The sequence below is a fragment of the Fusarium falciforme genome, chromosome 14, assembly GCF_026873545.1.
Source record: "Fusarium falciforme chromosome 14, complete sequence".
Classification (NCBI taxonomy): Eukaryota; Fungi; Ascomycota; class Sordariomycetes; order Hypocreales; family Nectriaceae; genus Fusarium; species Fusarium falciforme.
This window is the reverse complement of record NC_070557.1, coordinates 545,762-612,066: the sequence shown is the minus strand read 5'-3', so window position 1 is coordinate 612,066 and position 66,305 is coordinate 545,762. Positions and strand designations below refer to the sequence as shown.

General features: G+C 42.6%; 13 protein-coding genes and 1 pseudogene across 14 annotated transcripts, besides 1 other annotated feature; 8 read left to right on the top strand and 6 right to left on the bottom strand.

Moving 5' to 3' along the window:
• Window positions 1-1,198: 1,198 nt before the first annotated feature.
• On the top strand, window positions 1,199-3,086 carry NCS54_01503900 (Dihydroxyacetone kinase; the record flags this gene model as incomplete). Its single annotated transcript, XM_053160151.1, has 4 exons — window positions 1,199-1,304; window positions 1,353-2,111; window positions 2,157-2,399; window positions 2,458-3,086. 4 exons carry the CDS (start codon window positions 1,199-1,201, stop codon window positions 3,084-3,086), a joined length of 1,737 nt encoding a protein of 578 aa, XP_053016126.1.
• An 18,142-nt stretch (window positions 3,087-21,228) lies between these two features.
• Window positions 21,229-21,807, bottom strand: NCS54_01503800 (ULP-PROTEASE domain-containing protein; the record flags this gene model as incomplete). The annotated part of the gene is made up of 1 exon (XM_053160150.1): window positions 21,229-21,807. One exon carries the CDS (start codon window positions 21,805-21,807, stop codon window positions 21,229-21,231), a length of 579 nt encoding a protein of 192 aa, XP_053016125.1.
• A 4,184-nt stretch (window positions 21,808-25,991) lies between these two features.
• Window positions 25,992-26,888, bottom strand: NCS54_01503700 (HNHc domain-containing protein; the record flags this gene model as incomplete). Its single annotated transcript, XM_053160149.1, has 4 exons — window positions 25,992-26,043; window positions 26,099-26,444; window positions 26,494-26,660; window positions 26,707-26,888. 4 exons carry the CDS (start codon window positions 26,886-26,888, stop codon window positions 25,992-25,994), a joined length of 747 nt encoding a protein of 248 aa, XP_053016124.1.
• Window positions 26,889-38,935: 12,047 nt separating this feature from the next.
• Window positions 38,936-39,700, bottom strand: NCS54_01503600 (Hypothetical protein; the record flags this gene model as incomplete). The annotated part of the gene is made up of 1 exon (XM_053160148.1): window positions 38,936-39,700. One exon carries the CDS (start codon window positions 39,698-39,700, stop codon window positions 38,936-38,938), a length of 765 nt encoding a protein of 254 aa, XP_053016123.1.
• A 501-nt stretch (window positions 39,701-40,201) lies between these two features.
• NCS54_01503500 (Hypothetical protein) lies at window positions 40,202-40,972 on the bottom strand (the record flags this gene model as incomplete). Its single annotated transcript, XM_053160147.1, has 1 exon — window positions 40,202-40,972. One exon carries the CDS (start codon window positions 40,970-40,972, stop codon window positions 40,202-40,204), a length of 771 nt encoding a protein of 256 aa, XP_053016122.1.
• A 1,352-nt stretch (window positions 40,973-42,324) lies between these two features.
• On the top strand, window positions 42,325-44,630 carry NCS54_01503400 (annotated as a pseudogene). Its single transcript has 10 exons — window positions 42,325-42,749; window positions 42,809-43,100; window positions 43,161-43,341; window positions 43,398-43,534; window positions 43,588-43,652; window positions 43,709-44,007; window positions 44,060-44,120; window positions 44,170-44,238; window positions 44,340-44,505; window positions 44,562-44,630.
• Window positions 42,325-44,630: a sequence feature.
• Window positions 44,631-45,675: 1,045 nt separating this feature from the next.
• On the top strand, window positions 45,676-46,779 carry NCS54_01503300 (Hypothetical protein; the record flags this gene model as incomplete). Its single annotated transcript, XM_053160146.1, has 3 exons — window positions 45,676-45,795; window positions 45,857-46,447; window positions 46,591-46,779. The coding sequence occupies 3 exons, from the start codon at window positions 45,676-45,678 to the stop codon at window positions 46,777-46,779; spliced, it is 900 nt and encodes a 299-aa protein (XP_053016121.1).
• Window positions 46,780-47,184: 405 nt separating this feature from the next.
• Window positions 47,185-48,066, bottom strand: NCS54_01503200 (uncharacterized protein; the record flags this gene model as incomplete). The annotated part of the gene is made up of 1 exon (XM_053160145.1): window positions 47,185-48,066. One exon carries the CDS (start codon window positions 48,064-48,066, stop codon window positions 47,185-47,187), a length of 882 nt encoding a protein of 293 aa, XP_053016120.1.
• Window positions 48,067-48,688: 622 nt separating this feature from the next.
• NCS54_01503100 (uncharacterized protein) lies at window positions 48,689-50,699 on the top strand (the record flags this gene model as incomplete). Its single annotated transcript, XM_053160144.1, has 7 exons — window positions 48,689-48,719; window positions 48,781-49,379; window positions 49,442-49,547; window positions 49,597-49,731; window positions 49,782-50,089; window positions 50,144-50,305; window positions 50,358-50,699. 7 exons carry the CDS (start codon window positions 48,689-48,691, stop codon window positions 50,697-50,699), a joined length of 1,683 nt encoding a protein of 560 aa, XP_053016119.1.
• A 1,570-nt stretch (window positions 50,700-52,269) lies between these two features.
• On the top strand, window positions 52,270-54,014 carry NCS54_01503000 (Hypothetical protein; the record flags this gene model as incomplete). The annotated part of the gene is made up of 4 exons (XM_053160143.1): window positions 52,270-52,479; window positions 52,535-53,539; window positions 53,610-53,713; window positions 53,768-54,014. 4 exons carry the CDS (start codon window positions 52,270-52,272, stop codon window positions 54,012-54,014), a joined length of 1,566 nt encoding a protein of 521 aa, XP_053016118.1.
• Window positions 54,015-54,091: 77 nt separating this feature from the next.
• Window positions 54,092-56,133, bottom strand: NCS54_01502900 (Hypothetical protein; the record flags this gene model as incomplete). The annotated part of the gene is made up of 6 exons (XM_053160142.1): window positions 54,092-54,350; window positions 54,400-54,583; window positions 54,643-55,006; window positions 55,063-55,199; window positions 55,254-55,847; window positions 55,908-56,133. The coding sequence occupies 6 exons, from the start codon at window positions 56,131-56,133 to the stop codon at window positions 54,092-54,094; spliced, it is 1,764 nt and encodes a 587-aa protein (XP_053016117.1).
• A 625-nt stretch (window positions 56,134-56,758) lies between these two features.
• On the top strand, window positions 56,759-58,504 carry NCS54_01502800 (MFS domain-containing protein; the record flags this gene model as incomplete). Its single annotated transcript, XM_053160141.1, has 3 exons — window positions 56,759-57,009; window positions 57,060-58,074; window positions 58,130-58,504. The coding sequence occupies 3 exons, from the start codon at window positions 56,759-56,761 to the stop codon at window positions 58,502-58,504; spliced, it is 1,641 nt and encodes a 546-aa protein (XP_053016116.1).
• A 742-nt stretch (window positions 58,505-59,246) lies between these two features.
• On the top strand, window positions 59,247-60,255 carry NCS54_01502700 (FOX-2 multifunctional beta-oxidation protein; the record flags this gene model as incomplete). The annotated part of the gene is made up of 2 exons (XM_053160140.1): window positions 59,247-59,300; window positions 59,356-60,255. The coding sequence occupies 2 exons, from the start codon at window positions 59,247-59,249 to the stop codon at window positions 60,253-60,255; spliced, it is 954 nt and encodes a 317-aa protein (XP_053016115.1).
• Window positions 60,256-61,133: 878 nt separating this feature from the next.
• On the top strand, window positions 61,134-63,350 carry NCS54_01502600 (Cutinase transcription factor 1 beta-like protein; the record flags this gene model as incomplete). Its single annotated transcript, XM_053160139.1, has 1 exon — window positions 61,134-63,350. One exon carries the CDS (start codon window positions 61,134-61,136, stop codon window positions 63,348-63,350), a length of 2,217 nt encoding a protein of 738 aa, XP_053016114.1.
• Between the last annotated feature and the right edge of the window lie 2,955 nt (window positions 63,351-66,305).

Here is a 66,305-nt window from a genome sequence, read left to right as displayed (position 1 = left end):
TTTTTTAAATTTAATAATTTATAATTTATAATTATTTATTATATATTATATATTTTTAATAATATATTATTATTTATATTAATATTTATAAATTATTTAAAAATATTATATTTATTTTATATTTAAATTATATTCTTTAAAAATTTATATATTTATATATTATTTTTATTATATTTTTTATATATTTTTTATATATTTTTTATATATTTTTTATATATTTTAAAATTAATTAATAACTCTAATTTACTATATTATTTATAGATTTTTTTTAAGATATATTATTTATAATAAAAAATTTAATAAATATATTATATTATAATATAAAATTATTTTTATTATATATTTTCTTTTTTATTTTTTATTTAATAATTATAGTATATTTAATTTTTATTAAATATAAACTTTTTAATATATAAATATTAATTATTATATATTAAGTAATTTTTAATTATTTTTAAAATTTTATTAATTTATTCTTAAAATATTATAATTAAAAAATAATATTATTTTTATAAATAATTTTAATTCATATGTTATTTTTTTTTTAAAAAAAAATAATTCCTTTTTTTTAAAAAATATATTAAAATAGTATTCCTAATTAGCCCTAGTCTATCTAATGAGCCAGAGATCACCCGGCCAGACACTGAAGGCACATGATCACCCTCAGAGCTGTGGTACAGGGTCCAATCCGACACTAACCACCATTGCACAACAACGCCGAGACTCTCTGCCAATAATGAACCCAGTACGCCCGCTTTATTCCCTTGGGAAACACCAGACGTCACAACTTAATTCTAATATATTCTTAGCACTTCGCATTTTTGGAAATGTTTTGGTTGTGTTTGTATAAGGCTCTCAATTCGCAGATCCTCCTTGATTTACAGGGAAGCAACATGGCAATGGTTAGCGGAATAGGGGGCTGACGGACGGCTCGGGAAAATCTTGCCGTCTGCTTTTCCGAAGGGCGCTGTTAAGCCGATCCTTCCACTAGCCTTTGATAGCCGAAGCGGGACGGGAGAGCCATTTATCTAACGGAGATCAATGTACGGAGCCGCGAGGATGCAACCTTTACGCTGGAAGAATCATGAGAGACTCCGATCTGTTTATTTTAAAGAGAACACGGCGCCATTGAGCCATGATTTAATAAATAGTTCACTTTGATATAGCTGCCGCCACGGTACAGATTTGTAGTGACAATATGGCTGACACAAGCTTCTTCACTGATAGCCAGGCACTGGTCCAAGACGCGCTTCAGGGGCTCTGCAAAACCTCTCCTGAGCTTGTCCTCGACCTCGAGAACAAGAGTAAGTTTCTTGATATCTCAATATTCTGATAGCTAACGCGCATAACAGTCATCTCCCGATCGACCCATGACCCATCCAAGCACGTCACACTTATCAGCGGAGGCGGCGCAGGCCATGAGCCCGCGCACGCAGCTTTTGTTGGACAGGGCATGCTGAGTGCCGCCGTATCGGGTCATGTTTTTGCCTCGCCCTCGGTGTCGCAGATTGTTGAGGCAATACACTCAGTGGGCGGCCCCGCCGGCACCATCCTCATCGTCAAGAACTACACCGGGGACATCTTTCACTTCAATCTAGCAGCGGAGAAGGCTCGTGCGCGATGGGGTCAGCGCGTTGAAGTCCTCGTCGTCAGCGATGATGTGGCTGTTGGCCGTGAACAAAGTGGAAAGGTTGGCAGACGGGGACTGGCTGGGACGGTGCTCGTTCACAAGATTCTTGGGGCCTTGTCTGCAAGGGGTAAGTCCATTGACGAGCTACTCGCTATCGGCAGCCAAGTCACCAAGAATCTCGTGACCTGCGGCGTCTCGCAAGGACATGTGAACATCCCCGGCACTGCTCCTCAAAGGGATCCAGTTCAACTGGAGCTCGGCATGGGCATCCACAATGAGCCTGGCCTCTACGTTCTCAATCCTCGCCCTACACTGGATGAGCTTATTGATCGTATGTTGGAGTTGCTGACAGGGATGGATGACAGGGACCGAGCTTACGTCGATTTTGGGGGGCAAACACCGGTGCTGTTGTTGAACAACCTCGGTGGAACATCGCAGCTGGAGATGAGCGCCATCCTTCACCATCTATTGGAGAGTCTAGGTGAGTCAACTCGACTCTGATGTTGATCCGAGCTAACAAGCCTAGACAAGCAGAACCTGCCGGTTATTCGAGTGCTTTCCGGCACATTCATGACAAGCCTTGACGCTTCAGGCTTTAGCATCACGCTTTTGAAAGCAACACCCGAGATGCTTGATGCCATCGATGATGTGACAACTGCCGTTGGCTGGCCACGCAGCATCGCCACCCCAAGGGCCATTGTCGGGAATCGAGTGATCAAATCGAAACGGGAGACATCCGAACCCTCATTTAGCAACGCCGGCCCCAAAGGTGACTCAAACCCACAGGTCCCCTTTGCTGGACGTCTGCAAATGCTAATCCTGCCTAGTTGACCCGTATAGCTTCACTGCAGCCATAACAGCCTCATGCCAATCCCTCCTCGCCGCCGAGCCAAGAATCACGCAGAGTGACAAGGTAGTAGGAGATGGTGATTGTGGGACAACCCTGTCTCGCGGAGCAAACGCAGTTCTTAAATCCCTCTTGGAATCCCCAGTTATGCCTTTCACCAGCGCAAGCGCAGCAGTAATGCGCGTCGCTCTAGCGCTAGAGAGCAGCATCGATGGCACATCAGGTGCTCTCTACGAACTCTTCGTCAACGCCTTGGCCACAGCGCTTCAGACTATGCCTGAAGAAACTACTACTTTGGAAACTTGGGCTAGGGCAGCTGGCATCGCACTGACAAGGTTACAGTCCATGACGCCTGCGCGCGTTGGCGACAGGACAATTATGGATGCATTGATTCCTTATGTCGAGGCGTTAGCGAAGGGCGATGTTGATCAGGCTGTTGAGGCGGCGAGGAAGGGTTGCGAGAGCACCAGGGGAATGAAGGCGTGTCTGGGAAGAGCTGTGTATGTTGCTGGTGAGAATTGGGACAAGGTCGCTGATCCCGGCGCGGAGGGGGTTGTAGCTATTGTAGAGGGACTATCGAGAAGCAAAGGAGCTACTGAATTAGCTTGACTGTTAGATTAGGCTCACTTACATTCCACGTTTCTCGGAGCTGAAGTGTTGACTCTATCACAATGAAAAGCCTGCTCGTGGTATCTGTGGCATGACCGAAGGGGCTTGATTCTACGTTGCTACGCTGCTGTGGCGTGAGTTACCATGCTGCCCTTCTCCATCGGGTTGACTTGCAATTCTGCTATTTGGTCCGTCAGAATGGTTCCAGGGGCCGGAGTCGGTCCAGGGGGTTGGATCTGATATACTCGGTAATCTGGTTTCCACGGGTCGAAGATATTACTCGGCAAGTTGATGAGGAAAACAGTTTCCCCTTCCCTGCGGGCGCCTTAGAACCAAACTCTTCAATGCGTCATAGTTATGCGATGCTGAGGGTCGAAAGCACAAGGCGTTAATGACTTGGAATATTCGCATGCTAGTTTAGTAGCCCGACATTAACTAGGCATCGACATAAGATTGGGTATCTAGAATAAGTAGCTGGTGGTATTCCTAGTGAAGGTGACAAAGTGGTATAAGCCCCACCACCCAGAAACCGCCCACACCCAGATACCGCCTATCATCACGAAGATTGATCATTTAAAGCATCATAAATAATATTAATTTTAATAATAATATAATATTATAAGTATACTAAATCTAGTATCCTAGTAATCTCTAATTACTACTTATAAAATAGATCTACTTTTTTTTACTTCCTGACTTTATCTAATATCTCCCTCGGCTTTAAAAGCTTTAATATCTCCTAATAGGCTTTATTAATATTAAGAACCTTTACGAAGCGTATATTAGGATTAAAGGGAATCTTCTTTTTTCTCTTAGGCCTTATTTCCTCTTTTTCTTACCTAAAGAGTATTAATTCCTTTTTCTAACTCGCTAATATAAGGTTTTTACAGTCTATATCCTTAGTAATTTTCCCTATAAAAAGTCATATCGCACTATTAAGCTTTAACGCTAATAGGATACTTTTAAGTAAAGCCTAAAGCTTTCGTGATGATATAGGGGTCTTAAAAGGATAAGGGGATAGCAAGTAGGCCCTTTTTGCGGTATTTTTAAGGTCTCTAGTAATATTATTATTATGGGGTTTATAAGGGGCTTTGCTATTAATACTAGCTAAAGTCTAGAGGCTTTTTAACCTATAAGGATATTCTTAGATATTATCCCTGCTTTTTTTACTTCGTAATAATATTATAGGAAGGTATATTTGCCGATAGGGGTATATGCTTAGATTAAGGAAAGTAATAATATAAGATAATAATAATGCTACTTAATAAGACTAAAGATTATAAGGTTAAGAGGTTAAAAAATATAGGAAGAATATAGTATAAGGTAGAGGATATATATATTATTCTAGAAGTATTTAAATATAAACTTATTAATAATATAATTACTATAGCTATTAATAATAAGTAATCTTTTATCTCCCTTAATTATTAGCTTTATCTATGAGATAAAGATCTTCTTAAGCTATAAGGTTATAATCTAGTTATTAGTCTAGCCCTTTTAATTATATATAAAGTCCTAATCCTTTAGGAAGTTAAGGAAATAAGGGTCTTTAGGAAACTAAGACTATTAAATTATCTAACCTTTATATATAACTAGTAGTATTAGGGCTTTTCCTATAGCTGAGATATACTTAATGATTATAGTTTAGTCTATTAAGCTAGGGTTCTAAATGATTATATAGGTCTTTTTTACCCTTCCTAGGATAAGGCTATTATATCTAAGTCCCTCTATAATTCTTATTTTATTTATATTATATTAATTTTCTTACTTAATATCTTAGATAACTGATATAATAAGATAAATAAAAAAACCCTTAATATTTTAAATAGTTATTTTATTAAATTATGCTAAATTACGTCTCTAATCTCTTAATATCTTTATACCTTTATTATAGCGCAAAAAACTATCTATTTAATAAACCCTAATAGGTTCCTTATTACTATTATATTAGGTAATATGCCTAGTAAAGTTAATAACCTAGGTATAACTTAGTATAAAGCCTAGGTTATCTTAGGCTATAATCTAAGTAGTGAGATACTTTTCTTACTTTACTAAGAGCTTCTAGAAGTATTTATAACTTTTAGTATAACTTTAAGCGCCGGAAATATAGCTATAGAGGGTTAAGATTAGTATATTATATTGCCTAGTAATAATCTATATGGGTATGCCTTCGCGGACTTCTTAGAGCGCGTTTTTAATATTAATTTTAATATAATTCGGCATAAGGATTCTAAAAATATAAGAATTATTGTGATAGCTTTAATATTATATAAGAAATCGCGGTCTAAAGATAATTAAAGATTAATGGGTTAGTGGGGAAAAGGTAAGTGGTTTCTAGGTATAGGCGGTTTCTAGGTGGTGGGGCTTAACCCTTAAAGTTATAAAAGGTTTTACTAGTATTTTAAAACTTTATGCTACCTAAAAGAGAGATTAAAGTATTATAATAAATATCTTAATAATTTAAATAATAAAGGCTTTATACTTAAAGCCTAAGGTCTTAGTAAGCTTAAATTAATAAGATTAAATAATATAATTATTAATAGCTTTAATAATATATTAAAAATAGCTTTATTTATAATATATAGCTTATATCTTAATTAATTAAAAAGGTTAAAATCTAACCTTTTTATATTATTATATTTTTTTAAATACTAATATTTTAAGTATTATTATAATTTTTAATTACAAAAAAAAATATAACGTATGTTTATTTTTTTTTATAAAAAGTTAAATTATAATTAATAATAATAATTATTAATTAATTAAATAATTTATAATTACTTAATTTATTAATAATTTATTAATTAAATTATAATAACTTTTTATAAAAGCTTTTAATTAATAAATTAAAATAATATAATTAATACTTCTTAATTTATTTTTTTATATAATTAAGATAACCTTATTAAAGAGGTTTATAAACTTTATAAGGGTATTAAAAATACTTATAAGAGGCTATAAGTAATAATATTAAATAAAAACCTTTAAAATATTAAAATAAATATATTAGTTAATAATTTAATATTAATTAAAATATAAAGATATTATATAACCTATCCTATTATATTAAATAATAATAATACTTTTTTTTAATTATTAAAAAAAAAGGTCTTATCTCTAGGTATAGGGCTAGGGTAAGCTAAGGCTTTATTAAAGGCTTAATATATTTTTATAATTACTTTTGTTTTTTTATAGTATTTCTTAAGCTATTTGTTATTATGAAAGGAAAAGTTAATAAGAAATTAAGCTTATAGTTTTTTTACCCATATAGGGGTATGTATTTAATAATAAAAGGTTAAGATTAATATACTAGTTAACTTACTTTATAATTAGCCCTTATTAGGTATATAAGATAATATAATGAATAAATAATTCAGGGATTAATTAACTATGCTTTAAGAAAAGAAATTAAGCTCTTTTTAGTATTTGATTAAATACTTTTATACTTAAATTATTAGTTATAATAAGGCCCTCTTTAGAGCTTATAAGTATAAGGATAAAAAAGAAAGTAATATAATAGCTTACTAAGACATATTGATCTTAGTAGTAAGCTATATAGCTCCTCTAGGTAAATAATAGCAAGGTATTAAAAACTATAATTATAAGAATTAAACCTATAGCTTCTAGCTTTAATAAGAAAAAAATATTTTTCAAGATATTATATAAGCTATATTATTATATTAAAAAGGAATAATTCTTTTTATGTTAAGTATTAAAAAAAAGTCTTTTTTTTACTATAGGGCTAAGATAGGCTAAGGGTTTACTAAAGGCTTAATATAATTATATATAAAGTTATAATATTTAATTTAAAGTTATTTATTTAATTTTTTTTATTTAAAAAAAATATATAATAAATTTAATTTTATTAAAAAAAAGCTTTTTATATTAAAGGCTTTTAAATAATACTTAAAATAAAAACCTTTTAATTAATAAAAAATAAAGTTTCTTATATATTAAATTATAATTAATATAAAATATAAGTTATAATATTTATAATAATTATTAAAAGTTTATATAAAATTAAATAAAAAAACTATAAAAGTCTTATAGCTAGCTAAGACCTAGCTATTTAGCTATAAGTATAATTTTATCAAAAAATAAAAAGTATTAATATTATAAGTTTTAAAAAGATTAATTCTTAAAATTAATATTAGAGATTTATTAATAAACTTAAAAAAAATTAATATTAAGGGTTAAGATTAAATTAAAAGTTAATAGTAAATAAAAGTATATATATTTAATAAATTAAGTTTATTTAAATAATAATATAATATATATATCTTAACTTTATAAGTATATAAATAATAATAATTTAAATAAAAATTAATATAATAAAAAAGTTTTAATATATATATAAAGTTATTTATTAATTATATAGTAAAAAATAATAAATTATATATTTTAATTAATATATTTAATATTTTAATTATTTAAATACTATAAACTTATTTTAAATTATCTCTTTATATATTTTTAATATATAAATTATAAAGTTTTTGATTAAATATTTAACTACATAATTATATAACTATAGATATATTAATTTAATATTAAAACTATTAATAAAACTAGTATTATTAATATATTTATATAAGCAAGCATATATATTATATATTTAATTTAATACATATAATTAATTAAACCTATAGATTTATATTTATTACTAAGTTCATTATTAAGTCTTAGTATTAATTTTTTTTAACTTTAAAAAACTCTAATAATAACTCTAAGAATTAATCTTATTAAAACTTATAATATTAATACTTTATATTTTTCAATATTATTATATTTATAGCTATATAGCTAGATCTTAACTAATTATATAACTTTTATAATTTTTTTATTTAATATTATAAAAGTCTTAGTATTTATTATAAATATTATAACTTATATTTTATATTTATAAGTACTTTATAAGCTCTTAAAGAATTTAATATTTTTATTAATAAGATTTTTTTTTAGTTTTTATTTAAAAGCTTTTAATCAAAAAAGTTATTTTTTTAATAAAATTAAACTTTTATTAATATTATATTTAAATATAAAAAAACGAAATATAAAAAAGTGTTATAATTAAAAATTAAAAGTTAAATAAAAATTAAATTATTAAATTCTATATTAATTTTAATTCTTTTAAGGCTATTATTTAAATATGATTATTTATAATTTCTTAAAAATACTTCTTATATTTTTATTAAACCTTATAAATCTCTATAATAAGATTCTTTTCATTATATATAATAATATATAAATAAGTATTTATTTTATTATTTAAATTATTTAATTTAAAGGTTTTATAAAAGGCTATTATAGTTTTATTATTATATTATTAATAAAAATAAAAACCTTTTATAAAAATTATAAAAATAGTTAAAAATTATAAAAATTATTAAAAAATTAATATTTAAAATAAGAATTTTTATATTTAAAAGATTTTAATTTTTTTAATTTATTAAAATATAAGCTATTTATTAAAAATAAAATAAACTTTAATATATTATTAAAGGTATTAATAATTTTAGAGATAAATATTATTAATTTAAGCTTATTAAGTAAAATTAAAATTAAAATTAAAATTAAAATTAAAATTAAAATTAAAATTAAAATTAAAATTAAAATTAAAATTAAAATTAAAATTAAAATTAAAATTAAAATTAAAATTAAAATTAAAATTAAAATTAAAATTAAAATTAAAATTAAAATTAAAATTAAAATTAAAATTAAAATTAAAAATTAATATATTAAGTTAATTTTATATCTCCTCTGCTGTGCTAAGACTACAGCGGGGTCACGACCAGGGTATCAGCCCAATTAAAATGCGCAAAATAAAAGGTACTTATTAGCCCAGCTAATTTATATGATGATAAAAGTCCCAGCAATCTGCGTTGTTACAAAGTGCGACATTGCATTGCTCGCAGCCACTTCGTGACTGCGGCACCCTGGCCCGCGGCCTCATATTGCCGTTGATGCTCACCAACGGCGGCCTCTTGCTTCGTGACCTAATTTCTCCTAGCTGTTGATGCTGACAAGCGAGGCAGGCTGACGGGCTTCCTCGTGAGACGCGTTTATGCAGGGAAATAGGCGTAATTTCGTCTCCAGATCGGTATCTTCGCCTTGACTGACTTCGTGAGTGAAACCTAGCAATTAAACCATCAATTACGAGCTCTCGCCACTTCCGTTGCACCTTGATCTTATCCCAAGCAGGCTGCCCATAAAGCTGCAGACTGTAGCTGTTGCCGATCATGATCTCGAGCAAGAAGGACCACGCGAGAGCCTGCCAAGCGCCGCGCCGATACGGGTGTTTATAACCCTGTGATGCCCTCAACTGGTCGCTCCGATCTACACCATTCATCCAGTCATTATAGTCGGCGGCAATAGAGGGGATTTCGAACTCCTTGATCTTCTCATTGCCGAAGAACCGCTGGATCGGCCGGGCACGGGTGTGTATGGTGTTGGGCCTCTTCCTCTTCCGTAAAATGCGCTCTTGACCGGTGTATAAGGTCGTCATAAAGAGCACGAGGGCGTTGTCTTTCCAAGCGATTTGATTGACCTAGAAGACGACAAATTAGTAGGGGAAACGCAGCTAAAACGCGTCTCCAAAGCGTACAAGGTTATCCTCTGTTGGGACTGTAACCACCTCGTTGAATCTGAGAAGCCGGGCACCGTTCGTATCGTCTTTCTTGAGCTGCCGTATGGGGCGATAAATGCCACTATTCACACGTGCCGTACCTGTGCCGGCGTGGCCTGAGATGCGGAGGACTCGTAGGAGGTTTGGTGAGTTAAAAAGGTTGTCAAAAAAGACGTGATAGTGATGATCTTGGGGAAGGAGGTTGACGAGAGCCGGCATAACGCTTTGTGTGGGGTTAAGGGTTATCTTCTTCTGCTTCTTCGTCGTCTCGCTCTTTCCCTTCTTCTTTCGTAGCTTCTGATAACGTTCTTGGCCGTGGCCATAGGCCGTGATGCTTCTGTTGAAGTGTGTGATTCGTGATAGGCCGACGGGACCGTGTTTCTTCCCTGGACTATGCCAAAGCCACCGTAAGAGGATTCCCTGCTGACCAACACCCCAGGTTTTGAGCCCCTGCTTTATCGGCTTATTCTTCATCTTGGTTTTCTGCTTGGACCGGCCTGTGTATCGGATCATTCCCTCGTCAATAGAAATATGACTCCCTAGCTTAATGAAAGATAAAGTGACGCTCTGGAGAATATTAGACCACTCGGCCACAGCTTGGAAGACTCTAGGAATATCATCACAGTGATCGAGAAGTGGGAAAATGCGAAGATGCCGGAAGAGGAGCCACCAGCGGTCAAAAGTCATATATTTGATAATAGAGTGATTTGGCCGTTGGTGGCTAGAGTCAGCGATCTTCCAAATATCCTCAACCTTACTTTCTTTGAAGCTTCCTATATAGAGGAGTATCGCCAACCAGATGTAAAGCTCAGGAACCGTTGTTGGCCTCCACTTGCGAAGGCGGGCCTGCGGACGAAGTGGTCGCTCATGGAAGAGGCCGGCGATCCAGATATTGGTGTATTGAACCCATCTTTCAACGAGGGAATAAGGGATAAAGTGCAAGAAGAAGTCTAGAGGCTCGTTAGGCAGCTCTTTGACCCGTAAGGCGCGATAAGTGATGTGTTGTGGTTGAAAGTTGTAACCTCTCTGTGTGGTTGCGGGGAGATTGGGTCTGCACGTGACATCGTCGGGCTGCAGCCGGCTGCAATTACGGTCTTCAATAAAGCTATTGTCATCATAGGCATTGGTAATTGGTGCTTCCTTAGGTACCGGCGGCATAGTTGATGTTTCAATTTGATAGGAAATTGACGATATCCCTTAGTAAAATCTATGGTGTTGCGTCGAGGGGCAACTTGCAGGTAGCGGAAGGTACCTTGTCAATGACGCGGCCAAGTGGGGCTCGTGACCTGCTGTAGTCTTAGCACAGCAGAGGAGATAAAGTTTTATAATATAAAATTAATAAATATAATATAAAAATATAATAACGTATATGATAAGCAAGTTGGCCATGCAAGTAAGTTGGCCACCGCACTGTACCGCAAGAAATCACCTACCCTAGACTACCTAACTTCTTTAATAAAATAGCTATAAACTTAAAAAAAGTATTTTTATAAGTCTGGCCTTTTATAGAGTTTAGAAATAATTTTTATGTATTTTAAAAAAAAGGCCTTTATAAAGAAAAAGTAAAGTATACAGTGTGAATAGTACTTTTTCTAAACTACCTTATAAGAAATTTTCTTTATATTTTTTAGAGACTAATATAAGATTATAAAATATATAATAAATATTACATTAAAACTTGGTTTTTGTAAAGCTATATTTGAAATTTTAAAAGGTTTTTTTATTTTTATTTTTTAAGTAAAAATACAAGTGGCCAACTTGCTTGAGTGGCCAACTTACTATGCACATACGTTAAGTAATTTATTAATTTATTAATATAATATATAAAAATAATAAGTAATTTATTAATTTATTAAAATAATATTAAAATATAATATTATAATATATTAATAATTCGTTTTTTATTATTCTTAAAACCTAGCCCTTAATACATTTACTAAGCTATAAAATTAAATATATAATATACCTTAGCTGCAATCTTATTAACCTAGCTTTCTTAAACATAGGTAAAAGATATAACCTCGAACCTACTAGTGTCCCCTAAGCGAGATGCTAGAGCGATAGAAATTTAAGAAGGGAAAGAGACGTATTAGCTAAGTTTGTTTTAGATTATTCTTCTAACCTAGTCCTATTTTCTCAACTTCTATGACCCATCTCTCCTCTTTACATACTCTTATATACCCTTCAGCTATAGCAGTATTCGGAGACATCTGCTGCAACTTTAGGTTGGCCTAACTTCGTTCATAGCTGATGACGGCTCAAAGGGGGAGCATTAGCATTAGCTGCTGGGAAAGACAGGGTATGATGTCTTAGACGAAATAAAAGGTAGCCTGGATCACCGATTAGTTGTTAGTCCTGGAAAACACTGGCAATGGTTTTGTGGGAGTCAGCTCACCTAGCCTGCCTGGGCACCAGCCTCGAAGAAGTTGATGACGCCGTCGCCATTAAGATCAGCAGGATCACCCGGAGCGGCAGGTGTACCATTGGGATTGTCCCGGTTGAAGGTTCCCTGAAGCTGGGAAATGATGTCGTTGCCGGTTTGGCGCTTCTCCTTTGACCGCTTGCTGACTTGCGCCCCGGCCTCGAACAAGTTGATGACGCCGTCGCCATTGAGATCAGCAGGGTCGCCTGGCGCTGCGGGCGTGCCGTTGGGGTTGTTCCGATCGAAGGTTTCTTCCAGCTGGGAGATGGTGTTGCTGTTGCTAATACCCAAGAGGCTTCCGAGCTGCGGTAGCGGCATCGCGGTGGCCATTCCGGTTAGGAACACGGCTGTGTAAGCGGATAACTTCATTGTGGTGGAAATTGAGTGGTGCTTGACAGAATAAGGCAACTTGGAGGGGTGAGAAGAAAAGCACAGGTTGGAAGAATAAGTGAGAAAGAAACAAAGAGTATCCAAGGTCAAAGTAAATATGCTACTGCCAGAGTAGTTGAGAGACCGAATTGAAGTGCGAGAAAGAGATAGCTGATCAAAGTCTTGTTGCCTGCGCAACCTTTTATGCCACTCTGTCCGCGTATTGCTTGCAGTTACTGAGGGAGACTCAAAACGCGGACGTGACAGGGATTGGTTACGGTTTTGCCCCCAGTCTTTTCTGACGCGCGCGGGGCTTGCGTAGGAAAATTCTCTGGTGGTTTGACATCTTCTTGCTCGCCTTCACTTTCTGAAGCGCGCTTTGTTGCATGAGATGTATCAAACGCTGGACTAGGCCAGAACCAGGCTTGTCTCAGTCCATTACTACATATGATGCCATAATATGAACTATTAACTTGTTTTAAGATTATTTTTGCTCCGTCTAAATGGTTTAGAGCTCAGGTTTAGGTTTAGGTTCTATGCCTACTCTGTTTCAGCCGCTATTCCCTAGCAGCCCAGGCAAAGAAAGCCTACTAATACTAAGGGGGATAGGGTCTTTCTTAGCAGGTTTATTAACGAGTGGCTAAAAGATCTTATTTTATATATTACTAGGGACTTAAAAAGTATATACTAGGGTAAGCCTTAACCTTAGGCCTAAGATATTAAAAAATCTTAACCTTAAAGATTTTTATTATAATTATTTTAAGATATATTTTTAAATTATTTAAAATTAATTTATAATTATAAAATTTTAAATAACATACTTAATAAGCAAGCGCCGCAGTTATATAAGCGCCGCACTTTTCTACCTTATACCTAACTTTTTATTTAATTAATTAATTCTTAATAACCTAATATGCTAGCTATTACTATTAAAGCTAGAACCCTTCTTGCCCTTTAGGCCCTTTAAAATAACCTAAAACTAAGCATCTGATGCGCTGTAAGTACCTATATAGTCGATAAGTAATAACTATGTTGCCGCTAATAAGGCATTTAGTCTCGATATGATATTATTTAGAAATCACGTCGGCTATCTAATCTAGAGGAATAGATTTTTATTTATTTTATTCTTAATTTAGATTTATAAGGATTTCCTCCCTAGCTATATAGTATAAAAGAAATAGCTAATTAACTACTTACTGATTATAATGCGCTATTAGTTAATATATATTAGGCTTATAACTTTATTAAGCGGTACCTAGACCTTAAGACGCGTTTTTTTCATAAATATAACTACTAGAGAGCTAAGTATAAAGATCTAATTATTATCTATAATTAGTTTTAGCTAATAGTAAATATAATCGCGAAGTATAATAGTTAATTAAATAATATTTATAACTTTAATAAGATTAGCTTTCTTATAGGTATAATTATAAGTAAAATAATTATTATAGGTATAAAAAGGCATTTAAAGCTAAAATTAATATAGCCTAGTAACTAAGAATAGATTATAGTTATTTAAGTAATTAATATAAAAGGCTAGATAATCTAGCTATTTATTATTAGCGCGGGCTAATATTACTTTATTAATTAATATAAAAAAAGTAACCTCTTAGGTAATTAGGCTATTATAATAATTAAAAATAGCTAAATTAATAATAAGATTAGTCTTAAATAGCTTAAGTATTTTAATTAATATATAATTAATTAATTAATTAATTTTTATTATTTCTTAATCCTTAATAGCTATAAAAATTATTAATTTATTAACTTTAAGAGATATTATAAAGAAAAGAAAATTATTTAATTTTATATATTACTTTATTTTTCTTACCTATTTTAATTACTTAATATTAGGTACTTTAGGCTACTTAAGAAAGCTTATAATTAAGAAATAAAATATCTAATTAGATATTTTATAACTTATATTTTAAAGACTAAGTTCTTTTTAGCCTTCTATGCTATATATAAGGCTATTATAATAGAGAGAAATATTAAGGGGGCTTTTAAAGGAATTAATTTTATTCCCCTTAACCTAGAAGCTATAATTTTAAAGCTTAATATATAGCTATAGACTTTAATATCTACTAAGGAGGTAATTAAACCTTTTACCCCTTAGGTCTTAAAGACCCTAAAGACTATATTTAAGGCTAGATCTTAGTCTAAATACCTTAAAAGATAAATTAAAAGGTATTATAATAGCTCCCTAGAGTTAATTATAGAGGCTATAAAGTCTTTTATAAAGGTAATAAAAGGAAATATATATAAGATTATATTATTAAGGGCTAAGGTTAAAGACTTTTAAGAGGTAAATAAGATATTAAGCTAGCGGTAGAGGATAAAAAAGATTAGATTATAGAAAAGAGGGGTTATAATAGTAGAGGAAAGAAGATAAGTAATTAATTAAATAGATATAGATATATAGGTAATGGCTAAATTATTAAGGAGTAGTAGTTAAGGAAGGTTAATTAGACTAGGTATTTAGCATTATAGTATATATAGTAAGCCTAGTTATAATATAAGGACTTATTAGGTAATAATTAAGATATTAAGGGAAGAGTATAGTAAGCAGTTTTAATTAATTAAATAGTTTATAGTATTTTTATTATAATAACTATAAAGGGGGTTAAAAAAAGTGCGACGCTTATATAACTGCGGTGCTTGCTTATTAAGTATGTTATATATTATTTTATAAAATTTAAATTACTAATATATATAATAAGTAAGCGCCGCAGTTAAGTAAGCGCTGTACCTATACTATGTACTAAAACTCTGTATTTTAAACCTTGATAAAAATCGCAATAAAATAGCATAAAGCTTAAAAAGAGCATTTTTAGCTATTTAACTACTAAATAAGCTATATATAATTTTCTTATATTTTTTAAAAAAATTCCTTTATAGAGAAATAGCTATATATATAGTGCGAATATGTTTTTTCTCTCTAGCTTATTAAGCTTTAGTAATCTAAATATTTAAAAAAATTCTATAAAAATATATATAAGCTTAATAAGCTATGTTAGAAAGCATATCTATTTTTGGATTATATTGATTTTTCTAGACTTATTTTAAGTATTTTTTAAATAAGGTGCAAATACTAAGAAATTTCAAGGTGCGGCGCTTACTTAACTGCGGCGCTTACTTATTATGTATGTTAAATAATATTTAAAATATAAAAATAAATTTCGAATAAATATTTAATAATTAAAAAATATCTTAAATATATATATAAAAATTTAATTATTAATTTTTTTATATTTTTAAAATAATTATATTATATTAAATAATAATTTATATATAATATTAATATTAAAAATATAATTTATATAAAATATTTAAATTAATAAATAATATATATTATTTAATATTATATAATTTTTTATTTTTATAAATTATTATAATATAATAATATAAAAATTAAAAATATAAATAAAATTTCTTTAAAATTAAAATAAAAAATATAATTTAAAGAATAATAAATAATAAAAACTTAAATTATTAAAAGAAATATAATAAAAAAATAATAATAAAATTAAAAAAATTAAAATATAATATAATATTTTAAATTATATAAGATATTTTATTATTTTATTATTTAATATTTTTTATATATTATAATATAAATTATGTTATTTTAAAAGAAATAAAAAATAAAAATAAAAATTAATTATATATAATATATATATATAATAAATATATTAGATAAATAACTATATTAAAAATTTTAGTCTTTTAAATAAAAATCTTAATAAAAATATTATAAATTATTTAATTAATTAAAATTATTTATTATATTTTTTCTTAATATCTTAATTATTATTTAATAAGTCTTTATATTATATCTTAGCTTATTATAAATATTATAATATTTTATACTTAATTATAATTATTTCTCTTAATTATTATTTCTTAATAATTTATTTATTATTTATATATTAATATTTATTTAATTAATTAATTATTTTTTTTTATTATTATAATTTCTTTTTTTTATAATTAAGTTTTTTTATTTTTTAATATTAATTAAATATTTTATTTACCTCTTAAAAGTCTTTATTTTTAATAATTAGTTAAATAATTTAATATATAATTATATATATATCTTTCTTAAAAAACCTTAAGGCTTTAAAAATTACTTCTAAGGAGCTATTTTAATGCCTTTTAATTTATTCTTTAAAGTATTTAAACTAAGATCTAGCCTTAAATATAATCCTTAAGGTCCTTAAAACCTAAGAGGTTAAAGGCTTAGCTCTCTTCTTAGTAGGCATTAAAGTCTATAGCTATATATTAAGCTTTAAGATTATAATTTCTAGGTTAAGAGGAATAAAATTAGCTCCTTAAAAAGCTTTCTTAATATTTCTTTTTATTATAATAACCTTATATATAATATAAAAGGCTAAAAAGAATTTAATCTTTAAAATATAAATTATAAAAGATTTAATTAGATATTTTATTTTTTATTTATAAGTCCTTTTAAGTATATTAAAGTATTTAATATTAAGAAATTAAAATAAATAAAATAATATATAAAGCTAAATATTTTTTTTATAATATTTTTTAAATTTAATTAATTAATAACTTTTATAATTATTAAAGATTAAAAGATAATAAAAATTAATTAATTAATTAATTATATATTAATTAAAATATTTAAATTATTTAAGGTAAATTTTATTATTAATTTAATTATTTTAAGTTATTATAATTACTTAATTACTTAAAAAGTTATTATATTAATATTAATTAATAAAGTAATATTAACTTATATTAATAATAAATACTTAAATTACTTAGCTTTTTATATTAATTATTTAAATAATTATAAGTTATTCTTAGTTTTTAGGCTATATTAATTTTAGCTTTAAATACCTTTTTAAGCTTATAATAATTATTTTATTTATAAGTATATTTATAATTATATTTATAAGAAAGCTTATTTTATTAAAATTATAAATATTATTTAATTAAATATTATATTTTATAATTATATTTATTATAAGCTTGAATTAGATATATATAATAATTAGATCTTTATATTTAGCTTTTTAATAATTATATATATAAAAGAAATATATTTTAAGCTTAAAGTATTACTTAATAAAATTATAAGCCTAATATATATTAATTAATAATATATTATAATTAATAAGTAATTAATTAAGTATATTTTTAATATTATAAAGCTAAGATAAAAATCCTTATAAATCTAAGTTAAGAATAAAGTAAATAAAGATTTCTTTTTTTAGATTTAATGATTTATATAAATTAGGGATAAGATTATATTAAGATTAAATACTATTTTAATAGCAATATAAAGTATAATAGCTAACTTAATAGGCCTTTATAATTAATTAAACCTTTAAACTGAGGTTATTTTAAAGTCCTTAAAATATAAAAAATAATCTAGCCTTATAATGTAAAAGACTGAAAAATAGAGGAAATATAGTCTTCAAAGACTATAGGGTAAGTAATAGAGATAGGAGGTGAATATGCAGTGGAATCAGTCCTTATATAAAGCTGATTAGCTAGGTAAGGTATCATAGAGTAATGAAAGTAGGGCAAATAGATAATAGGGTTAAAATAGAGAAGACCAGCTTCTGATTGGTGTTCTTATTGTCTGAATTGGTTGAAGATCTAAGGAGCTATTTCTAAGAGAGGGTTTATAGCTTATATAGCAAATTGCTCGGAATCTATTAGCCCAATTCGGATAGAAGTTATTCCGTCGGGTAGCCCTAGTTCCGGGCTTTAAAACCCTATTAGTCTTGCTAATAACGGATAACTAGAAGCCGAGTTATAGCATAATAGAAATTAAAACCTATAGGGTTTTAAACTAGGATATTTAAAACCGGATAGGAAATACCCTTTAGAGGAACACGGGTTTAACGGTATTATCGGGCTTATAATAAAACCCCAAGGCCGAGATCACGTGACCTTCCTAAAAGGGAAATAAGCCCAGAAAGGGCAGTTATTAACACTCCCTTATATCTTGCTTATCTAAGCAGCTATTGCTTAGGTAGGCAGTTTATAGGAAAGCGCATAAGCTAAAGTATAGGGTAATAAAATCCTAGGCTTATATCTTATAAGCTTATTTTTCTAGAACTTTATTTATAAAAGACCTTCTTAAGAATAAGGTATTTTACATATAATTACTATATAATATATTAAATAGTTAGGAATTAATTAATTAAATAAAAACGAAAGAGGTTAAGGGATTTTAAGTATACTTACTTATCTAATATACTTCCTATATATATATATTATATTATAATATATTCAATAATAACATACTTGATAAGCAAGCGCCGCAGTCAAGCAAGCGCCGCACTTTTCTACCTTACACCTAACCTTTCATTTAATCAATTGATTCTCAACAACCCAATATATCAGCTACTACTATTAAAGCTAGAACCCTTCTTGCCCTTCAGGCCCTTCAAAATAACCCAAAACTAAGCATCCGACCCGCCGCAAGCACCTATACAGTCGATGAGCGACGACTACGTCGCCGCCAGCAAGGCATCCAATCTCGACGCGATACCATCCAGAAATCACGCAAGCTATCCAATCTAGAGAAAGAGATCCTTATTCACTTCATTCTCGATCTAGATTCGCGAGGATTCCCCCCTAGGCTTCATGGTATAAAAGAAATAGCTAATCAATTGCTTGCCGACCGCGACGCATCACCAATTAGCACGCATTAGGCTCATAACTTCATTAAGCGGCACCCAGACCTCAAGACGCATTTCTTTCGTAAATACAACTACCAAAGAGCTAAATGCGAAGACCCAATAATTATCCGCAACTAGTTTAAGCTCATGGGGAATATAATCGCGAAGTACGGCATCCAATCAGATAATCTCTATAACTTTGACGAGACTAGCTTTCTTATGGGCATAATTGCAAGCGGAATAGTCGTCACAGGTTCAGAAAGGCATTCAAAGCCGAAATCAGTGCAGCCTAGAAACCAGGAATAGATTACGGTCATTCAAGCGATCAATACGGAAGGCCAGGCAATCCAGCCATTTATCATTAGCGCAGGCCAATATCACCTCGCCAACTAGTACCGAGAAAGCAACCTCCCGGGCGATTAGGTTATTGCAACGACCCAAAATGGCTAGACCGATAATGAGACCGGTCTAGAGTAGCTAAAGCACTTTGACCGGTATACAGCCAAGCGATCAAATAGTCGCTATCGTCTCTTAATCCTCGATAGCCACGAAAGTCACCACTCCATCGAATTCGAGAGATATTACGAGGAAAAGAAGATTATCCGGCTTTATATGCCGCCTCATTCCTCCCATTTGCTCCAGCCCCTTGACGTCAGGTGCTTTAGCGTGCTAAAGAAGGCTTATAGTCAAGAAATAGAGCGTCTAATCAGATGCTCTATAACCCACGTTTCAAAGACCGAGTTCTTTCCGGCCTTCTACGCCGCACACGAGGCCACTATAACGGAAAGAAATATCAAGGGGGCTTTTAAAGGAGCTGGCCTTATTCCTCTTGACCCAGAAACTATGGTCTCGAAGCTTGATGTTCAGCTACGGACGCCAACGCCGGTTAAGGAGGCAGCTAAACCGTCGACCCCTTGGGCTTCAAGGACCCCAAAGACCGTAATTAAGGCCAGATCTCAGTCTAAATACCTCGAAAGGCGGATCAGAAGGCATCAAAGTAGCTCGCCAGAGTCAATCTTAGAGGCTCTACAGTCTCTTACAAAGGGGACAAAGGCTGTTATGCATCAGGTTACCTTATTGACGGCTGAGGTCAGAGACCTTCGAGAGGCGAATGAGATATTAAGCCGGCGCCGAAGGGCAAAAAGGACTAGACTACAGAAAAGAGGGGTGATGACAGTAGAGGAAGGAAGGCAAGCAATTAATCAAATGGATATAGATGCGCAGGTAGTAGGTGAATCGTCGAGGAGTGGTAGTCAACGAAGGTCAGCGCGACCGGGTATTCGGCGTTGTGGTGTCTGCGGCAAGCCCGGCCATAATGCAAGGACGTGTCAGGTAGTAATTGAGACGTCTAGGGAAGAGTATAGTGAGTAGTTTTAACTAATTAAATGGTTTATGGTATTTTTATCGCGATAACTCTAGAGGGGGTTAAAAAAAATGCGGCACTTACTTGACTGCGGCGCTTGCTTATCAAGTACGTTATTTATTTATTATATATATTTGTTAAACTAATATATTTAATAATTTTAAATATATAATAAAATAATACTTTTTAAATAAGTTTTTAAAATATAAAATCTTATTAATTTATCTAAATTTAAAAATAATTTAATTAAAGTATTAAAATTATTATATTATATATATATTTATTTAAAAAAAAATTAAAAAATTAAACTAATAAATAATAAATTATAAATTTTAAGATTTTTTAATATATTAATATTTATTTAAATTAAAATTATAATATTTAAAAATTATAAGTATTTAATCTTAATATATTACTATTTATATTTATTTTAATTTTTATTTAAATAATTTAATATAAATATATATTAATATATTTATTTTAAATTATTTTATATATAAAAATAAATATCATATATATAAATATTTTTTTTAATTAAATTATATCATTAAAATCTTTAAATCTTTTTATTAGTCTTAGATAAGCCTTTTAATTATACCCCTAATATTTTAAAACTCCTCCTCTTTGCTCTATGCCACTCATAGGTCCCCTTTACGCTCAACTATGACAGATGAGCACCTTTGCACCTCCTGAGCGGCCTTAGCCTAATCATGCTTTGCTGCTTCGATGCGTTTCTGGGCGCGAAGGCTATATTGATCCAGGTATGCCTGCGACGCTTTGGTAGCACTCAAGACTGCGTTTTCGAAATCTGGATCCTGATCTTCTGAAGGAGCCTCGTCCATCCACTGTTGAAACCTCGCGGTTCGGGCGCCACTGTTATGCTGGAGCAACTTCGCAGCTTCCATGGCGTCTTTGGCTCCCTGGAGAGTACCCTCAGCGTGGGAGAGGGCCATTTCTGCATCCCGTAGACGGGCAGCAGATAAGGAAACAACTGACTCTGTCTTTCCGTGGAGGGCTCGCAGGAAGTGATCGCCGAGGGTCGGTAGATCCGTCAAGTCTAGACTGCAAAGCTTTTTGTTGCCCGTTCCTTGTATATCTTCCTGCTCCCGGGGTGTCTTCCGTTTGGCCTGTGCTTCCAGTGAGAAAGTCAGGATGCCACTCGACTCGCCTTGAGGAACCGGTTGCTCGACACTCCCACGACTGCCAAACGACTTTCGGTTTGGTCTAGTACTTGCTATCGGGCTATCGTTAGTGGAAGGATGAAGATCGTTGCTGGTGGTCATTTCGATTGGCTCATGTTCATCTCCCATCTCTAGAAGGGGCTCAATTGGGCGGGCTAGTTGAATCAGAGAAGTCTCAGTGCTGTGTGCCGTTGTCCTGCGGATACTTGACTTGATCAAAATGTCGCGTGAGCACCGTTGTGGCTCTAGGGTCAGCTTTAACACTCGGGCAGCAGACAACGTTTCGAGGTGGAGGTCGTTGAGTGCAAGGCGTCGACTGTCTTCGGACAAAAGGAGCCGCAGCAGCCTCTGTCGCGCGCTGATGACTTCAATGCTTTCAGTGACGGATTGCTTTGTCAAGAGTCGCTCGAGCGTGATCACCACAAAAATCCAACAACAGGGATAGTCTGACTGCTGAGAGCATGCCTACAGTTGGTCAGTTTGGAAAACAATGCTGGGGCCTGATTCATAAAATGTAGTAATTGTGTGTTGATTGAAGGTTGAAGAAGTGTAATCTAGGGGCGCGTTGCGCGTGTACAAGACATCTCGGTCCAAGCGGATCGGATCAATGATATTCCAATCTCAACATTGATAGCGTCCCGGTGTGATGATCTGGAGCTCCAAAGAGGGTAAAGTTTGAGAAAACCACTGCTCCAATGACCTGGAACTCATATCCTTGCTCGGGTGTCGCAACAGAGAGTCGTAGATAAGAATGGTGGCCCGCGACTCATCAATGGTAACCCGACAGAGGACCCAATGGTTGTAATCGAGATGAATGGGAAGGTATACGATCTGGGTGTGTTGTTTACGGGCATCGAGAAGAAAGCTTGGCATCCTTGGTCGTGGTGTTCTTGTGTGAAACCAGAGCGGGTCGAGGAGGTGTGGACGCGAGCTGGCAGAAGAGTCAACATCATGACTTGCCAGCGTGAAACAACAGAGAAGGTTGAGAACATCGTCGGTGAGGCAGACATCACCCTGGAGCTGCTCAAGAAGCCTTTTGGCGGCACTCTGGGCTATTTGACGTTGTTTATCGCCCCGGTCTTCCCTTTCTTCGTCATCAGATATGTCCTAGTAGTTGATCACGCCTAAAGAGCGGATTGTTGTGGCTGGCGATTGATCCGGGGCGTCCTTGTGTGCAGTGGCAGTGCCTTCGTCCAGAGAAATATCGGGATCCACCGAGAACCTAGGCATTCGACGGCCCATTTTAGGCTCTAGCACGCTGGAATATAAGGGACTGACTTGTTGCTGAAGCGAGCCGTCTGGTGCAACAGCCTCTGCCGCGTCCTCCAGCATAGCCTCGGAGGCCAGGTTCCTTATTCACTACCAAACTCGCTGGCTCGGCTGTTGACTCCATGAGTCCGTAACAGGTCTTGACACGAGATGGAGATAATTCGGCTTGTTCATTGTTTGACGGTCTTGCCGCCGCCATGGAGAATCTTCTGTTGATGCTGCCTGATGCCAGAGGTATGGACTTGTGATGAGGAAGTTGGAGTGTCAGTTGAGATGGATACAATTGCATGTGAGCCTGACGAGGAGGACTGAGAGTAGGTGTCAGGCTCCACTCCCCAACCCTTTAGAGCTAGAGGGAGAAAAGCGGGGTGCAGAGTACGTACCTTTTTTCCCTCATCAGTTAGTGGTGCGGGGGGTCTCGCCGCTTTAATCTGGCTCAATGAGCGACCGGGCACTGTCAATCCTACAGTCTCGCGGTCAAAGAGAACGCGAGGGAGGTTTCACTTGATATCTGCGACATCCTTCTCGTTGCATATCACGGAGTTTCTGTTCGGGACGGCGGCTAAGGTTGTTTATGCGCCAGGAAGCCCCTCTTCAGAATGACTTTCTAGACCTTAACCAGAGTTTAGATAATCACAGTGAAATTCCAACCATCTGAGGAGGGTTAATGTTCCTAATGAATCGGGCCAGCAGCAGACTCAACGCGACTAGATGCCCTAAAGGAACCTCAGTGTTCGTGTTTTAGGAAATAAGATGAAAAGCTTAAATCGGTATCGACAGTGATCGGCCCTATGGTCTTGATCATAGATTGGAGACCAACCTGGAACCGCTGTCAGGGTTGTCAAGCATAAATGGCTTTATGTCTGACTGGAATCTATTTTTGTTTCCCAAATGTGAACGCTTTGCTTGAATTTGGAGGGTGGCATGTGCTAATAGCTGTGTCTTTGTTATTATGGCCGACGCCTTCCTTTAGAGTTGTCATAAACTACCAATACGCTCTGAGACTTGACCCCCAAGCCCGCTAATTGAGGTGCGAGCTTGCTGTGGAGTAGCCCTAAAAAAACTTACTTGTCTCAGGAATGCCAGTACTTGTGTTATTGACACGCGTTCACGTAGCATTGTGATGTCTAATCGTCATTTTTTTGCTATTTTGCTATAGGACCCTCTTCTGCAGGCGAACGAGTCCACCACTAAACATAGTCACTTACTTTAATTTAACTCTCCATTCCTTCGCTTTCTTGGGCCCCGTTGTAGCTTTCACCCTGTATTGGCATCGCCATCACAAAATCCAGCTCCGTTCCCCGGCGGCTCTAGCCTGATTCTTGGTTTCCTCATTACTCGATCAGTCTTGCAGAAATGCGTCAATGATTAGAATTTGGTGCAATACCGCATCGCCAAGCGACAAACGCGAGCCAGCTGCCCTCCTAGGTCAATATGCTACTAAGACACGTCAATATAGGGTGGAGGATTCTACGGCCGTGAGTTATTTAGCCAGCAGCGGCAGGACAAAAAGAAGGCCAATTCGTACCATTTAAGACGATAATTATGTGTGAGCAGACCTGATGCTTGGCTCTATGGGTCACCTTTGCCAATTGTTGAATGAATTTCTTATGCAGCGAGCTAGTTGGCGAATAGAGCGTACCTGCTGTGGATTAATAGTCCATTTCCACTTGGGAGAGGCCCAGCCTCGCCACATAACGCAAGATCCCAAGGTACCTGGTCCTATATCTAAGCAAGGATGAATGGACATATAAGTTCGATGAAATTCCGCGTTTCAGGGCGCTTATACTTTCGTATCCTATATGTCATAAATCACGCCAGCTTCCATAGTACAAAGGCTATGCACTCGCCACACAACAGAGAAGAATGGGGTGACAAGACGAACTGCTGAGAGGTTCGGGAGAATTTCCCCATTTGTCACGCCGTTTCAACCTATACTTCTTGACGAAACATGCGGGCCTGTTGACTTCACCTTCTCACCTGCTGCGTCTCATGTTTGATCATGTCAATTCTATCTTGCGTGATCTTATCACCCTGGGTTTACGTCTTCATGTCTCTCAAGTCAGATTGAAGGTTTCGACATTATACTCGCCATTATCTTGCTGCTATCCAGAAATCTCGCACAGTCATGAAGACCTTTGTCTTGCTCAACTCTACGGCCTCGTCCCAGACAAAGAAGCCGTCTTTGACAATTGCGGTGAATGGCTGCGGAGCTTCTGGGTAAAGTGTCTGTCGTTGGTAGCATGAGATTGAAGATATACTCAAGCCTTGCTACTGAGACCGAGCAAGCACTACCCAGTCAAGACCTATTATAATTCATGGTCTTCGGGATATAGGCTCCTCCTTCCTTACATTAGGTTTCATGTGTAAGGCATTTCATCGTATTTATTCATCAAGAAGAACCGCCCTCAAGACAATTCCTCTGTCTTCAATTTATGCAACTCCCAGTTTACATCAGCGGGAAATTGGCGGCCATTCAAAGGCGTGATGTGAGTGTCAAATACCCTGTTTGGAGCCCAGTCATGAATTCCTTCGTCGTCAGTCTTACAGTCGTCCAATCTACTCCGCGTGCCACCACCTTCGTCTTCAAGTCCCTCCTCCACATCGTTCCCCTTTGGTGCTTGGCCTTGATCATGTCGGGTGGAACGTGATCTTTTAGATGGGTCACCCACCACGACATCCCCGGGGCTCGGTGTTATAGGGAAGTTGGTCCTTGAGCTGAGGGCGGTGCTTGTGCCGGATGTTGCTATTCCGAGGGACATGATCTCGGGGTACGGTGTAAGTAACGCCATGTTCTCGATGCAGCACAGTTCGTAGTGATGGCGTAGGGCCTCTCGATCAACGATCGGAGGTAAAATTGCCTTTTGACTGTGGAACCCTGTGAGCACGTCATATGGCATGAAAGCGCGGATACGATGCGTGTCGGGATGGATGGAGAATAATCGTGCATCGAAGAGGTCGTGTAGATGAGTCAACAAAAGGATGCCAGAGCTGTTGCAGCCGGCGTGAGCTATCCTCTAAGCATGCATCATCCTCGACTTCATGATCGGGGTAAAGGTGGTAGTGCTGCTGTTCGACGATATGACAAGCCTGTAGCGCTGGGCCCACGGCTGGAGTGAAGTACCATGATTGTCCCTTGCCAGACACAGCGCAGACATTGGACGCTTGAAGACACGAGGACCGAAATTTGGTCACAGTGCTCTTTGCGTAGTCAAGTGCAAGAGTCATAGTCGGCGGCGCAACCATGCCAGTGATGTCCTCCTCGTCTGCATCGGCCGAACCATCCCTTGTCGGAGACACGGAGCCAGACACGGTATGCTTCGGGGGGGGGGGAGCAGACCTGCTCTTGCCCTTGAGAGTCTTTCGAAGAGGCATTATTGCGTGTCGGGGATCGGCAGATGGCTTCTCGGGCAGGAGGGAGCGGGGTTCGTGCCGGCGGACGGGCTGGGGGATGTGCTGGCCACATTTTGCTACGGTTGCGTTAGCACTTGGAGGGGCCGGGAGATCGCTTCAACAAACTTTCGAGATGTCTATTCAGTGAGGAATTTGAAGGCAGGTTGCAGGGTACATGACGGACGATGCGGAAGCTCAAGACATTTGGTCGACGAATGTCAGGTGTCGAGAGACTAAGCACAGGAAGGTGGAGGCCTTCTTCCCAGAAGAAGGCTGGGCATGAGCTCACACGGCTGGGCGAGTCAATCAACCCAGACGCGATTTGATCCCATGCGCCACTGGGGCGTGGAACCGGGGAACTCAAAGCAGAGGCGTAACTCATCGACGACATCACGGAATCTCACCAGATCGCTATCCGATGGGCGGAAGAGCCCAGCGAAATGGCCACGGCCTCTACCGACCAGGAAATGAATATTCCAGCCCAGAGTCCGGCCTGTCGGTGTCACTGCTGTGCTGGACATGATGAATTTGGGTTCGATTGTTAATGGTTGGAGGATTGGGTTTAGCCCCATCCTCAGTGGGGTGGGTGGTTTGTTTGTGTCCATATTTCGTTGACCAGAAAACAGCAGCAATGCAGCAAATCAAGAGACATGACGAGCTGCCTCCATTACATAGTTCCATAATCTCATATGCTGTGAGCTTGAATTTTCTTCTTTTTTCGGTCTTTTTCTTAATCTATACTCCGTTCTCGCGAGTCACTTCCTAATCATTATACCTGGTTAAAAAGGCATTTAACCTGATATGGGACTCTGAATCGTCACATACCCTATAATCTAGAATAGCAATTATTATAGAATACCTTTTGCAGTTAGTTATTTTTTTAATACCGTTTACGTTGTACACAGGATCAAAGAACATATTAATAAGACACATATGCATTAAAACCTAATACTATAAAACACTGTAACTTAGATCAAATTAAGCTTATAAGTATTGAAACGTAATTATGGAAAGGTGAGTCGCGCAATGCAAGATGCCAAACTGCAGTTAGTAAATAGCTGCTAGCAGGACAGGACGATGTTCAATGCAACATCGGCCTCGAATCGTGCACCATTGTAGTTGTTTTCTCTCCGTCTTGCCCCGCCCCGTTCATGGATGATTTCTTCGCAGCGTGTTTCACGGAGGTTCTCATGCCGCCATCTGTTGATTACTGGGTTCTTTAATATCATGCCTCGCGCTTCATTCTAGAGACGCAATCAAGATGGACATACAGAGTCCAGCCTTGGAGGACTCCTCGCCCAGAAAGTCAAAGAAGGATACCTCGCCGTGAGCCAGGGAGTAGGACTTTCTCCGTTCTTTCCGCAAGACCCAAAATATCTGGCGTGGCGTAGTTGGTTTGCTAATCAAGCTGTGCCAAGCCTCTCTTACCTCGAAACTCCAGACAGTGCACCGCATTGCTGTTTGAAGAGGGTTGTCTTATGTCAAGGCGCCATACACTATTTAAGCAAGGATTTCTCTTTCAAGCAATCTCTGTGAGATTAAGAACAGGTTCGAGACGGCTCGAACCCACGCACCCCAGTTGATGGTGGCATGCTAAATTGACAGCCAAGAAAACCCAAAGCAACCAGTCGGTTGAATGCGTGATAGATGTTGCACCAGATGCTCCAGGGTACAACTCGCTCTGTCTGGGACACTTTATCTAGTAGAGTTCGACCTGCTGTTCTGAAAACGTAACATTAGCCAAGTGCTCAGTTATGTCGCCGGATATCCAGTCGGTGCCGGTCTTCGAAACTCGGAGCGCCGCTTCATGTTTCTTTGACAGTGGCAGTAGAGGTGTTGTCCAGAAATTATCATTGCTCCGGGGGCGTGGAACCATGATACCGGCGGTCTGTACTAGTGGATGGGTCTTTTCGAAATCTCATGTTTCAAGGGATGCCTTGTCTAAGGAGTGTGTGATAAGTATCTTGTGCGTTGAGCTTGGAGAATCTACTGGCTTTCCTTGGACTGGTTTGGGGGAACAAATGATTTGGTTGTCTTCATGATCAGACTTGGCCTTCAATAGTCCAACTATAAACCAACGACTAAGTGCCGCATGATATTATGCTTTTCCAAGTATTTAAATTTGAGAAAACCATGTGTATTATATGTCATTGCTTTCACCCGGACAGGCTCAAGCAAGATCCTGTCGCTTCCCACTTACCATCGTACAAAATACCCGTTATAGAGCACTCGGCTACGAATAAAACTTGGCAAGTCAGGTGTAAAAGGCGAGAAGATCGATTCGATTTTTTTCCTTGCGCAGTGATTAATGCCAGTAAGTTGGAAGTCGCTTTCTTTTCTTTTCTTTTTTTTTTTTTTTAGATGGAGATGGAAATTGTGTAATTAGGTTGCGGTGTTTTGCTGTATTGGGTTTTAATACCGTCATGTATTAATGACTATGTGTTTGGCTGTTGTGGCTCATGGGTGCTTGTTATCATTGCAGACAATAATAATAATGGAAATCGCGTAGTCCGGAAAGCAGTGCATCAAGCTTGGGGAGCCGCCATAATGCTTCGGACACTTAGGAAAATTCTAGAAAAACTCAATATAGTTATTTAATACTTGAATTATACAATTCTGTAATTTCTAGGTTTGTAAGTGCTGTATTTGATGTTGCACGGTCGATGGAATTGATGACATGTTTCTCTTGTTGATTTGTGCTCACTGTACTTGCAGAGACTGACCCCATCAACCGGCAGTTGCATTAATATGTTTAGGGAGATTTGAGAGGGGGTTACCCTGTTAGGGGGGATCGGTGTCTCAGGGGAATTCTCCCTTGTTACTAGTTGAAACTGGGTCATGCGAATTCACGAGAGGTATCGATTCAGTTTGCCGAGTTCGTCAACCTCTCGCCCTGGACCCCCACTCAGCAAGCCCAATTGCCTGTCTGCCGGCAAATTGGAGTGTTCTTCTTCAAGTAACTCCCTCGCAGTACCCACCCTTCCTTATATGGAGCTACTTGAACAATTTGATGTTGAAAGTCAGTCATCAATAGCGTCTCAGATGTACCGAGAACCTCCAGAATTGCTTGGTGCCATTACGAATGTTTTCTCTGGTCGAGCTCACAGGAATTCATACGAAGTCACTCTTACTCGACCAGCGCCAATGACAGATTGTTGCTAGCGGAGAATGGGCTCTGTGTTCTTAGTGTTGCTTTCGAATTTGCATAGCTCTTCTATTTGATGATGCGCATGAGCTCAATCTAGATATGCAGATGGCCTCACTTGCATGTAGATTTAATAGTGTCCGGAGGCTTGTGAGAAAGTGCCTTGATGGAAACTTCTATGAGGGTCTGCAATCCCATCAATGATAGTGTAAGAACACTAATAGACAGCATTGCCGTCACTGTAACATGATAGGATCACACAGCAACTCCTGAGCATTGATTGAGAGATTCCACTTTTTCAATGACGTATTCATCATACACGAGATCAAAGAACACACGAAGAGACACACAACAATATTAAAACCCAATGCTGCAAAACCCCATAAACCAAAGATAAAGTTAAGCTTCTATAGCCATAGAAACTTGATAGTGGAAAGATAATCCTCGCAGTGATTGATTGAGAGATACCGTACTCGGATAACAGGGACATTATACCATAGTATCTGAGTTGATAGCTGCGGCCTGGACAGATTCAAAGAGCAGCGTCCAATTTATTCTATTCTATTAAGATAGCGCTCTCTTTTTTAGCAGAGGGTATCAGCGACGCTCAAGAAGAACACGGCCATTAACACCTGACAATGATCTCATCTCTCACTGTCTCTCACATTTCGGATTTCCTCTCAATTTTCGCAACAGGTTAATGTAAGCCAATCGTCCTGGGCCTATATAGTAATACAAGATGTCGCCGCCTTTTGCACTTGTGGGGGCTTGCTTAGAGGCTCGGTCGATTCCCCGTGCCTATTCCATGTGGCACGGAAATGAAGACCCAGCACAGAATTGCGTGGGCCGGTCTCGACACCTCCAAGCAAATCTCAGGACTTTGACAGTTATCTCCCCATCATCAACGGTCGCGGCTAGGGGTGGCGGACGTGTGGTAATATAAGGTGCCCTAGCTGCAAAGCGAGGGACTTAGTCTTTCCCTTGCGACAGGACGCAACACGACATTGCATCCATCAGCGAGGCGGCCAGTCACTGTCAAACAAATGATGCCCAAGTTTGGTAACATGAGGGCCTCTCTAGCTGTAGAAGAAGCCCATGTGATCAAGGCCAATGAAGCGACCAGATCCTGGATCCGGGATGCAGACATGGAAAGACGGCTCGAAGCCCCCGTCCTTGGTCTTATCTGACCTCTACTGCACCATGACACCTATCAACCAACTCATTCACGTCCCAGGACTCATGGCCCGTAACAATGCCTTTGTATCTTCCGAGGTAACTAAGGCGATGGCTTTCATGTAGGGCCACTCGGGCGCTCTCAGCGAAACTGGCGGCAGACTTCCTTGTCTGCCCGCCATGCCAAAGTCGCTAGGCCATGTTATCGCAACCTCGACGAGCTGGCTGAGACTATTCCTGAGCTGGCCACTGAGATTCATGCGTGCCTGAGAGACGGGTAACTTGTATGAAATGGCATCGTTTGTTGATAGTGATCTATCATCTCAGGAACATGTCTCCCTCGTTTTGTATTCTCGTCCGTAGTCCGCTTGTCGAGTCCCTCCCGGAACTTGACCAACTCGACGCATTAAAAAACTACTCTACTACTTACGCTTATTAGCTGTGTAGGATCAGATAGTGCCGTTTACTAATACCATGAATCGCCAGTTTTTGATATACCGAATGGTGAATAAGTCAGAAGTTAGAAGAATCAATATCGCATGGGAGACCGGTGGCTGGATCTAAGAGGCAAGATTGAGTAATTGCTCGCAGGAGAACTCGACGACGTCGCGGGCGCTGATGAGCTAAGCCCGAATCTGAAGTTTCGGGACAGGCGATGACGGATAGTTTGAAACCTCCCTGGCGGGGTGGTATACGAATAGGAAGACCTGGATATGAGTCATAGGTTTAATATTTACTAGAGGTAGCTGGATACAATCTGGCCCTACCATGCTGCCTGAAGCTGGCCATGTCGTGGACCCTCACAGTCGCCCTATGGGTGGCTCGGAGAAGCAGGTATATCGGCCATATAGATTCCCAAAGTCCCTAAAGAGATCACTCAAGACACGACATATCTTGGCGAGGTAGCCTGTCAATGCATGGTTAGGGGCTTCTCCAACTGCCCTTCCCCTTAACTCATCGTCTCAACGAAACAATTGCATGCCTTTCACTGGACGTTTATCGTCTAGTTCTTTTTGTTGTTGGTATTAATGACGTCTCCAGAGGAGTTATCGGGCACAAGATCAAATAACACAATGATAGACACATGGCAGCAATCAAGGTCAATGCTGTATGGCAAACCATATGAGGACAATTTCAACGTCGTTTTATCAGATCCGGACGCACTAAAAGGAGCGATTCCCCCCCGCCTTTTTTTTTTCTTTTTACACAATCTCATCATCAGACGAGCTGCCAAACTTCCATGCAATCCCGGAAGTATGTTATTACCCCCATACATTCATATTCGTTTTGAATGGGTTTGCCAGTCATCTTGATAGTTTTTACGCGACATGTTCATAAGGGAAATGATGCAAATTGAGGATGTTGACCCGATATGTACGGTAATATCAAGGCGACGCTTCTTGATGCCTTGAGGGAAGTCATGAGGAAGAGAAATTTGCGAGGCCTCTCTGCAGATGGCTCCTCCACGCGGTCAATCCACCAGTCGTGGGGATTGCCATAAGCCTAGCCTGCGGTCCGGTGTTGGCAAATTTGTTCATGGTTTCCTGAGAAGAACGTCAAGATAGACAGCATATTTCTCTTCTACAGAGGGTACATCGATAATATCTTCGCCCCAATAACCGGAAAGACGTTACGCATGAGACCGCTATGCCCAGGCTGATATTGGACTGGGGATCCAAGGAGATTCTTCCCTTCGTAGATTGCGAAGCTCACATTTATGGCCAAGAAGTATGTGTATGGCCATACGAAAAAAAACCTCTCACACTATCGGTCCATCCCATAGAAACCTGACCATTACATCTTCGGGGTATGGTGAAAATGGAACTCCTTTGGATGTCCTCGCTATCGGCGAACCCTTCGTACTTTGAGGAAAGGATGAAGAGGCTTCATACCATCCTTTTTGGTTGGTATTCGTGATGTCTCCAAGAGGAGTTGTCGGACATGCCATACTTCGCTCAAGAGGATACCCGGAGCTAGGCTGGCAGTATTGGAGGCCTGGTTTTGGCAGGCGAAATGGTGATAATTAGCGACTGGCTCAAGGCATAGAGATCGGAAGAGAAGGTATCGGCGCTATTTGCCAACCCCGGATGCAATTCTGCCTGGGAACAGGTCAAACTCGGGCCGGTATGGGAGATGCACAGAGGATGGTCAACCTGGAATGGTGGCTCTCTGCCCACGTTCACCTCCATCATACGCTCTTTACCACGGATCATGGGCCTTTAGGGAGTGGCTTGCTAATCTGACTAGGGAAGTTGCCGACGGCAGGCCGTTGTTAAGGGCCAGCGAAGCTGATGTTAATGCCTGAGGTTTCCGGCCATGGCCATCAGCGAAGCCTTTAGTAGTACAGTGAAGGGAAACACGGAACGTCTACACTCTGGGGCTAAGGAGCCTTTTTTCCCTCTTGAATATAGCGAGTAAGGGCTGTCGTTCTTGCCCTGTTGATCTGACTGGGGTTGTCGTGGACATTTGGGGGATCAAGAGGGTGGTCACGTGGGAGGGCTTATATTCAAAACAAAGACCCAAAAGGAAGTCTAATGAATGGTATCTACGTGAGAGATAATAACTAGGTAACAGGCTCTAAGCCAAGGCACCACAATAGGTCAGGCTGTTTTCTCTGCCAGTATCGTGGCTATCTACCTCTATTGGCGGTGAGGGGCGACTCAGTGGTGGAGATGAAGCAGAGTTTCTCAAAGCAATTATCCTTGGCATGGGGAGCCCGTAGACTAATAGGCCTAAAACCATCTTCACAAGAGGGGCCGCATGGAAGGACTACGTCTTGGTCGTGCGAGCTGACCCCAGCACCCGATGCATAATACCACAAGGCAGAAGCATTCAGTCGGATGGATGCAAATATTGGGCTTATATTGCTCACAGATCGCGGTTGGGCCGAAAATGAGGATAGTGATGAGACGGTGGCAGTACGAGAGCCGAGGAGAATCGTGACATGGTTCTGCACTTGAAGCATCACACCGCGCTTCATCACGGATATTCTCTGAACTTATCCGGTTTGGCGTGGCCTATGACACCCTAAAGCTAGGCACTGGTCGGGAATGGCGTGCCTAGATGCTGGAAGTTATTGCCACCCCAGATCGCGCCGCGTCGCTAGTAATAAGACACGTCCTAGATTACAGGGCTCGAAAGGAGTAGTCCAAAGAAACAGAGTTGACTTGTGCGATTTAACTTGACCTAGTGGTCATGAAAAGGCAGAGTGGTTCATGGCAATAAAGCCTATACAGACCTAACAGTGAACATCGATGACAGGTGGTGAATTCCTAATGTGTGCTTGAGATGTGGCGGGGAGAGGGAGTCTGCTGAAAGGGATATTGGTAGAAACAATGGCCAAGTTTAGGCAGCGAGTGGTCTTGAGAACTCTGATGAATTATTCCAGGAGGTGGCTAGTGACACAAATAGGATTAAATGGACATGCATGTGATGTGTTGAATGAAATGCCGCTGCTAGTGAGGTTGGGCCTCTCCACCGCTGGCCGCTCTTTGTCTCTATACCGTTCACTGTAGTCTAAACTTCTTCTGAGTCTTGAATATAATCACTCCCTTTTGATGACAAGATCCTTGGCAATTGTATTCGTTTTGGTTTGTCTCGTCGCCTACCACAATAATGCCCGATCATATCCAGGCATCTTCGTCGACGATATCAAGGCAGCTTGTCAGGGCCTCCTTTGTCGAGCGTCTTTATCCATCGTCTTTGTAGATGTTGATAGCTGGGAAATATTGCCCGAACACGGAGAAGACGGAGGAGAAAGAGGATCATAAGTAGAACATCCGCATGGAGATACTTGAAGTGGAAAGTCAATGCGAAAAGAAGAAACCCCTCCTACGGGTGTCTTTGCCGCTATTTGGGAGGCTGGTCACTACTGGATTACTCTTTACTTACTTACAGTGACCGAGAAATAGATGGCAGTACGCCAGCTGTAGTATACAAAGCGCAAAGAGACTGGGGTGGCTTCGTAGCAGAAGCCTTTTAGAGATCGCAACTCAACTATTAATTCGGGTATGTATGTCAAGGCCAGGCTGAAACTTATTTCCGATGAGCCATGAATTAGAGTACTGCTACTGGCCTCTGTGAATATAGAAGTGCTGTTTCAGGGCGCCATGTGGCGACCATATCGCTGCCCTGCCTAACAAAATGATGGCCACGTCTGGTCCTAGGCCACGGCATATGGGTGTTCTTGAAAGCTTCTTGATTGTGGCAATTCATCTGTCACGTTCTTGCCTCTCACCCTTTCCAGGAACTGTGGGACAAGTCAATCGATCAAGCCCTACTCATCACGAGTGTTATCTGGCTCGGAAACCAAACCATCGCGAGAAGGGGGGGTGTTTCGCTGCCATTCTGAGAACCGAACTCTTCCCCTTGGAAAGCTGGGGAGTATGTCAAGAAGCTGATGAAGTATCTTGCGGAGGAGGTCGTGGATAGGGATTGAGCACTCTCAGCAAGGCGGAGATATTGCGTTCTACGAGGTGCTCATGGTACAGAGGCGGGATTGGATGCCAGCGCATCGAATCTCGATTATTTCAAAAACTGCTCCTGAACTTGAACTTGGAAACTCGGCTGATCCTGTTAATCCTTGACTATATACTATCTAAACCCGCGACCCCAACCATCGCACACGTCTCGCAGAATATGCGCAAAGATGAAACTGCGACATCAAGACGAGCTTCTAGCTACATGAGCACTGACTGAGGGAATGCGTTCCATCATCGCCAGCTGATGAGAGGATGAACTTGTAAGTTTGACTGCCCCTTCGCCACGACCCCCGATCCGGTCCCGCTCCGAGGCGGCCCCCTTCTGCCGGCCTGTTTCGGAGGTAGATTGCTCACGATATAAATACACCAATCAGCTTCTTCCCGCGAACCATGCGCCATCAGGGCTGAGACCACAGCCTGTATACTTGATAGAAACATGGCTGCATGCTACAGGGGCTATCTGAGATCGAAGCTTGAGAACTCAAGGGCGTCTTGGTAGTAACTCTCTTAACTCGGACTCGCCTATCCGGCTGGCACTTCCTTGGGAGGAGACCAAGGAAGGCGCCCAGACTCGCCGCGGCCAGAATATGGGAGGAGTCAAACACTTGGACGACTTCATCGACGCCCAGTGGAGAGTTCAATCCCAGGTCCTCCTTGAAGCCTCTCAGTGAGTGCCCTCAAACACCCACCGTGCGCGAGGGCATGGGTACCAACCGCTGAAACCGCACAGACCAGGACGAGGAACGACAGCACGTTGACGGCGGAGAGAGGACAAAAAAAAAAAAAACCCTGGGCTCGCAGTCAGAATTCTGTGGTTGAACCAGGTTTGGTGTTTTTTGTCCCTGGCTTGGCTGGTAGGGCAATTGATCTAGCCAATCACATCTTCATTTCCGTCGCCAAGCCGACGGAAATGTCGCTCTGATCAGCCCGTGGCGATCGGGGGGTGGGATAGCCTCAGGAACAACACACACAATGCACAGATTAAAGCCATGCACAAGGACAGCCCTTCTTTCTGATAAGATCACGAGCCGAGAATGCGGGCAAAAACTTAAACTATCTCAAATAAACCGAGACTTGTTTCTTTGCCTGAACAACCAGCATAAGGAAAGGGTAATACCCGTCGCGGTGAGCATAGCAGCTCAGGGAATAGGTTCAGTTCGATCGGGCGCGGGGGGATTGATCGCAGGGCGGTTATGTCTTTCCACTCCCTCCCGCCCGATCGAAATCGCTCTATTCTATGCTCTCCCGACCATTGTGCTTGATCGTTGTGTTCTTTGTGCCCGATAACTCATCTTGGAGACGTCATCAATACCAGCAACGACTCTCCCGGCAGATATTCCCTCCCGCCCAATTGGAATCATCCTATTCAATGAGCTACCATGCTCACTAGGCATAAACTAATGAGTCTTAGTTAGCAACATAGGTCAAAGATATGGATAACTAGAGCTCTTTACGCCAAACAGACATCAAAGCGTTCACCACGCCCTTTGGGTTACGCCTAGTTCCCTCTCCGTAATTATTAAGGCTCAGGGCACACATCACCGAGGGCACCGCACTAAAGCATGCCCGGCAGAGCGGTGTGGATGCCAGACGGTCCAGGGCGTCGCGTCAAGGGGCAAGCATTGGCTGGTTCGAATCATAGTATCAGACCTCATGGCATTGCAAGTGACGCTACATGAGGATAGAATGGCTATTTAAGAAGGGGGGCAGCATTTTGTGAAAAATGACCGTCGGTACCAAGCATCGAGGCGGCAGAATGGCGCGGCATGGGGCTGCAAGCGCGCAACGACCATGCAACACAGTAATAACAAGAAATACTGCTTGGACGGCGATTAAAAATAAGTGAGACGGTGCCAACCCTCAACATCGTAAATCTGGATATGTCAGTCAGACGCCGGCGGTAGACGGCACTGAAACCGAACATCTCAAAACACCATGAGCCTTGAGCGACAAGATCCTCAGCGTGTATGCTGATCGCCAGGTACCTGAACTTCTAAACACTCCCCAGCCAAGAAAGCAAGCTCCCGGGTCGGGAAGCACTCGGACATCATGTGTTTCACCGTGCGCCTGAACCAGGGTGTGGCTTCTCGTTGCCTCGACCGAGTGTTAGAATCCGCCATGATTCTTTGAGCCTGCTCGCCCCACGATGCGTCCAACTCCAACCACGACCTACGAGCACACACTGATCCTCGCCCGTGAGCCCCTTGTGACAAAGCTCTTAGCTCTCGCCTACTGTGAGCCTCAACCAAAGCCGAGCGATCTATTGCATTAACGAACGATTCATCCACCTTCTGGCCTCGTCTGGCTCTCCCAACCGATCGCCTGCAGCATGCCACACCAAAAAGGCCTCTTTGGATCGATTCCTGTCATGGTTAAAACGTCTTATTGACGGTTGGCACCTCTATGCTCGATCTCTCAGAGAAAATCCCTGTTCTCGGCGTCGGATTTCGCATAGTGAAATTCCTCCTCCGCGCCGCGGCTGACCTTGTCGCTGACCAGGCATCCCCCACAAGCATGTGCGGATTAGCATACGCAGAGGCCTTTGTCGATCAAGCGTTGCGGGCGCCACGGGTCACGCAACCCAGCTACAAAGGCATAACAGGAGGGGCATCCAGGAGCATCCAGATGCATTGCAGAGGGCCCCGGAGTTCATGAGAGAAGTCCTCATGAGAGGTTACTATGGAAGGGACTTTAAAAATTACAATAGAATTTCCATAAGAGTAACCCTTATAGAAAGGGACGCTGTTGACTTTCTATAGGAAACTTCATTTATTCATAAACAGAGGCCTTAGCGATGACCGCTCTAGTTTGCAAATCGCTCTAAGGTCTCGGGTCTCAAAGTCAGACCTCCCTCGCACCCATATTATCACCTTCTCCACGCTCGTTTTTCCCTTCCCTCCCGCCCCCTTCCACTATCGCCAGTCTCATCAACTGTATCCGCAACCAGAACCCTGTAACTGAGGTCTGTAGCCTGACTCTTGTCCCGTTTCGGCGTCAAGGCCAAGGACAAGTGAGGGGAGTGTGCAGAAACGATTCACTGCGAGCCATGTTGAGACGGTGTTAAGAAAGCTATGGCGGGCAAAATGAAGGGACTGGGAGGAGGATGTGGAACGCAAGCCAAATCATGTCAGGTGCTCTTCATCGCCAGGGATTCAACGGAACTTGAATAACAAAAGATAAATAGGCAAAGAGTTCAGCCAAAGCTGGGTTGACAACCCATTCTTTTCCCCGAACCCATTCTCTAGCAAGCGTTGGCAGTCACGACGTGTAGGAGCAGGGATTAGACGTGGCATTGGTTTGTCGAGAATCCAATATCGCGTCAATGTTGAATGATATCTACTTGCAGTGCGTATAATCCAAAAGGCGGCTCCCCCGATCAAGACCAACCTACCCTCTCCACTGAAGTACAAATACATCTTCTCCATGACCATACCAAAGCCAGCTAGAAACATACGGTCCTCACAAAAGCAGCCATGGTGCTACACGTAGGTCCCTGGCTCAGCAGCACATCTAGCTCGGCACGAAACTGTGTCAAGTCGATGGCGGGGTCGACTCGCATGGCTCTGATCGCCCATGCAAGCGTCGTCACATCTTGGACCCATCGCTCATGATCCAGAGGCAGAACCTGAGGCACAGGTGCCAGAGAGTCGGGCGCGTGAGCTGTCACGGTGACAGGTGCCGGCGCTGGGCGAACCCCTGTTACCCTCTCAGAAATTGAAGGAGGGAGACTTGGTTGCTGCGCTGGTCTACGACGGGCCGCTACTATGCTCTAGACCGACACACCCTTCTTCTTTGCCATGTACCGATGTGAAGCGCTTGGCTCTTCTTCCTCCATAAACATCTTGGATCCACCCTTGAACCCTCGGCATGATTTCGAGTCCTGGCAGGTGACTTCTGCCTCGTTCGGGTTCGACCAGGTGGAATGCGATTCCCAGCGCGCAACGTATGCACTTTGGTCCTGCTTTTGGTATAGATGTGGCAGCTGCTGAGGTACCTGCTGGATGAAGCCCTTCGGCTGGGGTTCCTCAGCTGGCATTGGATAATGCGGTTGCTTGGGAGGTGTTGGGGCGGGGGGGGACGGACGGTTTCTGCTGCGCCTGCTGAGGAGGTGCCTGCTGAAGAGATTGTTGCACAGCCGGTTGTTGGTGTTTTGGTTGCCGCTCGAGAAGGCTTCGGCACAACTGGTTGTTGGTGCGTTGGCTGTTGATGCCGAACAGACGCGTATTGAGAAGCTTGCGGCACAGTCGGTTGTTGATGTGTTGGCTGCTGCTGTAGAGGAAGAGCTGTAGAGGAAGAGCTGGAGGTGGTTGCTGTTGAAGAGGGTCCTGCCGAGAAGGCTGTTCCGGCGGAGGTTGCTGCTGAGCCGGTTGCTGATTCTGGGATGGCTCTTGTTGGGATTGGTGTTGGTACCGAGTCGACTGCTGCTGCTGCTGCTTCTGAGCTTGCAAAAACTCTTGAAATTGTTTATTCTCGGCTGGTATAAGCTCTCGAGCTTGTTGTTCCAGCTGTGATCGTTCTCGCTGAAGATTCGCATGATTCATCTGCGTCTCTTATTGAAGCCGAGACCGCTCTTGTTCAATTGCAGCCTGCGCCATCTGCTTTTCCTTCTCAAGCATAGCACGCTGAGATCTCCCCGGCTCAATACCGACCTCAGCCGACTGCTTCTGCTCTTGAAGCTGAAACCGTTGTTGCTCGATTTCAGCTCGAGCCATCTCTTTTCCCCTCTGTATCTGGGCTCTCTGTTGCTCAAATTCCTGCTGGACTTGTTGTCGAAATGTCTCCTGGAGTTTTTGGCCTGCTGCAGAGCGTGAAAGGGAGCATCAAGAGCCTGCTGGCCTGGGACCTGCTGCGGTGGCTGGGGGGCTGGCTGGGATCGTGTCTGCTGCAGCGCCAGTGTCTCCTTATGTGCCTCCACTTGGGCCTCATGCCGCCTCCGGGCCTGATAAACATCCCAGGCCTCTTGCTTGATATTTGCCCGTTGCAAGTCCATAGAAGCCTGCAATTTCTGCTGCTCCCGCTGGAGCTGAGCTCGCTGTTACTGAACCTCACGTTGAAGCTGTTGTGGTAACGCCTCTTCATGTTCGGCACGCTGCTGTTGAGTGAGGCCGGACTGAAGTATGTCCTGAACACCTTTCATGACAACATTCTGCTCCTCTGGTATATGTGATATGACGTCTGTTGTCAAGGGGAGAATGGGAAAGTATGGGGGGGGTTTGTCCAGGATAGGAGTCGGAGAGGCCGCCGTGCAAAAGGTCGATATGGATGTGGTAGTGTTGGACCTGGGAGGAGGAGTCATGTCGCCATTCCAGTCATCGCTGCCCCAAGCTCGGGTGTACCACTTCCACTTGGCCAGGTAGGGAAGGACGAAAGTGGCCGATACATGGCCAGCTTTGTCGAGCGCCCTGAGACGGCATTCGAGTGCGCTTTGGAGCTTGTTGATGCATGTTGACTGGTACATCAATGAAGTATCGAGTTTGGCGTACTGAGAGAGTCCCAACCGGTTCATAAGTTTGCCGATGTATGCCGCCTTCAAATCTCCCTTATGAAGCTCGTGTCTGGCGAGGTGCGAGGTCATGATCTGTCGGTCCCTGTCGGTCCAGTCGACTATGATGGTGGAGCAGGTGGTCCAATTATCGAGGTGCTTTCCACGAATGTACTGCCAGGGCGGTGTTAGACGTTGCCTGGGAGGGACAAGCAAGGATGGCTCACGTTTCTGTCGGTGTAGTGCCTGGGCACAGGAGGGCGCCCAGCGTCTGACTCCGAGTCCGATGAGACGGGTGATGGTGGGGCTATTGAGACTTGTCATGTTGAATAATGACCAGAGGACTTGAGGTTACGGCGATGGTGAGAAGGCTTGGTGTAGGGGAAGAGAGCGAGAGGTTAGGCGCTGTGTAGATGGAGAGGGCAAAACGAACGAGAGACGTCTTTGGAAGGGGAAATGCATCTATCAAGGTGCTACCTACAGTCTTCAATTTTTGCCTGCAGACCCATGAAAGAAAAGTTCCCCTTGATACACAGCATATCGTATCGTTTACATTCGCGCAGTCGGAAACCAACCTTCCCAGGCGCAGCTTGCCCTCCCACAAAGCTCGCGGAAACGGCGATGAATCTACCTAAAAGTTGAGACAATTTGCGTGATGCAATCCGGCTGCAACACATATGCTGTTTTCGAGTGTTTATTCGTCAAAGGAGGCGTCGAGCCATACGCAATTCAGGACAATGAGACTCGAGAACAATCATCCCCAAGCACTTGCTTGCTTGCTTGTCCCCCATGTTGGACATGCAGCTGCTCTGTTATCGACCTACCTACCCTGAACATGGTCTGCCCTGAGATTTGACCTCTCATATTCAGTTCTTTCGCCCATTGACCCGGTGTCTCCTTGCATTCATCCCCACTTGAACCTGCGCGCGTACATCTGGGCTCTGCAACCTGCGCCTTGCATACGATAGACAGCACGGCAATAAGGGCCACTGATGCAATCACAAAACATTTCAATCGAGGCCCTGAGAAGACTTTATGGAAGTCTAGTCATTAGTGCGGCCTAGTCCGTCTTAAGCGTCTTCTGTAGCTCAAAGCATGGCCTTGGGAATCGAATTCGTTGATGTTGACGCCCATTGCTGAGGTTAGGATTGTGGCAACTACAGCAAGCCCCATCCCTGTCTGACTTGGAGGCGTCTTGTGGAAACCGTTGAACGACATAGACAATGGAGAAACTGGACAACATGAAGTTCCAGGTGGCTGAGAAATAACAGAAGTAGAGCACCGTTAGGCTTTCCACAGCGGGCATCTATCTGTCGTTCGCCTCAGCCGTCTTTATCGAGGAGTTGGTGGGTTTGGTATGATGGTTGCTATATTGTGTGGCTTCATGTCTCAGCATGCGTCATTCGCTGTTGATTAAGGTCTGCTTAAACACTGTTCTAGTCATCTTCTACTGCCTTTTGGGGTTAGTAGCTCTCAATGGAGCATCCTTTGGACTAAGCCCCAAGGAGACAAACAATTCCATTTCTCTGTTCATGCCGCCGTCTTGCCGAGCTTCGAGTGCGCTGACTCGCAACTCTGACTCAAGTGGCCCCTCTTCCCCACATCACCCAATTAGGCATACTAACTCTCGCTCGGTGTGATTGGATTGTGATTGTCACCAAGGTTTATCTAGAGGAAGGATATTTACTGCTGTTGTCTCTGGTCTTCAGCTTGGTACTAGCCGCTGTCTCTCTGGCACAGACTCTCTCCTACAGCCTATTTCGCCCCACCTTCTACCTACTATCCTTCTCACTATGGCCCTTGCCAGCGGACCTAGCGGTGATGGTTCGCACACGGCCGAAGTACCCCCAAGCTACGGACAATACCCGCTATATGACGTCTCCCGTAGGCCGCTTCACATCATCATTGTAGGTGCAGGGGCGTCCGGTATTGCTACCCTAATACAACTCAAGGAAATTCCCAACGTCACCTACCAGTGCTTTGAGAAGAACCGGGATGTGGGTGGCACGTGGTTTGAGACGCGGTACCCCGGGGCCGCCTGTGACATAGCCAGCCATGCGTACCAGTACACGTTCGATTCGAAGAAGGACTGGAGCAGCCAGTGAGAAGAGTCTTTGACATTTGCCGCTGAGTAGTGCTAACAACACATCTTCACATCAGCTTTTCACCAGCCGAGGAAATTGGAAGCTACTTTAAAGGTGTAGCCGAGCGAAACAACCTCTATCCTCTGATCACCTTCAACTCTGCCGTCGTGGGTGCCACTTGGGATGAACCATCGGGCAAGTGGCGCGTGCGTGTCTCTGGATCTTCGTGTCCGGGCACCCCTACCGGCGAAGAGGAGCATAATGCAGATGTTCTTATTAATGCTGGAGGTATTCTCAATGACTGGAAGTGGCCCGACATCGAGGGCCTTGACACCTTCAAAGGCAGATTGCTCCATACCGCCGCCTGGGTACCATCAACATAGTTGTACCGCAGTTGAGGGGAGCCATGTTTGCTAATCAAGATGTAGGATCCAACGATAGACTTGGAGGGCAAGTTGGTAGCGGTCATCGGCTCTGGAGCCAGCAGCATCCAAGTCGTGCCTGCGATTCAGCCCAAGGTATCCAAATTGGACGTCTATGTTAGGTCGCCCACCTACATCCTCCCCACCGTCGGTTTTGGCATTGAGTCCTCTTCCTTTAACGAGCCTTGTGAGTCTAGCAGATCAGGATCCGCACTAGCAGCACTTTGCACTGACGCTCAACAGACTCGGCAGCCGATATCGAACGCTTTACCAACAATGGCGAGTACTATCGCAGCTTTAGAAAAGCTATCGAGCAGCAGATGAACGAGAACTTTGCCAGTAACTACAAAAATTCCAAGGCACAAAAGGACGGCAGGATGGTGAACACACAGCAATGTCTTTGTTTCCGACACCTTTGCTGACCAGGCTGCAGTGGGCGGAGAATAAGATGAGGGAAGCCATCAAGTCACCAGAATTGCAGGAAAAACTGATTCCCAGGTACGTCGATTGTCCGTGCCTGAAGTCCAGAGAGAGTTTCTAATACACCTGAATAGCTGGGAGCTAGGGTGTCGCCGCATCACTCCTGGCCTTCCGTACCTCAATGCCGTCCAGCGCCCAAACATAGATGTAATCAGAACTGGCATCTCGAGAGTCACGGAACATGGCATCGAGACGCTGGACGGGCAGGTTCGCGAGGTAGACGTCCTCATTTGTGCCACAGGATTCAACACATCCTTCTCGTCCCGATTCGAGATCCTGGGCCGTGACGGTGTGAGCTTGAAAGATAGATGGCGGGCCAAGGGCCCCGAGGCATATCTTAGTCTCGCCATCGCTGGGCTGCCAAACTATTTCAGTGAGTGCTAAACCGCCGGACAAGGCGTAAGTACGTACTAATTTCCGCGCAGCGATCCTTGGCCCTAATTGCCCTGTTGCGAATGGATCCTTGGTGCCATGCATTGAGTGGAGGTGAGCTATATCAAAACCTTTTAGTGCAGCCGCTAACAACTCCATAAAGCGCTGCATACATTATTCAGGCAATTCAGAAGATGCAACGTGATCAGATCAGGACGCTTGAGGTCAAGCAGTCAGTCCAAGATGCATTTAACGCCTATATACAGGAAGCGCATAAAGACATGGTCTGGCAAGGGTCTTGCCAGAGTTGGTGTAAGTGCACTCCCTCTTCAGACTACGAACATACAGGGAGAGTGTGACTGATATGTTGCATTCCATCTACTTAGACAAGGATCGCACCACCGGCAAGATAACTGCTGTTTGGCCGGGCTCAAGCAATCACTTCATGGAGTTGATTGAAAGTCCTCGATATGAAGATTTTGAGATCCAGTATATTAATGTAAGACCACTGGACCGTGTACACCTTGGTGCGTTGACTTCACTGACCTTACGTAGGGCAACCCCTTCTGGTTCATGGGCAACGGCGTCTCGCAACGAGAGACGAATAAGCAAGACTTGACCTTCTGTACGTTGATGACCAGACAGTAACAGAGGACTTATGCTTGGCAATTAACAAGTTGTTATACAGATCTCAATACGGTTAAGATGTGAAGGCAATGTCCAATCTCTGCGCTGTTGGTGAGTTGAGAAGCGGTGGCCTGGTAGTGTGGCGTTGTGAGAGACTTGTGTGGCAGGCAAATGGCATAGGGGATTTGTATGGCGTCTGATCAGACCTATGTAAATTCGGTGCCGAGGAAGGTTCTCGCTGCTAATCGCGGGGGATCACGAATAAGTTGGTCATGGTTTCAGGAGGTGAAGGCTTCATCACAACAATAACCATAGTACACAAGGCTCCATTTGGCTACCTGCCTTGCACCGTCCTTTGTCGCCAATTAGCAACCTTGATGTTTCTGTTCTTAATCAGCCAAGTTACTTTTGCTGAAATGGGTGCTGTGCATTGCTCAACGGGTATCACGTGAGCAGGCCACCGAGGTCAAGGGGCAATGGCGAGTCAGTACGCTGTGTCAAGGCCCCGGTCTAAGCCCATCAGACGAGTCAGCTTGCAGAGTCAGAATCAATAGGTAAACAACACGAAAGTACCAATACTATTCCGACTTTAGCATTCCCACGAGTAATCGTAGCCTTCTAATAGTTTCGAGGACCTATTGGAGTACAAGACGGCCCCCTCAGAAATATTATTACTTTTTCCCCAAATCCGTCAGCCAAAACGCCCCATATAGTCCAAAAGGCTGCACTTACAATGTTGGCGACAACCTCTTTCCCTCTAGGGATTTCTGACAAGTTCAGGATACTGGCCTGCTTAACCCTGCTTTACGGTTCGTCCTCAGCCCTTGACAATGGTTGGATTACATGTCGATCGAACTTTTAGCTAACTCGTACGGCCAAAAGGCTATGTCTTACCTAAAACAAAGCTTCGAGCTTTGCTATTGAGAGCATTCGGGATCCAAGGACCAAACCTCCAGCACATGCTAGCAAATGCCTCGGTGAAGTGGTGGGCTTACTATGCCCGAGATATGACCTGCTCCCGCTCATTCATGATACGCATAGGATGTCTGCTTTTCTTACGATACCGCAATTCCGAAATGTCACCAAGAGCCATCTTGCGGGCCCTCAAGACCTCCTCAAGGGTTGTTCAACCCTACTTGAAGAGCAAGGGACAATCGAAAAGGCAAGTCAAGCAAGCATAGCACTAAATATCGTAGGTTATGATCTAATACCTCTGATTGCAGGTCGTGAACGACCGATTTAGTGGCATCTACGCCGCCAAGTTCCCCCGTTCAACTCACATCATCATGTATGTCCATGGCGGCGGCTTCGTGTCTGGTTCTCCGGAGGGGGTCGTAGGCTGGCTGCTCCAGCTGGCTGTTGAGCTCCAAGCTCGCGGTATCCTTGCTGACGTCTTCTGCGTCCGCTATGACCTTGCTCCTGAACACCCTTTCCCAGACGGGCTGCGGCAGATCGTGGCGGCATACGAAGAACTCGTTTCAAGAGAGGGCAAGCCCATCATTCTGGCCGGCGAATCGGCAGGCGGAAACCTCTGCCTAGATTTGCTCCGTCACCTCGTTGATCCTCACCCGGAGATTCCACCGGTGAAAGGAGGAGACGGCGGCGGGAAGGTTGTCGCCGCCTGTTTGACGTGTCCTTGGGTGGACCTTCGCAACGAGAGCGAGTCTTTTCAACGAAATGCCAAGTACGACTGCTTGGAGAAGAAGGTTTTGAACAAGTGGCGCGAAGCCTACCTGGGAGGGCTGCGACCCAACGACAACTGGACGAGCCCCGTTGACTTCCCGGGAGATTGGCGAGACATGCTACCACCGCATGTACTTCTGGTAGCAGGCGGACTAGAGCTTTTTCTTAGCGACATCCTGCGTCTGGCGGATAAAATAAGAGAGGTACCTATGCCCCGTAGATGCCCTGTATTCGCACTACTAGCCGCCTCTGACATGCTCTTCGTTCTCGCTAGGGCGGACACAAGGGTCTCGATTTACATGTTGTCCCTCTGAAAGGACATGCCTGGCATTTGGTCGACTTTGGAGGCATAGTTCCTGGAAAGGAAGCAGCCAAGGCCGATACGGGCAATGCCGATAGCTATATGGGCGTCACGTTGCATGCGGACTGGATTGCCGAGAAGCTCCGACCCGCAAGTGCCTAGTTCATAAACAGCATAAATCAGATGTTCTGTTGTCTCGCTCGATGTTCGTGGAACATGGCTGCTTCGCGAGGGGGAGTGAGCCGAGGCCCAGTATGCAGCACAAGTTCCTCTTTTCTGGCGAAGCGTCCTTAAGAGCACAACAGAAGTCATGGAATTTTGCAGCACAATGTCACAGATACAAATATGAAGTACTATTCTAGAAAATTGAACCCCCAATCGATAGTCTTGTGATGCCGTGCGGGAATGGCCCACTGAGTTCCAATCGGTCAAATGGGCAAAACAAGTCAAACGTCAAAAATTTGCCTCCTTTCTGCAAAAATTCAACTTTGTGCTGCAAGGCACTCACCCTAGGATATATGTCTCTCCAACAGTAATCAATCTTTCGTATTCGAGATGACGAGCAGCCTACATTGGGGCCTCCAGTCTGCTTCCCTCCGTCCCAGGGAATCCTGCCGGCGTTCCCTGTAGCTCCAGAAAACGTGCCCTTGCTGCCATGACCACCTTGGTTTCCTCTGGGTGTGTCAAGACCCAGAACTCCCCCTTAGCAATTTGTTCTAGTATAATCCTGCTCGCCTCCTCGGCATCCATGCCTTCTTCCTGCGCCATTCTTGCTAGCTTCGCTCGATATGACTGCACCCGATCAGCCCCCCCAGGTATATTAGGGAATGAGTTGGAGTCAAAGATGTCGGTACGTAAAAGACTAGGAATAATGGAAGACACGTGAATGTTTGCTTCTTGGATTTGAAGTTCCAAAGCGAGTCCCTCTGTGAAGCCTTGTACTGCGTGCTTGGTCGTAGCATAGACTGTCTGCCCAGGGAGAGAACCAAAAGAGGCCAGACTAGCCGTATTAGCGATCCAGCACTCCTCGCCGGATGCTAACATCTGGGGGAGGAATGCCCGAACACCATGGATGACACCGTGAACATTGACGTTGAGCGTCGCCTCCCAACGCGCGGCCGAGACCTCTGAGATGTAGCCAAGAGCTTCAATGCCGGCGTTATTGATCAACAGGCGAACCATCCCGTAACGCGAGAAGACATCATTTGCAAACTTATCGAGGTCGGTCGGTTTCGATACGTCGACCGCGACCGCTTGGGCACGGCCTCCAGAAGCGATGACATTAGAGGCGACGGACTGGGCACGATCGTATGCTATGTCGGCGATGATGACGGTCATTCCAAGGGCCGCAGCGAGCTTTGCGAGGCCGGCACCAAGACCACTCCCACCACCAGTAATAACAGCTACGCCGCCCGAGAATGCATCTTCTGGTGTTCTTGGAAGCGACATAGCTGTACGGGAATGTTCAGATTTGCTTATTCCTCCGCAGAGGAGGGATTTTGGCGCTCGGGGTTTCGACTCTGTTATAAAGTTGTGCAACACGCTCTCAATGAACTCGGGCGTAGTGGTAACGTCGAGTGTCAGTTTACTATTATATGGTAAATCAGAGATCTGCTTCCTAGCCTATACTGAGTCATTGGCTTGACTCAGATAGTGATATCGCCGGCAGTACGGCTATCATATGCCCTTGTTTGCACCGCCGGCGGTGCAGGTAAGGTTCCCCTTTGAGCTCCGACAACTTCGTGAATTTCATCAAGACCCACAGACTCAAGGCCTCCTATGTCCATGTCCTATGTTTTCAAAGCTGACATAGCCCTCGATCCAATCTTGCATTCGTGCCTCGGGCCGAGCTGAACAATGCGGCTTCCGATGTTCGGTCAGAGAACGTACGTGTCAGTTGCGCGAGTCAGCGGAATGCCACGCCGCCTGAATTTCTCCACTCCGCGTCCAAAATGGACACGACTGGAGGCTACGTTGAAGGTGAATAGGAGCCAAATAAAATGTCGTGGGTTGTTGGTGATTGATTGCTTGCTTGCAAGGAGTTACTGTTTGTTTGCTTTGGTCTCAGAAGATGTCATTCTTCGGTCCCTATCTTGAACCTAGTAAGTCACCCTCAATCTCCTGAAGCTTCCATTCCTATAAAACATTTTTAACATCTAGCAGCCCCTAAAGGCCTTTCGGTATGGAATTGGATGTTTGAGGGAAACCTGGCACTGGGCTTGCCCCCAGCAGCTGGGTCCGAGCCAGCCAGTGCCCGTGGATTCCGCGACAGTACGACGGGGGCATTTCTTTCTTACAAGGATTTGAAGAGTATTGCTACTAGCACCTCTACACTTCTTTCCAGAGACTATGACCTCAAACCAGGGCAGACAGTCGCCATAGTCAGCAGAAATCTGTTTTGGTATCCAGCCGCAATGCTGTCTGCCAGCCGCCTCGGTGCGGTCGTCACAACACTGCCTGCCGAGGCTATGAAGGATGACCTTGTTCATTTCTTCCGCAATTCACACGCAGTTCTAATATTCTCTGATGACACGGCGCTGGATCAGGTCAAGGCAGCTTGCCAAGTAGTTGGTCTGTCGACGAACAAAGTCATTCGCCTGGAAGGATTGAGAACCGAGGACAGCACGTTTCAGGCTTTACTTCACCGAGCGGAGACCCTTGATCCGGCTACTTATGCTAGACCATGGGTCCCGAGTAGCCATGGCGATTCGCCTTGTGCATTTCTCTCTTTTAGCTCTGGAACTACAGGCAAGCCAAAAGTTGTATGTTGGAAAATTACTCATGTCTACTATACTTGCCGACCATTCAGCTTACCTTACTGTAGGTCATCATCTCTCATGAGAACCTAATCAGTCAGGTGCGCCAAATGCGCCAGATCACGCCGGCCAATCGACGAAGTACCCTGCTGGGCATTCTGCCGTTCTTTCACAGTAAGAAGTACAATATTCCGGGAGAACGATGGCTGACCATGTCGGGAAGTTACTGGCCTAGTCCACTTGCTTCATTTGCCAATCGCTTTACGGCAAGACATGGTAATAATGCCCAAGTTCAACATGACGCGGATGATGCAGACCATTGTCGAATTCCAGTGCGACGAACTGTGGCTTGTACCCCGTGAGTTAACTGATGCCTTATGCTAAGAGAGCTCTTGCTGACACCGAAAGCTTTGTTGATCCGACTCTTGAACGATCCATCAGCGCAAGGATATGACTTGTCGTTTGTAAAACAGTTCAATACAGGCGCCGCCCCCCTTGCCGAACAAGTAATCGTGCAGCTCGAGAAACGATTCCCCAAGGTGTCTATCCGCCAGGCTTGGGGCATGACTGAAACCACCTCTTGTTTGACAGTGACACCTTCTGATGTCGCCACCTGGAGTAACGCAACAAAGGTTGGAAAGCTTGTTCCTGGAACCGAGATTCGTGTCGTCGACCCAGAGACAGAAAGAGATGTACCCAGAGGGCAGATCGGAGAGGTAAGTTATACGAGACTAGAACGGGAAGATGAACCATCTTTAAAGATATTATAGATCTGGGCCCGGGGCCCTCAAGTGACAAAGGGATATCTGGACCGCCCAGAGGAAACTGCGGCTTCTTATGTCAAGGGAGGGTTCTTAAGGACTGGGGATCTTGGGAACATTGACGAAGAAGGATTTATAACAATCCATGACCGAATCAAAGAGATGATCAAGGTAAATGTGCCAACCTCGGCCAGTGGCATACAGAGCTGACAGCCAGTTGTAGGTTCGGGGCCATGCCGTTGCCCCCGCAGAGCTCGAAGATCTTCTCCACGGACACCCCAAGGTCAGGGATGTGGCTATCATCGGAATCCCAGATGACTACTCTGGGGAGATCCCTAGAGCTTTCATCGTCCTGAGACCAGGAATGGATAAGGACTCAGAGATCGAGCGAGAATTACAGGACTTTGTAACTTCTCGAAAGGCAAAGCATAAGAGACTTGCTGGAGGCGTGGAATTTGTCTCTGAGATCCCCAAGAGTGCGTCTGGAAAGATCCTTCGACGAATGCTCAAGAACTACTGGAAACAGCACCAGACAGTTCAGGATGGTAGACATGCCAAGTTGTGAAAAAGATCAATCTAGACCTAGAGGACTGTCATTTGGATATAGATAGATGCAAACATTTCAAAGTCAATAATCTCCCATACTGGGCAGTGCGGGAGGGTCACCTGTGATGGTAGGTCTTGTCATATGCTTCCGCCAGCCGGGTCGAGCCCCTAAGGGAGCAACTACTGTTGGACCCCTCGTTATATTACCTACCCTTTCGCGGTAACCAGAGTGTCCCTTTCCGGCTCCCCACAACCGATGAGACAGGGATTCGAGTTCGGGTAGAATGTGGTGGTGGCAATGCCGAGAAGCCGAGTCAGCGAGGTGAGTCAGCCGAAGCCACTGAGAAGGCGGGGGATTTGGCCCATGAGCTGTCAGAAACCTTGGCTCCGTACCTCGCCCCACTGTTAGCACAATAACAGATAACTTCCAAACATGCGGTTACAATCATCATATCCGTCAAGGTCTAATCACGAGAGTACCTATTGCCTCTGCAAATAACAGTGTATGATGATGCATCCCTAAAATAAATGGTGGTGATTGACTTGTAACCCCCGTTGTGGCCCATGCGGAGGGTTTTGATAGCTCATGGGATATACGGTGAAACCCCGAGCAATTTGCTCGGCTGTAAAGACACGTAGCTTGGCTGGGTGAAGATCGAGACACATCTACAAAGCATCCAGTTGTGGCCGTGTGGTTATGATTACCTGCCAGACAATGAGTAAGCCACCATGGCGACACGGGAGAAATGTTATTCAAGAACGCCATTTCAGAGAGCCTATATCGAGCCTGCTTGCGCCGAAGTCGTGAGCCTCGACCGTATCCCTTTAGAAGCTGCAGGAGATTGGGGAGCAGTACAAACGATATCAAAGAGGGACGGGCTGCAATCCTCTCGGCACTATAGGGGATTCTGCCTTGTCATGCTTACGGCTTGAAGTTGATCTTTTGTTCCATCACACTTTGATAGCACAGTCTCAGTCCCTCAGCCGCAGGACTATCTATTCACTCAGGTATCCCATCAAGGGCCGGACTTCAACGATAACAAAGAACACAATACAGCCGCAGGACATCTGAAACAAACGAGGCCTATCCAAGTGCCAAGTCGTGCACTATGGGAGAGATAGGATACAAGGGCCACAATCAAATCCTTACGCGATAGTTTCGTTTCGTCAAGTAAAATTTACTCACCTTGTCCGGTCTAAAGGATGTCCATCTGGCATCATTGGTCGACGTGCGGTTGATACCAGAAGCCATGGCATCGGGACGCAGCTTGGCCCGATGGCTGCGGGGTTTGGCGATGGGAATGCGGGGGTATCGGGGTCTGTCTCCAGCCTAGCCTGGTTTGGGGAACGTCAAATCAAGCGTGGCAAGAATCTGTGTCTTCTGTCATGGCGACACCTTGCTCTTTCAATTTCGCCCCTCTTCTGCCAACATCCGAGCTTCCATGGAACGATTCGACCCACGGCTCTACCCAGGACCCTGTAGAGAACCCGTCGCTTTTTTAAGAGAACTGTATTATCCCTAACTGACTGGAGTCAGGCCTCAGAGCTCTTACTAGTAACCAAGATCAAGCGGGAAAGCCCTGACGATAATGACCGTAGACGAGACGCTTGGCAGCATGGAAATGGCGAAGCTGCGACGGGAGAGGAAACGCCAGACAGACAGAAATGCACAAAGAGAGCATCGAAAACGCCAAAAGCAGTACATCGAGGAGCTCAAGGCTCAGATCGCCCTTCTCAAATCGCCCGGCCCGTCCGAAACGTCCCAACTCGCCACTCAGAACATCAGGCTGCGGGAGGAGGTAGGCCTCTCCGTTGATGGTCTCTATTTAGAGGGGAGTGCTAAGTTGAATATAGCTCAAACAAATGCATAGCCTCTGGGACGAAATGGAAACCATCCTTCAGCGCCAACGCGAACTCAGACAGCAGTCGATTGTCAGTCCGTCTCACGGCTGCGGGAACCCCAACGACGACGTAGATCGAGACAACGATCCCAACTCCCAAGCCTTTATCGCGGACTCTTTACATACTGAAAATGGCCTCTCAAATCATTTTGCGCCTCACCAAGAGCCGAATATGACCCACGAGGCCTCGGAACCGATTGGACTTTCTGGGCTGGAAGACTTCATGCTGCACGAGCCTCCAACGGCGAGCCATATGCCTGAGACCTTGTGTCAAGATACTGGCCTGGATTTAGACACCAACTTTGACATGCTCGCAACAAATGACGACTCAATCGATAGAATACTCATCGGTGAAAGCCATCTATTTGACGAGAGTCACACAGGCAATATTTCCATGACAGAATCTTCGCGGACCGCCCAAATCAGCCCAGGAAACAATCGACAACAATCTTCAAGTGCTTTGGACCAAGTATCGACCATCACGGTCCAGACTAACTATTCCCGATCTCATGGTGAAACTTGCGCATTGACACAGAATCCGAGGAAGTCGAAGCGCGCTACAGATGTCACGCCGTGTGAACAAGATCAAACATCGTGGGAACACTATGCAACTCCTCGTCAACCCGACACCTTGGATGGGTTCATGGAGCTGTTTGGAGCTTACGTGGAGCATTGCATACCCGCACTCGGCCCGACGATATGGTCCATCGATGGGGAACCTCAGACTCCTATGCTTCTCTCCCCACCATCGCCCAGAGACCAACCCCTTCACAACATGATCGAGCGTGCCAGCAAGAACCCAGTCGCTATAGGGCCACCAACGCTTGTTGACTTCTTATTTGATAACCCGACAAATACCCTGTCGGTTGACCTAAAGAAATATCTGGCACCAGTGCAGAAAGTGCGGCGCACCTCCGAATTCCTCGCAACTTATTGGGTGCTGTACCTGTTTCTGAGAGTCAGTTGAAGTCACACACAAGCCCGAAACTTTTCTACCCTTTTGTTTACTGACTTCAAGACAGTGGCAGATTCTCCGGACTGACGAGGCCTACCAAAGTCTTCCTCCGTGGTTCCGTCCAACACCTCTTCAGCGTACCATTCTCCATCCAGTTACGGCAGATCTCATAGCATGGTAAGAATGACTCGGATCAGACACCTAGTGGGCCCTCGAATTAACAAACTTTAGGCCCGAAATTCGCGAAGGTCTTATCCACATGTCTCTCGAAGATTCAGAGGCCTTACAGGAGGTTTCCGCCGACGTGGGAAAGTATCTCACAGTTGATATTTCGGTGGCAGAACATGATCTACTGAATGACCCCCAGCAAATCGCTTCTCAGATCTTGAACCTCGCTAACTGGACGCTGGACACGAAATTCTTCGACCAGTACCCCCAGTGGAACGGTATTGCTCGCGCTAGACGAAGTAGTGTATGATGTCAGACTAATAGAACAAGATACGTGCGGGAAGTCAATTGCACTGAAAGGGTACAGCATGTTTTTTTATGAAACCACTAGTAAGTAAACAATGGCTTTTGAATGTGCTCCAAATCTAGATACCATGCAACGTCCTGCCCATCTACCTCTAGCAGTGTGAAGCCGTTGCCCATAAACTCGAACCTGTTGCGTGTACGATAGCGGATGTTGTAGTCTTCAAACCGAGGATGCTCGAGCAGCAAGCGCCAGTGGACCAAGGACCCTGGATATTGAGCTGTAATCTTGCCGCCTGGGCGACCTTGGTTATACCAGGAGCTGCAACCAGCTGCCCAGACCCTTATCCAAAGTCAGCTTAATCCACTCATGTTGGTAGATGTCAACTTACGTTCTCTCCAGCCACTTGTGCACATGCTCGTTGTACTCGGCAACGGCCTCGGGCTTGACGTCCATGGCCAGGATATTCTCGGTTTGGATCTTTCTGATGATCTTGCACACGTAATTCTGTGCAGCCTCCAAGACTGTGATGAAAGATCCATGTCCGGCTGGGCAGTTTGGCCCAAGAGACCCAACTGTACACGAATAATTAGTTGTGTGTGTTCGAGGCTGGCATTGAAGACAATCAACTCACTCAAGAAATTGGGAAAGCCGCTCGCAGCGACCGCAAGGTAAGCCGACGGATCATCCTTCCAAGCCTCACCGAGCGAGACGTTGTTCCGACCAATAACTGGGAAAACTGGCTTGAAGCTCACGTCAAATCCAGTGGCGCAGATGATAACATCGGCCTTGTACTCTGTTCCATCGGTGGTCCGCAGGCCGTCCTTGGTGAAGGACTCGATTGCACCCTCGGCTAGTTCTACGTTGTCTTCCAAGAAAGCCTCTAGAAAGCCATCGACCGGGCCGAGTCGACGGCAACCCATTGGGAACGTTGGAATAAGCCGTTGGACGAGCCATTTGTCATTTTTCAGAATTTTCTTCATCCGTTGAGTGACGAACTGGACAAGCAGAATGTTAGCATAGGATGACATTAGACAGTTTGGCTCAGACTTACCTCGCGACCTAGCTTTTGGTGGGGATGGTTTGCAATGTTGTTACGGAAGCTGGTGTTAATCTTTGTCTCTATCTCCTTTCGGTGAGCCAGGTATGCCTGAGGGTCCTTTGCGAAACTGTCCTTCTGCTCCTCTGTGTCTACATATGGTCTTAGCTTCTTTCTTCCACGGCTTCTGTCATGTAGCTACTCACAGTCAAAGTTGCGTCCTTCGGAGTCCGTGAACCCATCCATCGCGAGGCCAGGACCAATCCACTGGGGTGTGCGGTAGAACGAGATCAACTTCTTCACTGTCGGCCTAATGGCTGGTACAATCTGGATCGCAGAAGCACCAGAACCGATGACAATGACGGTCTTTTCCTTCAAATCGAGGCTGGTGTCATAATCGGCCGAATGAGTGATTTTTCCCTGATAGGCCTCGCGGTTGGGGATGTCGGGCCACTTCCATGTGTTCAAGACACCAGTGTTGGCGATCAAGAAGTCGGCTCGGTCTTCAAACGTGCTCTCCTCGTTGGACTCGTTGGTTTGAGAGATGGTCAAGATCCACTGGCCAGTTGCCTCATCCCAGGCGGCCTTGTCAACTCGATGCGACAGCTTGATGTATTTGTCCACGTAACCATTCTCAGTGGCGAATTCTTCATAGTATGATTGTATCTCGGCGGCTGGAGAGTAATACCTCGACCAATTCGACTTGGGGGCGAAGTGGTACTGATAGGCTGGAGAGGGAACATCGCAACGACAGCCTGGGTATTTGTTGGCGTACCAGACACCACCGGGTTTGGGATATCCTATGAGTGAGCACCAAGTCAGGTGATGGGATACAGACGCATCAATAAAAGAATACATACTCTCATAAACAATCAGGTCGATCGAGTCTCCAAACTCTTTCTCTTTTTTATAGCACATCATAATACCTGATGCGCCTGCTCCTATGCAGGCAACTCTCAACTTGCGAGGAGCCCACAGAGTATGCTCAGAAACGGTGTAAGGGGTAGTTTCATCGTGGTTGATGGGTGTTCCGCCAACCCTGTTGTCAAAGGTGACGGAATAATCGTTTTCAGTCGGAGCTTTCATTGTGAAAGTGATCAAAAGAGAGGATCTATTTGGACAGAGAATGTTGCATCTATACTCAAGGGGGTCCTGCAACAGACACGATGTCCGTTATATCCGCGCTGGACACCGTATCTAGGGAGCGAGATGCCGGGTTGTCAGAGCAATGACTCGGAGCTTGGTCAGCTACCCCCACAATCCTGTCATGATGGTGGAGTTGCCGGACTACCCCAGGTTGAGGAAACCGAACTATCGGGGCTACCCTAGCCGAAAGAAGCATGGAACCGCGCGCTGACTCGACGTGAGAGTCAGCTTCCTCGCAAGCAGTCAGGCTTGCCACCCACACTTCCCCGCAATCACAAGGTCCATCCTCGGCTGTGCGATATCTTCCCCACGGGGTTCATCCTAGCCCTCGTGTCTTGTTGTCCGTGCGTGAACCGGATGTATAGGGTAGTCAATGTCCTACACCGGCACACCAACTCATCAGCACGCACAAAGTCTAAGCTATCGAACACTCGCACGACCAAGCCAAAGACAGAGTCACAGTCACTGAATCCAACTATATTTTGTTTTGCCTCCTTCCATCTGTTTCTTGATCTTGTTCTTATGACATTTCAAGCAAGATTCCCCATTGACAAAGCCTTTTACTATGGATTTCAACAAAGAGGAAAAGCCAATGTCTACTATTGAACACGTTGAGCAAAGTCACATTGGCACGCATCAAGACATTGCCGATCTTGCTGCCCGCCAGATTGAATATGAGAAGAGCCTCAGTTTCTTCGAGACGGTGCAAGTGTTTTGGCGAAGCACTCTCTGGATTCTATATGGCCAACTCGTCGTTTTCGGCTATGGCATCGATGGAATCATCGCGGGTAACCTGCTTGCAATCCCCAAGTTTCGGTAGGCTTCTTTGTATATTCTTTCTAGGTCATGACTAACAATATCACCAGAGAGGATTACGGAACCATTCTTGGAGAGGGCGACACCGCAAGCTGGATTATCCCGGCAACTTGGCAAAGCCTTTACGGTGGCGTCTCCCAGCTAGCTGCCATTCTCGGGGCTGCCTTCACCGGTTGGATCACCGATAGGATCGGACGTCGATACACCAACATGATATTCTGCGCCATGTCCATTGCTGGGGTTGGAGTTCAGTACGCTTCGGCCCATAACGGGTCACTTGCAATTCTCACAGCTGGAAAGGCAATCAATGGTCTCTCCATTGGAGCATGGCTCATAATTGGACCACTCTATGCCTCCGAGGTTGCACCACTCAAACTGAGAGGCTGGCTCACGGCCATGACCAACTTCATTCAGTTCTGTGGCACTCTTCTCTTCACCGGCATCATGTATAAGTTAGGCCCTAAGAACGATGCCGACGCCTACATCATCCCATTTGCCTGTCAATGGATCATTCCATGCTTAGTCCTTCCCACTGCCTGGATCTGGCCAGAGTCACCTGTTTGGCTCGTCCGCTCCGGACGCCGCGAAGCTGCCCAGAAGTCACTTGACCGTCTCCATGGCTACAACCCGGCGATCAACAAGGACGCTGTACTGGCCATGATCGAGAACACTGTTGAGCAAGAACGCGAGCATCGTTCTCAGATAGCGAGTGTGACCTACGCTTCCTGCTTCCGATCGACAGACAGACAGCGGACTTTGATCTGCATGTTCATCTACGGGTGCCAATATCTTAGCGGCCTCATCTTTGTCCTCGGTTATCAGTCGTACTACTATCAGCTTGCCGGGTTTGATGCGCAGTTTTCATTCCTGCTTGGAATGCTCAACAATATCAGCATGTCCATTGCCAACATCCTGTCTTGGCCGCTACTGACCGTCGTGGGCCGCCGACCTCTTATCGTCTGGGGCCAGCTTGCATGTGCCATCACACTCTTTATTGTCGGAGGAGCCTCTATACCAGGGCATAGGACAACAAACCTTGTCACCATCGCTTTTATGTTTGTCTGGGTATGTAGTAGTCTCGGCCTGAAAGCAACGAATCACAGCTGACAGTATTTAACAGGGTTTCACCTATCAGATTACGCTGGGGACAGTTGCCTGGACAGTTGTGGCAGAGATTCCCAGTTGGCGTCTTAGGTCACGAACCCAAGGCCTATCCAACATTGTTCTCTGTGCAGTGCAGTGGGTAGTGGGCTTTGTGTTCCCATATATGTTCAACCCAGATGCTGGTAATCTCGGCGGCAAGGTTGGGTTCATCTTTGGTGCGACAACCTTTCTCGGCTTTGCGGGATCTTGGTTATGGCTGCCCGAAACAAAGAACCGTACTGTTGCTGAGCTTGATGATTTGTACTCTGCAAAGGTCAAGCCGCGCCATTTTCACAAGACCTTTCTCACACATGGTACTGGGTCTGATGAGGGCAATAACAAGACTGAGTAGGGAGATTGTGCTCGAATTCTTTTCACTTATGTCTTAATGTTATTGAACCATTGACTTCATTATTACATTTCAATAAATGTGGAGCGTTTCATAGTAGTAAGGACAACTTCAGGACATTATTTGTGACCGAGGCTAGCTCTTGCAGAATCTCCTAGTGATGAACACGCTCTTGAACGCCAATTTGTCATTGCCTTTTGGTCCAGTAACGTAGACTAAACCGTACTTGCATTCATCAGATAGCCTGATATAGTATACATATTTCTGTAGAACCTTTCACTCAACTCCAAGGGCTGCCATATTGGAGCAAGATTCCAGCAAATGAAGATCCCAGAGGAGTGGATACAACGGGAAACAAAGGTACTAAACACATAGATTGGTGATCTATCTCGCATGCAACCCGGGGATACTACTCCCAAAACGCAGTAAATTCCGGACGTGTCTTTTCAACGGAGCAACATAACATGATCAAAGCTGACTCGCTGGCTGACTCGCTGGGTCGTTCTACAGCACCATGTCCATTTAGCGGCATGAGTCAGTTAGCCCTGGTTGGATTCAACCCGAAATGCGGGGAAAGTAGGCGGAGAGCGCGGCACTTGATGATGGTTGAAGAGAACCCGAGATACGAACCTTTAAAACCATTGCTGTGATACTACCCAAGCCAACCAACTTGGTTTTTATGTCCGGATAACTCTACAAACTCCCTTCTCAAGTGTATTGGCGTACAGAGAGCGTCGAGTTCATCATGCCTTCACTGCCCAAGTTGACGTCCCTGCAAAACCGTGTTGCGATTGTGACGGTGAGTATCGACTCGTGGCACTACAGCGTTTCTGTATATTGATATACGACGGTAGGGAGCCGGGGGTGGTCTTGGAAAAGAATACGCTCTCCTGCTTGCTTCATACGAGGCTCGCGTGATCGTAAACGACTATGGTGGCTCTCTGGACGGTCAACGCGGAACCATTTCTCGTGCTCAAGCTGTCGTCGACGAGATACGGGGAAAGGGAGGAGAGGCAATTGCTGATGATCACGATATCTCCATCCAGGCCGAGGTCCAACAGCTTGTACAAAACGCCATAACTGCGTATGGGACAGTACATATCGTGGTCAACAATGCGGGGACCGCTGGCCAGGCCAGCTCTCACGACAATGTGAACGTCGACTCATTCCGGCGAACCTGGGAAATTGCTGCCTTGGGAACTATTCTTGTCATCAGCGCGGTGTACCCGACCATGGAGAAGCAGGGCTACGGCCGCATCATCAACACTTCCTCCGACAGCATCTTCGGCATGGGTGTTGGTGGTGATGGAGGCTACGTGTCCAGCAAAGCGGCTACATACGGTTTGACCCGAGAGCTTGGCCGAATGAGCGTCAGGCACGGTATCAAGATCAACGGAGTTTTGCCTTCGGCTGCGTCTCGAATGTCCGACCTCTCGCCTGTTGTCAAGCGTATCACGAGACAGTACTTTGACACTCACCTTGTGGCAGACTTTGTGGTAGCTTTGGCCAGCGAGGAATGCCCTGTGTCTGGGGAATTATTCAGCGTTGGTGGCGGGAGAGCCGCGAGAACAACCTTGGCTACTGTCCCGGGATATTCTGGAGAGAATACGCCAGAGGGCTACTTGGCCAACTTTGACAAGGTTCTTGGAACAACAGAGGACCTTTTTATACCGAAGGACACTCTAGACCAGGTTTCGTATGCGATAAGGCATGCAACTGGCATAGATGTAGATGTCAACTCTTTAGAGGAGTGATTATCACTGGCAATCTTGCATACATGGAACAAAACAAACAGTTCATTTACGTAACTTGCTGAACTGGCCGATTGGGTCCAAGTTGTATTGATAGCTGAGGTAGCTATTATATAACGAAGTGTGTCGACTATGTTTTATATACTTGCGTCTTCTGAGGGGACCACTACGGTCCTGGAATCATATCCTGGTGATCAAGGAGCTTTGCCACCCATCCACGTCGTGATCTGGTGGTGATTGGCGCCTAGGCCCTACACGAGTTGGGGTAGAAGGGGTCTCGCCGGGCAGTCTCGGATGGTCTCTTTAGCGAATTAGACCTCTGGATCTGTCAGTAGAACAGTAACTGGGGAGTCAGGAATGCTTCTCCGTTGAATACACACTGCCGAAGTGAGCCTCGGATCACGCGGTCTATAGCCGGAGCTGACTCGCCGATATGGCGATGACTTAGTCAAGTTATCTAGGGTTATCCCCGGCCTGCGCCCATCCCACATCACCAAACGCTAGAGCCGCCGAGCTCTTGGTAATCATAACCTTTCCCACACATGGCTTGCTTACCCTTCGCTATTATCTACCCCTGCTTCTTCCTGCGGCTGCCCTTTCCACATCACCATTCTCGGTGTATCATGGAACAGACCGAGATCTCAAATAACGGGGTTACACTACTTGGGCCCAAGCCGTCCAAAAAGGGCTGCAGGAGGGCAATAACAGCTTGCCTTAATTGTCGCCGTCGCAAAGTACGCTGCGATGTGGCGCACAGAGGGGGGCCATGCACCAACTGTCTTCTCGATGATAAGCGATGCGAGGTGGTTCCAAAAAGGCACAGAGGGTAGGCAACAAAATCAGTGTTGGTTATGAAATAGTACTGATTCCAGAAAAGACCTATGCTCGGCCGCGGCATAAAGGCTGTCCCTATTGAGGAGCCGCCTTCACCAGAATACAGCGCCGAAGAGAGCTACCCGTCGACTGCGGAAACTCAGACAAACAGTCCCATTGTCAAGACTGTTTCCAACCCATGCCCTGAAGAATTGGTGGTGGCAGCGGCGGGGGCTACCAGCCTAAACATCATGGACAATGAGACTCGCCTATCGCACTTATCGCACGACCCTGCTGGCCCAGATCAAGTGCCTGCACAAGATGATTGTACCGAAGAGACGATTGAAGAGATGACCGAAGATCCAATGGGCCTGGAGAAATTGCTGGAATTAAATATGGAGAACTCTATTCGTGCCGCTCTGAGTGAGGTGTACGATTCTAGAGTCTTCGGTTTCTTGGCAAGCGTCCAAGTTCCTTTCAGTTACTATCCCTTCGTTGATTTCGCTTGTTTGGGCGCTCTCCCACCGACAGATGTTGCTTTCCTCGAATCTCAGGGTAGCCTGCACCTCCCTGCCCCTATTCTTCTCGACGAATTTATGCAACATTACTTCCTTCACATCCACCCGGTCTTACCCCTTATCGACGAAGGCGACTTCTGGGCAGCCTATCAGCAGAGAGTAGGAGGTTTCTGCACGACGACACTACGCTTGCCAGTTCTGCACGCGATGCTATTCGCATCGTGCACTTTCGTTTGCGATACCACCGTGATGCGGCTGGGTTACTCCGACGTTCGGTCAATGAGAGCATCATTCTTTCGACGAGCCAAGCTCCTACTAGACTTTGGGGCAGATTCATCCCATCTCTCTTCAGCGCAGGCGGCCCTTCTTCTCTCATTTTCATCCATGTCCGCCAAGAAGAAAGTCGACACGTCGTGGCTCACTAGCGCCATCGAAAATGCCAGACTTGCCGACGCCCCCCAGTACTCTGCAACATCTGTCTCGGTCAATAGTACGCAGAAACGTCTACTCAAGAGAGTATGGTGGTGCTATATCATTCGGGACCGGTCTCTAAGCCTCTTAATAAGGCGTCCAATTCTCATAACAAAGGATGACTTTGACTTCAGGGCCAATCGTCTTGAACTCTGTGACTTTGAGGACGAATTCGAAAGATCAAAGGTATACAACGCTACTACAAAAAAGACACTTGCCCGAATTCTCATCCGAACTGTTGAGCTCTTCGTGGCCCTCACAGACACATTGGCACTGGTATTCTGGCGTGATTTCACCAAGGCAATGTCTCCTGCGCGAAGTGCCGAGGTCTCAAAATGCGTCCATCAAGATAAACAGCGCCTGCATAGGTGGTATACAGACACAAGTAAGGAGCTACCAGAGCAGGTCTTTGTTACGATGGCGACGACAAGCTCCTTGGTAGAACCAGAAACGTCCCACGATTCGATTCAGCTCTACATGAATCTCATGTTCATGTACTATCACACTGCACGCTTGATTCTTTGCAACTTCGAGGTGCTCCATCATTGCGTCTCCCAAGGATCTACTGGTATCTCTCAGTCCTCCCTACCCGTCATCTACAAGAACTTGCACGATTTACAAGATGCGACTTGTGGCCTCTCCAGTTGCCACAGCACACTCGTCGAGCGAGACCTGGTCCAATGGCTTCCCAACTCTGCTGTCGGCTGTACAGTCCTGCCCCTCATCCTCAACATCATCGACGATAAGTGTTGCGAGTCCGCATTCCAGTTCCAATCTCGCTTGGTCGAAGATACTTCCCCAAAGGGACGCCAGTCAGATATCTTGGTCACAGTTATGAAAGTCTATCAAACCAGATATGACAGTGTGGATTGGATATATGACATCGTTTCCTATATCGTCGAGCTTGCCATGCCAAAGCCCGATGACGAATTCACAAGTTTCGACTGGATCGACATCCTAGCCTTTCAACCCGCCCTATATCTTCGGCTCATGTTGAGCGTGGATATCTGCCTAAGCAAAGGACGCTTTCCGCATCATGATGAGTTACCTCATCGTCTTGACGACGCTTCTCCGCTGGATATCGATGTGCCGTCCCTAGAACATTTTGACACAAGCGAAATGGAACACCTAGGCTCAACCAGTGGAGTCAAAGAGCACGAGGATTCTCTTTCAATCATGGCAGATTCAACTCCACAGCTTCCATGTAGCAGCCCCGAGGACGGCCAACCTACACTCGATGAATTTGCACAGTGGGATTGTCTGGGCTTATTCGCCACCTTGATTAATACTTTATAGCGCTGCACTTGCAAATGTAATATGAGCCCTTTCATGTTGCTATATGATATTACTAGGCGTAAGAAGACTCTAGCTCGACTAGGTTTTTATACAAGGCTGATTTACATATATAAATTTAGTAATTACAGTAAACATCCTAGCTATTAGAGAGAAGTAACTAGTATAGTAAAAATTAGTATTAAATTAAGAATTATATATAACATATATATGTAGCAAGCTAGATAGTCAGCAAACTAGATACTTTTTTTAACCTTTAAGATAAAAATTATAATAAAAATATAATAAATTATTTAATTAATTAAAATTACTTAATATATCTTTCCCTAGATATCTTAATTATTGCTTAATATATTCTTATATTATAATTAGGCTTATTATAAATATTATAATATTAAACCCTTAGTTATATTAATTTTCCTTAATTATTACTTCTTAATAGTTTTATTATTACTTATATATTAATATTTATTTAACTAATTATTTACTTTTTTTTTTATCATTATTATCTCGATTTTTTATAATTAAGTTTTTTTTATCTTTTAATATTAACTTAATATCTTATTTAAGGTCTTTAATCTTATTTATTAGTAAAATAACCTTATATATAAGTATTTTTATTTTTTTTAAAAAAAGATTATATAGCTTTTAAAATTAACTCTTAGGAGGTATTTTTATACCTTTTAATATATATCTTAAGGTATTTTAATTAAGATTAAGCCTTAAGTATTATTTTTAGGGTTTTTAAGACCTAAGGGGTTAATAATTTAGCCTCCTCTTGGATAAGTATTAAAGTCTATAGCTATATATTAAGCTTTAAGACTATACTTTCTAGGTTAAGAAGAATAAGTTTAGCTTCTTTAAAGGCTAATTTAATATTTTTTTTATTATAATAGCTTAAAATATTATATAAAAACCTAAAAAAAACTTAATAATTAAAATATAAATTATAAAATATTTTATTAAAAGCGTTATTATTTAATTATAAATACTTTTAAATAAATAAAATAAATAAAATAAATAAAATAAATAAAATAAATAAAATAAATAAAATAAATAAAATAAATAAAATAAATAAAATAAATAAAATAAATAAAATAAATAAAATAAATAAAATAATATATAAAGCTTAATAATTTTATTTTCTTTATAATATTTTTTAAATATACTTAAATAATAATTTTTATAATTATTAAAAATTAAAAAATAATAATAATTATTTAATTACTTAGCTATATATTAATTAAAGTATTTAAGTTACTTAAGATTAATCTTATTATTAATTTAATTATTTTAAGTTATTATAATAACTTAATTACTTAAAAACTTATTTTTTTAATATTTATTTATTTATAGGGTAATATTAATGTATATTAATAATAAATAATAAGATTACTTAGCTTTTTATATTAATTACTTAGATTATTATAATGTATTTTAAGTTTCTAAGCTATATTAATATTAGCTTTTTATACTTATTTATACTTATAAGAATTATTTTATTTTAAATTATATCTATAAAAAAGCTAATATTATTAAAATTATAAATATTATTTAATTAGATATTATATTTTATAATTATATTTATTATAAATATAAATTAATTATAAATAATAATTAAATCTTTATATTTAGCTTTTTAATAACTATATTTCTAAAAAAAATATATCTTAGGGTCTAAATATTACTTAATAGAGTTTAAAGCTTAATATATACTAATTAGTAATATATTATAATGAATAAGTAATTAATTAGTTATTTCTTTTATACTATAAAGCTAGGGGGGGAACCTTATAAATCTAGGTTAAAAATAAAATAAATAAAAATTTATTCCTCTAAATTAAATACTTAGCATAAATTAGAAATAATATTAATTTAGGCTTAGATATTATTATATTAGTTAAAGAATATTAAATACTTAACTTAATAAAGCTTTATAATACCTCTAAGACTTAATTTTAATATATTTTAATAGGCTTAAAGTATAAAAAGGATTCTAGCCTCCTTATTAGATTATAATATATTAGGTAATTAAGAATTAATTAATTAAATAAAAATAATAAAGGTTAAGTGATTTTTTATCTACTTCGCTTACTATCTGGCTTACTATATATGTATGTTATATATAAATTTATTCTAAATTTTTCATATATATTTTTTATAACTCATAATATATTAATTAAATTTTATTAAATTATTTATACCTCTCTTAGCCTAAACCCTTTTTATCTTCTTAGTAGCTCTGCCTATGCTTAGAGTGGAGATTCATAGTTACTTGGGAATATAAATAAGTTAGGTCTGGTCGCTGTGATAATACTGACCTACCTAATCTCGTTCCAGCCGTGTCCTTGAGGGGGTCAGTCAACACGCCCCCTCAAGTACTCCTACTCCGTGGGACATGGCAGGTACCGATCGTGGGTGCGGCCACGAATTCAGGAGGGGCATGAAGCATAATTGACCTGGGGGTCGATCTTCTGGCTCAGTTAACCCATCGAGGGCCGGGCTTCAACTATAATAAAGAACACATTTGACCTGGGGGTCATTCTATGCAATCTGCCTTGCCCAAGTGAACAGATAGATTGCTTACTCTGGCGCAGCGTCTTCACCTGCTGGTCGCCTTCTCCTGTTGCCTATCGATTCGCCTATCGCTCGCCTTCTCCTAATTGTCGCCCATTCTCCGTCCCGGCTGTTGATTTCAATACTGGTCTTCATATCGGAAATACACTTTTGGGCATTAGGATATTGAGTTCTCTTCGCTCTGTGCACAGCACCTGGCGGTACCTAATTTCCCGTATTTGGACGCCTTCTATTAGCAGCCGCTGCTGGCCTAGTGCTAAGACTCACGGAAAATGGAGAGACCGAGAGACAGAACCTTCAATCTTGGCATGCATGCTCAAGAAGCCTTTTAGTGAAAGATTTCAGCACGCATGCCATTAAAGCAACTGGATGCGCTTTGAT